At 38.4% G+C, this 72089-nt stretch overlaps 2 protein-coding genes across 10 annotated transcripts in view; both read left to right on the forward strand.

Annotated features, from left to right (window-relative positions):
• The first annotated feature begins 22942 nt into the window (after positions 1-22942).
• TIAL1 (TIA1 cytotoxic granule associated RNA binding protein like 1) lies at positions 22943-43628 on the forward strand. Of its 9 annotated transcripts, none has more exons than XM_020988215.1 (14): positions 22964-23052; positions 24242-24303; positions 25655-25715; positions 29801-29897; positions 32897-33046; positions 33289-33343; positions 33490-33577; positions 35442-35517; positions 36760-36868; positions 37414-37509; positions 37655-37739; positions 38068-38191; positions 38510-38649; positions 40743-43628. In XM_020988215.1, the coding sequence occupies exons 3-14, from the start codon at positions 25675-25677 to the stop codon at positions 40858-40860; spliced, it is 1179 nt and encodes a 392-aa protein (XP_020843874.1). In that variant the 5' UTR covers positions 22964-23052; positions 24242-24303; positions 25655-25674; the 3' UTR covers positions 40861-43628. The 9 variants fall into 9 exon arrangements, with proteins under 9 accessions (XP_020843876.1, XP_020843878.1, XP_078007154.1 ...); XM_020988218.1 differs by having other exon boundaries at positions 32948-33046; XM_020988220.1 differs by lacking the exon at positions 25655-25715.
• Positions 43629-69413: 25785 nt separating this feature from the next.
• RGS10 (regulator of G protein signaling 10) overlaps positions 69414-72089 on the forward strand; it is a 74476-nt gene continuing 71800 nt past the window's right edge. The window contains exon 1 of the mRNA XM_020988213.2: positions 69414-69726. Within this exon, the coding sequence (XP_020843872.1) occupies positions 69678-69726 (49 nt within the window). The 5' untranslated portion in view covers positions 69414-69677. The remainder of the gene's footprint in view (positions 69727-72089) is intronic.

Below are 72089 nucleotides of genomic sequence, written 5' to 3' on the forward strand. Positions count from 1 at the left end.
GGTCTGGCAACTCATTGGTTATGTGCCATGGAGGGAAGGGAAAAATAAGAGATAACTGAGGTTTGGAAGGAAGATGGTGATGTCATCAAGAAAAATAGGGAAGCTGTGAAGAGGAGTAGGTTTTTTGGTAGGAAGAACACTAATTCTGTTCAGACACCTAAGAGTTTGAGGTACCAGGGGCATTCAGGAGAAATATCTCTGCCACTAACTTTGGGCGAGTCACTTAACCTCTATAAGCTTTTGCTTCTTTATCTATAAAAATGAGGGGGTTAGACTAGATAGTCTGCATGGCCCCTTCTGGCTTTAAATTTATGATTCTGTAACCAGAAAGTGGCAACAGAAACAAGAGAGAGCAGAGGCATGAAAATCAAGAATATCTAGGAGGAAAGGTTTGCTCAACAATGTCAAATGCTACATAGTGGTCAATAAGAAGAAAGACTGAAACAATACCATTGAAACTAGCAACCAAGAGATCACCTAGAATCCTGGAGGATGAATTTTATTCTGATAGGATCAGAAGCCAGACTGGAAAGTTTTGGGACTGAGTAGAATATGATAAAGTAGAATGAGTACAAACAGCTTTCACTAGGAGTTTGGTAGTGAAAGAAAGAAAAAATATAGACTGAGAGCCTAAAGTGATGATAGGGTGTTTTGAAGGTGTTTTATTTTTTAAAGGATATGGGAGATCTGGGCATATTTATAGGCAGCAGGGAAGGAGGCAGTAGTAGGTAAAGAGAGAATCAAGATTAGAGAGAGGGGATGATGGAAGGGACAAGCTACTAATCGTAATGGAACAAGATTGGATCAAGGATACTAATAGAAGGGTTGGCCTTGGAAAAAGACTACTTCTTCTTTTGAGACTGATGCAAAGAAGAAAATGGGGGGTGATGCCGAAGGGATATGAGGTGAGGAACTGGGAAGAAGAGGAAGTTTATGACAGATGACCTCCAATTCGTTGGTAAAATATAAGCAATATCTTCTGCTAAGATGGAGGGCTAGGGTGGTACTAATATTATAGGAGGCTCAAGGGAAGGAGGTTTGAAAAAAGATGCTGTAGGAGAATATGACAGGGAGTCTAGTCAAGGAGAGTAAAAGGACTGTTGTCTAGCAGTGACAGTCCAGCCAGCTAACAACAGATATAAATTTTTAGTGGATTTTTTAATCATAATTATGACTTCTTCCAGTGGCATTCATCAGTAAGTTGTCCCTGGAAAGGTAATGGAGTTAATTCAGAAAGGAATGAGTGCCAACAGGACAAGAAATTGGAGAACAGAGGACAATTTAAAATTGAATTAACTATGAGCTTCAATATTTCAAAGGGCAAAGTGAGGCCAGAGTAGGACAGACAGATTGGCATATGTGCTGCTGAAATGAGCACAGGGGGTGATGGATTGGAAAAGTGAGGAAGAGGGAGAGATGGAAGAATAGAGTTATAGTGAGAGCAATTTCAGAGACCTGGATCATGGAGGTGGAACACCTGGGGATGATGATCAAGGGTATGTATTACTGCAGTAAAAGGAATATACAGTCAGGAGAGTTGACTTATCTAGTAAACTTGGAAACGAGGATGGTCCAAGATAACAGGTCTCAGCTTGACTGAGGCACTGCCCATTCAGTGATTAAGCTTAATTAAAAAAAAAAAGAAGCAAAGAATGGCCTCTTTAAAAAAAAATATGGGAGGGAAGGCCCTCAAGGTTTCTGGCCAAAACAGAAACAAATGTTATTTACATTCATTCTGAGCCAATCAGAGCCCAAATAGTGACCAAGTAGGTTTGGGACCAGAGCGATTTGGGGTTAAGGCTGATCTTTAAGAGAAAAAAACAAAACAAAAAAAAGAAGTTTCAGAAATTAAAAATTTACATTCCGTTTGGGCAGAGCACTGGCAGGTAAAGATATGATATCTTATGTGGAGATGTGGAGAGAGAAGGAAAGAAGGAAGGAGGAAGGAAGAAAGAAGGAAGGAGAAGGAAGGAAAAAAGGAAGGAAGGAAGAAGGAAGGAAGGAAGGAAGGAAGGAAGGAAGGAAGGAAGGAAGGAAGGAAGGAAGGAAGGAAGGAAGGAAGGAAGGAAGGAAGGAAGGAAGGAAGAAGGAAAAGCCACGTGGCCCAAATGGAATCTTGGTCCCTAGGGGGCAGCTCCTCCCTCACTTAAATCCAATTAGAAAGAAGGACAAATAGCAACCTCTTCGAGTACTGGAGAGGACATAACACATAAGTCCCCAACTATAAAAAGGCAGGAGTTGAGCAATAGAGAAAGACATTGAGCTAGGTACTTGACTCTAAGAAAGGAGGAAAAATGCACTGGGGGCTGACACATCATCAGGATCTGGATCTCAATATATTCTTGGATGGAATGAACAGCAAAGGAAAAGAGGTTATTGAGTGATGGTAGTAGCAGAGGGTCTAAAAGTGGCAACAAAGAGCCAAGAAGTGTTTATAAAGTAAAGGAAATCATCTATTCCTACAGAATGTCTCAAATCAGATTTCATAAATGGACCTGAAATTAGTCCTTGAACTTTCTACATGTGCAACACCTGGATACAACTGTGAATCACCTGGATCCAATCTTATACCATTTTGTTGTTCTTCAATTGTTTAGTGTGTCTGACTTTTCATGATGCCGTGGACCATATGGTCTATGGGGTCTTCTTGGCAAAGATACTGGGTCATTTCCTTCTCCAGTGGATTAAGGCAAACAGAGCTTAAGTAACTTGCCCAGGGGCACACAGCTAGTAAGTGTCTAAGGCCACATTTGAACTCGGGATGATGAGTCTTCTTGACTCCTGGCCTACCTTCTATCCACTGCACCACCTAACTGCCCTACTCTTGCACTTAGCATAATGTTTTACGTAAAGATTTTTCAAAAGTTCCTTCTATATGAAGAAGTTCATTAAGCTGATCGTACTGACCAAAAGTGTAAAAGTAGTACAAAGCATTAAGAGATGAGGAAAGGATCACTTTCAGTTACATATCAAGTGTTAAGAGTAGAAGCAAACCAAGAAATTACATCAGCATTTCTCTAGGATTGCCAACAATTCTTAGTTGGATAGTTCTGCTGAAGTAATAAAGGTTTGTTTGCACCAAATGCTAAATGCAAAGTGGAGACTGTCTGGTCTATTCTGCTCACTGTCATATTCTTAACTAGAGGCCAACTACGATTCAGGTCATACACAAGTCTCTTTAACTGGTTTTCTGACAGGTTTTTGGTAGATGCCAAACAATATGGGAGGAGATGTAGCCCAACCATTTTATGCATTACTTTACTCAGCAGTTTATAATACAATTAAGGAATACACAGAGGACATGATTATTAATCACAATGGCTGCCCATGTAAACTCTATTTGAATAAATTATCTAAAAATAATTTCAGATACAATTACTAATACAAAGATGGGACTAGGTTGAAAGATTCTAGAAATATTTTTCAAAGCTGCATTAAGTAATTACTGAACTCCTGAAACAGAGTTTACTGCAAAGAATGAAGTATAACTGCTGAAGCACAGATACTGAGCTTGGCTGAACAGGAAGCTAGAAGAAAGGGTTTTAAATCTGTATCTTCTGATAGCAACACTATGAATTTGACTTTTAGTTGCCAAGCAGATTAGCCTAGGGACAACCACCAGAGGTACTGGGGAAGTGATACTTCTTCCCAATCTTTCCTGCCCCCAACCCTGTATATCATCAGGAGGTTGTAAATGAGTTAATGAGTCACAAGAATCCTTCAGTGCAGTATCATGTGGCTTTCCAAAATTTGTCTCCTGTGGAGGAAAATCACTACAGTTTCTAGTAGAGAAAAAGTCATTGGGAGATCTGACTGTATATTGATTAATGCAGGCACTTATTAATGAATCTTTGTTTGTTGCTGTGGAAAGTGGTCCGAACACAAAGGTAGATGAAATCAGCATGGTATATGGTGGAAAAATACAGACCTGTACTAGGAATGTGTGCACCTGGAGGAAGCACCACAAACCACATCCAAATCAAGAAGCATGAAAGTTATCCTGTTTTGTTTTGTTTTGTTTTGGGGTGGTTAGAAGTAGGGGAGAAATACTGGCTATCACTCCATGAGAAGAGGCAGATACTCCAACATACACAAAGTTGCTAACCATCTTCTGGGACAGGGGCAATGGATAACCCTTAGAGCAAACAGATGCTTTTGGGGAGGAGCAGAAAGAAACCTTGAAGCCAACCCCTCCAAAACTCTCAAAGTTATCATGTGAAACTTAGAAGGGACCTTAGGGATCATTTAGTTTTAACTTCTTATTTTATAAGTGGAAAAAATGGGGCTCAAGAGAGGGGAAACGATTTGCCCACGGTCACAGAGAAAGGTTCATTCAATGCTTACTGATATTAAGTGGGATGTGGTGAAATCAAATGAAGCCTGTATCTCAGACTCACAAAGAGCTAGAAACCACCTTTTCCAATCTCCTCATTTTACAAAGAGGGAAGGAGAGACCCATGTTGTTAGAGCAAACACCATAACTCAGTTCTGACTGCCAAGCCAGCACTCTTTTGTCCAGATTGTTGAAAGCTGGCCTTGCTTGGAGATCCCTCTGGAGAAACAATCCGTGGCTCATTACTTATGACAAACACTTAAGCAGGGAGAGGCCCATTGGTTCTTTCAGGCACAACCTTGCCTCTATAGTCACTCCACCCCTATTCTTATTCATTTCTTGAGCAAAGGTTTGAAAGAAAGGGAAAAGCCATTTCTACCTCACAGTCCAGACATCCCTCATCCTTATACTGCCCTTTTTTCAGAACAGAGCACATGGAAAAGCAGCAGAGAACTTATGGGGAGCCACAAAGCACCCTTCTCCCCTCCATCCCAATTTCAGCTTTGCCTTACTATCTGCCTCTTGGATTCACTGACCCTCAAGATTGCTGGGCCATCACTGTTTGGCAATGAGGGGACCGGGGCTACTAGCCAATGCTAGGTTTCCTTCCCCACTCCTACTAGGGATCTTCAACAACAACAACAACAAAGTCAGCTTTGGCGTCTATCCTTGGAACCTCAGGAAACAATCTAGCTGCTCCCTCGGGCAGAAGTCACCTCCCTCGAGGTGACATTTGACATCACCAGGCTCTAACCTTTTTCTTCCTCAGGGACAAGAAATACTGTCAAAGGCTATTTAAATTTCCCTGCCTCGGGGAAAAACCCCCTGAGCTATCTATGGCTCTAGTAAGAAGCTTGGGAAATGAAGAGGAACTGGTCAACAACAACAAAGACTATAATCCTTAGAAGAAAGGTGCTATGAAGTACATTGTAACCATATACACAGTATTTAAAGTTTTAACTAGTCTTGAAGCAAATTTTACAAACTCCTCCAACCAGAAGGTGCCTTCCTTCACAGACCCTCAAAGTTCAAAGGGACCTCTCAAAGGCCATCTAATCCAACTGATACCTGAGAAAGAATTGCTTCTACAACAACATCCAAAAGGTAATCATCACTTTCAGTGAAGGAAAACCTATTACCTCCCACTCCACTTTTGTATATTTCTAATTATTAAGAGAGGCAGCTAGGTGGTATAATGGATCAAGCACTGGGCTGGGAATTAGAAAGACATCTTCCTGAATTAAAATCTGGCCTTATTAGCTCTGTGACCTTAGGCAAGTCACTTAACCCAGCTTGCCTCAGTTCCTCACCTATAAAATGAGCTGGAGAAGGAAATGGCAAACCACTCTGGTATCTTTTCAAGAAAACTCCAAATTGGGTCTGACATGACTGAAATGACTGAACAACAACAATTAGCAGGAAGTGTTTCCTTAGATCAAATCTAAATTTGCCTCTTTGAAGCTTCTAACAATTGCTACTAATTCTATTCCCTGAAGCAAATCATAAGCATTTCTTAAAGGCATACTACTATGTGCAGGCACTGCACTAGGTGCTGGTGATAACAGACCAAAAAAACCAAAAAACCAAAAGCCAAGGCGCTTATATTCTATAAGGGACAACACATAACAAGCATGCACAGAATTAAATACAAGGTAGTTTGGGGCAGGGGAACAAGCTCATGTGCATGCGTGTGTGTGTAAAGGTGTAGGAAGGTGAGATGGACTGAGTCTTGAAGGAAGTAAGGGATTCCATGAGGCAGAAGGAAGCAGGAATTGCATTCTAGGTGCAAGGGACAGCCAATGCAAAAACAGAAACAGGAAATGGAGTGTGTCATATGTAAAGAACAAGAAGGCCAGTTCGGCTGAAAGGTAGAATGTGACAATAAAAGTAATGTATATATAACAAAATGAAAAGACAGGTTGATACCAAGTTGAGAAGAGGTTTTAGTTTTGTTTTTTGCTTTTTGGTGAGGCAATCAGGTTAAGTGACTTGCCCCGGGGTCACATAGATAGTAAGTGTCAAGTGTCTGAGGCCACATTTGAACTCAGGTCCTCCTGACTCCAAGGTCCAGAGCTCTATCTGTTATACCGAGAAATTAGCGAGTTGACCACCCAGGCTAATTTTAAATTGTGGACTTTATTATATTAGCGTGCGGCTGCCAGGGATATTCACATCCAAATCAAGCAGCCCTCATCAGGGGTTGAGCCAGGGTTTATATAGAGAGTATACAGGACAGGGAGGGGGATGGATCTTTGAAGTCTGGCAAGAGGAAGAGGTTTTTTTGGGGGGGCTGGTCAAGGACACCCCTCTCCCTCTATCTAGATATGATAATGCTCTGCAAACTTTCTCACAATGGAGGCTTCCAGAGATATGATCTGAGGGCTGTGGCCTGAGTAGCCAGATAAGGGTCTTGCTAAGGAATTTGGAGGTTTCCATGGCCTAAAGGGTTCTACTACCTAAATGGTAAAATAATGTTCTGCATTACATATCCACTGCTACCTAGTTGCCCTCCAGAAGAGTTTTAAAAACCAAACAGTTTATATTTTATCCTGGAGGCAATTAAAGAGCTTCTGGAATTGTATTCAGTACGGCAGTAACAAGGTCAGACCCGGACCTAATGAAAATCACTTTGGTAGCTATGTGTAGGATGGATTAGAGGGGAAGAGACAGGCAGGGAAACAAACCAACCAGAACGCCACTGCAATAGTGCAGGAGAGGTGATAAAGGATTCAACTAAAGTGTTAACCGTGTGATTGGTGAGGAGATGTGATATGCTAGGGAAAAAGAAATGACAGGATGTGGCAAAGCAAAACAAGCCTAACTCCCCCTTTCACATCAGAGCCCTTCAACTCCTTGAAGAAAACTATCATGCATTCTTTATTCAGCATCATCTTAATCTCAGTATTCTCAACATTGCAAGTTCCTTTAACTGATCTTTGGTATGATATCAAGGTCTTTCACCATCCTAGATGCCCATCTCTTGCCTTTCTTTAGTTTCTCAATGTGCTTCCTAAAATATGATACTGAAGGGAATACAACAAAGGCAGAGTGAAGCAGTACTATCATCTCTGGGGTCCTGCACACTGTGTTTCTCATCAGAGCCAAAGATGCATTAGCTTTCTTGGCTGCCATATCATATTATTCACCAATATTAAACTTGTGAATTTATTAAAACTTAAGATCTTTTTCAGACAAACTGCCATGTAGCCTTTCCTCCTCCATCTTATGCTTGTGAAGTTGACTTTTTGATCCGAACTTTAAGACTCAAGTTTATCTCTCTTAAATTTCATATGTATATACATACATATGCATACACACATATATGTAATGTATATACACATCTCTCCTCTTCTCACTAATCACACAGCCATCACCTTAGTTCAATCACCTTTCACCTGGACTATTGCAGTAGCCTCCTAGCTGGCTTCCCTGCCTTAAGTTTCTTCCCACTTCAATCCAATGCTTTGACCTGTCAAGATCTTTATCACAGTGTTTTAGGTATTTCTCCTAATCTTGTGCCACTTGAAAGTTTAACAAACATGCAATCCTTTAACCAAGTCCCTGTTAAAACACTATATAGTACAGGGACAGTCACAGATCACTGGGGCACTCCAACAGAAAACTCCCAAGATGACCAACCCACTAATCTTTAGTTCTAATTGTTCACCAATCCTCAATCCATCTAATTGGATTACTGTCTAGCCCACACTTTCCATCTTTTCTATAAGAATAGCAAGAAAGTCTTTGTCAAATGCTATATTAAAATCTAGGTAAGCTATAGCTACAACATCCCCCAGATCTAGTAACTATCAAGAGAAGAAAATGAAGTCAATTTGCTATGACCAATTCTTGAGGCTCTTTGTGACCCACCTGTTCTAGATGTTCATGTATTTATTGAACATGATGCAGTTCAGTAAATACATTCATTTGCATTTAGCATTATTATTATTACAGCTTCTTGCCATCAGTGTGAACAATTCAGATTGCAACCTTGGAAATTAAATTCTTCATCCTGCAAACAGTTTCAGTTATAACTCATGAAAATGTACATCAGATAAGAAAAACACATGAAGCCCTATAGCATGCATAAATCAAGTATTGCTGTACTATGTGATGCTGTCATGACATGACAATAGGGGCTAGCTAGAAACTGAGACAAAGTGCCCTTTCCCATCACTGTAATTTTCAACATGAAAAGACACTCGGAATCTTCCCCCACTCCCATTTCCCAGTTTTGACCTTGGGAAACTAGACACATAAGGTTTCCAGTACAGGTATGGAAAACGCCCTCAATCAGGGATCTAATTAATTCTTCTAACGCACAGTTCTAATCACAGTTCTTCACCATACAAAAATATTCAGTGGTTCCCTCTTGCCTGTTAATCAAGGTCTGTGCTATTTCGTTTGGAATATTAAGATCCTCCATAATCTGACTCAATGTACTTCTCTCATCTAGAGCATTACATTTGGAGTCAAGCCTCTATTTCTAAGTTCAAATCTCATCTCTGACTATGGGCAAGTCACTCAAACTACATCTCAATTAATCTTCAAGAGGCTAGTAATATCTGTAGTACTTTCTTCAAAGGAGTTTTTGAGGACCAAATGAGACAATTCATATAAAGTGCTTTATAAACCCTAAAGTGCTATGTAAACATCAGCTATTATAATTTAATTTTTGCTTCATTTAAACTATAGTACTCATTATCCTTGAATCTGTTCATGTGTAGTTCTTTCTGCATAGAATTCTGCCCTCTCATTTCTGTGCATCCTACCTTTCTTTTATCCTATCCAACTCATATACTACCACCTTTGTGGAGCCTACCCTGATGACTAGAGGTAGCACAACCTATGCTTAGAAAAAGAGTTTTAGATGAAGGATAGGTATTTGAATCTTACCTCTGCTCCTTACTACCTACATAACCTGGCACAAGTTACTTCATCCTTCTTAGCCTCAAGGAGCTGGATTTTTAATGTCCCTTCTGGTTCTGAAAGCTATGGTGACAAATCACTGTTGTAGCACATACTTTCATTACATGCTAATTTGTATTACATTTTATTTATGTAGATCCTGTATGAAGAAAATAAGAGGGTTGATCAGGAGTCTCACACCACTTTGACGGAGTCTACCTGTTTTTGTTTGGAAACTTGGGTCCTTCACACCCGTTCCCATACAGGTGTATCTGTTATGAGTCAAGGAGGACAAAAGTAAAAAAAGTGACCTTTTCATCACTCCTTATCCTTCTTGATTTCTGCATGGTTTCTGACATTGTTAACCACCTGGATACTCTCCTTCATGACAATGCTCTCTTGGTTTTCTTTCTATCCACTGGACAGACCTGTCTCTTAGAATCCCTGGCTCAGTTCAAATGCTACTTCCTACACAAAGCCTATCTCGATCCTCCCTGCCTGTCTCCCCCAGTCACTACTGCTCCCTAATACCAATTACTTTGTATTTATTTGTCTGTATGTTGTTCTTGCACCAGACCTCAAATGGAATGTGAACTCTTTGATGGCAAGGGCGAATGGGTTGTCCCAGTGAAGACTTCTCAGTGTCATATAAGGCAATGAATCCAAAAGGTAGGATAGGGTTAAGAATAGATTTCTGTAAGGTTTTTTTTTTTTGTGACACATATCAGTAGTTAAAATTTGTCTGGTGGTTAAGCCTTAACCTACTTTTTAATCTTATTCAAATGCGTCTTTGCCCCTAAAAAGAATCTGGCTCCAGAAAACCCTTAAAAGGTTCCTTATCTACTCCCCTTGAAGAGGTCTAGGGGTTTTGGGGTGCTGGGATCCCAAGATCGCGGTACCGGGCCCTGCTCAATGAATTCAACTCAAATCTTCTTCAGCCAGAGGAAAAGTTTATTAGTGATAAATCACAGAGGCCAGGTGACGCCCATAAGGACAGGCAGGCATGAGAAAGGCTCAGCCTTTGGGGCACGAGAGATTCTCAGCTGGGTGATACCCGTAAAGACCAGCGGGCATGAGAGGTTCTCAGCCTTGTGGGCTTCAGATTCTCAGCATCTGAATGAGGGCCAAGGTGGATCTTAAATACTAAAGTGACTTTGGGTGGTCAGAGAAGGGGGTTGGGAAAAGGGTCTAGGTAAGAATTCTAATTGGGGAGGTCAGAGAGATTGAATAGACAGTGGGAATAGATAATGGAGGGAACAGGAAGGCAGAAGTTTGAAAGGCTTCTGCACAAAATCAAGGTGGGGCTAGGACTTTCAAAAGGAGATAAAGGAAGGCCTTTCTGGGGCCTATAGACAAAAGGGAGCCTAAGGCTTTCCAAGGGAGATGAGGGTCTGGGGCCTGTGAGTCAGATTCCCTTTGAGGCAAAGGGTGAAGATCTTGGCTTGGGCCCCGCCCTCATCACCCTTACCTCCCTTTGACAGGATCTTATTCAGATGTCTTCCAGTTTCCAGCATTGTCTGTTCAATCCCTAAGACCTTCTAAAACAAGGGTAAATTATCTTCCTAACTCCACATTTTTTATTGCTTCTTTGACATTATCTCAACAAACTAAGAAATATAGAGATGTATACTATGTCCTTTGTCCTGTGTTAGAGTCTATGAAAGCTATGGTGAGCTGAGTTAACGGACAGCTGTGAGGGAGGGGGAATTGAACCTTCAGGATTATATAAACTACCTTCTACCTCTGTGGGTAGTCTCCTCTCATCAGAGCCATTGGTGCGAGGACACCCAAATCTCGAGATCTGAAATAATAATAATTATAGCTATACTAAATTAACTTTCTGTTTCTCCTTGGACACCTCTGTGTTCTGTTGTTTAATTTGAGTGGCATCCCACACAAGGGCTCTCTCGCTCTCTCTTTTTTCTTTATAGCTACAGTGTCCAGCACACAGTAGGTGTTAACACATGCTTGCCGACTGAATTACCACTAACAGATCCTCTATCTGTCACTATCTATCAGAAGTTCCCACCACCTCTATTCTCAGTTGGTTTCAGTTTCTTTTTTGGAACCATCTTCTTGATCAAAGGTAGCATGATTTAATGGAGAGGATACAAAGCTTTTAGTCTGAGAAGGTAAATTCTAGCCCTAACTCTGCCACCAACTAGCTAGGTGACTTTTGGCAAGTCACTTTAAAAATTATAACAAAGGGCATTCATATTGTGCACTGATCAAGAGAAGGAAATTCTCACCCAAATCCTTGTCCTCTCAAGTAAATGCTGGAAAATGATATGGTGTTTTAATGAAAAGGACACTAAAGATGCATTATCACCTGCTTTGCTGTTGTACTCTAAAGACCATGGTGACTTTCCTTCTGACTTGGAGTGGTGTAATGCAGAACATTATTTTACCATTTAGGTAGTAGGGCCCTTTAGGCAATGGAAAGCAGAAGTTGCTGCTTAATCTTGCCCCAGACCTCTTTCCTCCTAAATCTAAACAATAGTGAAATGTACTCCTGCATAGCTTAAGCACAGCCCATACCTCCAAAGCAAATGGATAAGAAAACTTGCAATACAATGGCTTTAGATAATTATGTTTATACCAGAAACCAGGACACCTGGTCTGGTTTGTGTGATCCCTGACCTGTAATGATGGGATGCTCGGATGCTTGTGCTTATACTTTTGCCCCCAAAATGCCTCCCAGTCTCAGAAACACTATCTCTAACAACCACTCCCCAGCCCAAGGACGCTGTGCCTAGCAGTATTCATGCATGGGCCTCAGCAAGATCCTTATCTGGCTGCTCAGGTACTAGCCCTCAGATCATATCTCTGGAAAACTCCAAATTCCTTAGCAAGACCCTTATCTGGCTACTCAGGCCACAGCCCTCAGATCATATCTCTGGAAGCCTCCATTGTAAGAAAGTTTGCAGAGCATTATCATATCTACACAGAGGGAGAAGGGTGTCCTTGACCAGCCCCCCAAAAAACCTCTTCCTCTTGCCAGACTTCAAAGATCCATCCCCCTCCCTGTCCTGTATACTCCCTATATAAACCCCAGCTTGACCCCTGATGGGTGCTGCTTGATTTAGATGTGAATATCCCTGGCAGCCGTGCGCTAATATAATAAAGTCCACAATTTAAAATTAGCCTGGGTGGTCAACTCGCTAATTTCTCGGTATAACAGTGGAAACCTGTATGTTTTGTCTCTCCCAATAAGAAGATAAGTTTTTTTAAAAAAATTATTGTTTTATCAACAATCATTTCCATATGCTTTTGAGTTCATCATTTCCCACAAGACTGCACAACTTCTTCATGTCTTCCACACCAGGTACTCCCTCAACTTTACAGCTTCTTTTTATCTGTTGTCTTCCCCCATTAAACTGTAGGCTTGAGGGGCAGGGGCTGTCTTTGGCTTTTCTTTTAATGTCTCTCACTTAATACAGTGCCTGGAACATAATTGGTGACTGAGAGCAGGAGCTATCTTACTTCTCTACTTGTAACCCTAGTACTCAGTACATTGTCTTGCACATAATAATAAATTTTTTCATTCATTCATTCATCTATAGCCCTTTACAAACATTATCTCATTTGATCTTAACAATAATTCTGAGATATTATCATTCCCATTTTGCAGATGAAAAAAATTGAGGCTCAGAGAAGTCAAATGATTTGTCCATGGTCAATACTGATGGGGGCGGGGCCCAAGCCAAGATCTTTGCCCTTTGCCCCAAAGGGAATCTGACTCACAGGCCCCAGACCCTCATCTCCCTTGGAAAGCCTTAGCCTTACCTTTTAATCTTATTCAGATGTGCTCTAAAAGAATCTGGCTCCCTTTTGTCTATAGGCCCCAGAAAGGCCTTCCTTTATCTCCTTTTGAAAGTCCTAGCCCCACCTTGATTTTGTGCAGATGCCTTTCAAACTTCTGCCTTCTGGTTCCCTCCATTATCTATTCAAACTCTCTGACCTCCCCAATTAGAATTCTTACCTAGACCCTTTTCCCAACCCCCTTCTCTGACCACCCAAAGTTACTTTAATATTTAAGATCCACCTTGGCCCTCATTCAGATGCTGAGAATCTCAAGCTCAAAAGGCTGAGAACCTCTTATGCCCCTCATCCTTACAGGTGTCACCTGGCCCTAAGTGTTTTATCACTAATAAACTTTTCCTCTGGCTGAAGAAGATTTGAGTTGAATTCTTTGAAGCAGGGCCCTGTACTGCGATCTTGGGGTCCCAGCACCCCAAAACCCCTAGACCTCTTCAAATATGTCAAGGACTTTTGTGGGAAGGATTGTTATGAAAGCTTACACAGTTACAAAATTAGTAAGCATCAGAGGTAGGATCTGAATGTAAGTTTCTCTTGATTCTATGCCTAGCGTTCTTTCCACTAGATCATACTGGATCTGTGGGTCTCAATTTCTTAACTTTAACCCAGTTCTATTGCAACATTCTTAATGTCCCTTTATAGCTCTAAATATTCAAAATACAGGTTTTGCAGACTGAGGCAAGGTATCTTATTTTGGTAAAGAAGGCAACTGCACTAATTTTCAACTGTACATATTGGAAATGGAATGTCAGAAATGGAAAGGACATTAGAGATCATCCATCTAGGTCTAAACCTCAACCTACATATGAGGAAGAGGAGGCCCAGAGAAGGAAAGTGCCATCTACTGTTTGCAAAGTACCACAGATATAAAGCTGAAAATAAAAAAAATTTCTGCCATAAAATGACATATTCATAGACCTTATAAACAAAAATTAATTATTTTTAATAATTCAAGCTTTATTTTCATCATTAATGAGTCTAACTTGACCCATATTATAAGTAGAATACAGGTGTTCAAAACCCAAAAGTCACAATTAAGTACCACAGGAACTATAACATTTACATGCAATGGAGACAGGTAAAAGCAGCTTGTTACCATGCATTTTCAAATCAAGTCAGAAACTGAATAGAATTTCCAAGTAGATTTAATAGTTATTTGCTCAGTTTTTTTTAATGACAATGTAAAAAACAAACAAACAAAAAAACCTCTTAAATCTTCCAACTGGCTACTAGGTACTTCAGATTCGTGTAAGTACCTGGTGGTTAGAAGGCAACTCAAAACTTGCCAAATCTTAATTGAAGAGGAAGTGCCCGAAGGCAAAGTGAGAACTGTGATCAGTAAAGAATTGAATTAACCGAGAACTGTAGTAGACCTTGCTCCTAATTACCTCCTAATCACCTGCTAAGAATTTCAGTTTGGGAAGTAGAAAGATCAGAATAGACTTCCGGATCAAGGATGAAAAATCACTGGCTTGATTCCCCTATATCAAAAGGCTAGATTTACTCTAAGAAAGGGTCAAGGGGACCAGTAGGATTATACTGCTCTTCTCCTACTGCTACCCTAGCCTTCACCTTCAAAGGCCGGGAACCTCCTGGTACAGACAAGGTTTTTTAAGAAATTAGGCCACAAATTATTTATTCAGCTCCTGCTATGGTTCCCAGCATTGTGCTAGTAGGTACTGTGCTAAATACAAAAATATTATGGTGTGTTCCCTAGCTTACAATGTCACTTGGGAGACAAGACATACCTCAAAAATGAAATATAAGGCTACACATTATGCATAGACAACACACAGTACCCAGGCTAAAGCTCCTGCTATGTTCCCAGCATTGTGCTAGTAGGTACTGTGCTAAATACAAAAATATTATGGTCTGTTCCCTAGCTTACAATGTCACTTGGGAGACAAGACATACCTCAAAAATGAAATATAAGGCTACACATTATGCATAGACAACACACAGTACCCAGGCTAAAGCTCCTGCTATGTTCCCAGCATTGTGCTAGTAGGTACTGTGCTAAATACAAAAATATTATGGTCTGTTCCCTAGCTTACAATGTCACTTGGGAGACAAGACATACCTCAAAAATGAAATATAAGGCTACACATTATGCATAGACAACACACAGTACCCAGGCTAAAGGCATCATATGCCTCAACAATATTGCAGTATAGGTGAAACCTGTCCTTCACACCTCTCCACCTCCCTTTTTTCATCCTTTTCCCTTCTCTTTTCTTTGTTTACTGTGTGGGGAAAGCACTTTTCACAAGTTAATTCACTATACAAAAGCTATAGGCTTAGCTGTTAAGCACAGGTCCCTTAGACTGAAAATTCTATTTTTATTAATTTATCCATTTTAATACAATTCTACTGAAACAAAGTAATCTGGGTCTCTTGTGAATTAAGCCCCAAAAGGTCCTTTTTATAGCTGGTACTTGGGAGTCAAAGGAAAAAAAACCATTTCATTTCACCATCAACTTTCATGGAAAGTCAGGAAAATGGAATTCTAGTTCCATGTCTCTACTCTGAAATTGTGAATACCGCTTTACTTCTCTGGACTTCAGGTATTTATTTTTAATGCATTTTTGAAGACTTTTGGCTTTCTATCACAGTCATTTTCCACTTTACCTTGTAACAACAACAACAACAACAACAAAAAAGGAAAAAACATTCCATACAAACATTGTCTGACAACATATATACAATTTCTGTCCCAACTCTGCCATGAGAGGTAAATAGCCTCAGTTTCCTCATCTGTAAAATGAGGAGGTTGAACTATATGATCTCTAAGGTCCCTTGCTGGTTACAGAACAATATTTACCTCAGCAATAATACACCTAAACAATTACACATACTTTAGTACTTCCAGGATTCATGATTTCATGTTCCCAATGCAGGTTATATAAAACCTCTATACCTTTGTAGGTACTCTTTGTGAATTACTGAGTCTGAGAAATTCATTAATGTCATATTCAACATTTTGGAGATGAGGTTTTCCTAACTTAGCTCTGTCTTTGAACAACTTGCATGGTCATTGGTTGGGTCTGATGAGGTGTGGCCCAAGCCGAGGTCTTCGCCCCTTGCCCCAAAGGGAATCTGGCTGCCCTTGTCTATAGGCCCCAACCCCTCACCTCCCTTTGAAAGCCTTAGCCTACCTTTTAATCTCATTCAGATACCTTTCAGTTCCTTCATTATCTATTCAATCTCTTAGACATTCCAATCTCTGGGAATTCTCACCCAGACCCTTTCCCCAGACCCTTCCCTGGTCACCCAAAGTATATAATATCTACCCCGGCCCTCATTTGGGGCAGAGAATCTCTCAAGCCCGCTCGTCCTTAAGGGCATCACCTGGCCTATGTGTTTTATCACTAATAAACTTTTCCTCTGGCTGGAGATTTGAGTTGAATTCTTGCAGACAGGGCCCGGTACTGCAATCTTGGGGTTCCAGCAGCATCCCAAAAGTCCTAGACCTCTTCAGGTCTATACTTGAAGGCCTTTCTAGCTTGGTAGAGCCTGCAGTTCATTCCACCAACACCGCACCTTTGAGAACGTAGAGTCACCTCTGTTCAGAGTGAGACTTTGGAGCAGGTATTTTATATAGCAATATAATATTTCATATTAGCTGTTGTTCGGTTGCTTCAGTTGTGTTTAACTCTTTGTGACCCCATTTGGGGTCTTCTTGGCAAAGATACTGGAGTAGTTTGCCATTTCCTTCTTCAGCTCATGTGGGCATCTAGGTGGTAAGCAGTGGACAGAACACTGAGCTTGGAATCAGGAAGATTCATTTTCCTGAATCCAAATCCAGCCTCAGCCAGTGCTGTGTGACCCTGGACAAGTCATTTAACCCTTTTTACCTCAGTTCCTTATCTGTAAAATGGGCTGGAGAACAAAATGGCTGGGAAACTATTCTAGCATCTCTGTCAAGAAAACCCCAAATGGGGTCACAAAGAGTTGGATAAGACTGAAATGTCTCTTTAAAAAAAGGTCTAAAAAACTGTTCTAACATGTAATAAGGGGAAAAATACATTAATTTTTTTAAAAAGGCTGAAATGACTCAATAACAACAAAAATCTCCAGCTCATTTTACTGATGAGGAAAATGAGGCAAACAGGGTGAAGTGATTTGCCCAGGGTCACATAGCCAGTAAGTGTCTGAGACCTGAATTGAACTCAGGAAGAAAAGTTTCCCTGACTCCAGGCCTGGCATTCTATCTACTATACCACCTAGCTGCTCATCATTTTATATGGCGATCAATATATTAAAAAAAGTAATTTTATATATCCTTTGATCTTTATTATAAATGTTGTGAGATCGCCAGAACAGATACTACCTCTGTTTTAGAGATGCAGAAACTAAAGTCTGGTAGCTAACTTTTTTTTTCCAGCCAAGACAAGATTTATTAGAGCATCTGAACATTACTGAGCTATTAGCTAGATTATAAGAATCTGAGCATCTTAATGGAGACAAGATGGACCTTATATACAGAAAGACTGTGGGAGGGATTTGCGAGTGGCCAAGTTGGGGGGGGTGGGGAAGAGAAGAATGAGACTGTGAGGTAATAGAAAGTCAGGGACCTGGACCACGTGGCCAAGAGAGAATGGAGCCCACATAGGATTAAGGGTGGGAAGTGGCCATAGGGGGGTAAGACAATGGAGGGCTATGACAGTTAACTTTCAATGCCAACTAGTGAAGAGCCTCAGGGATCCTAATATTACTAGAGCTACAACTCCCTCTACTGGTACAAGAGTTATAATCTTCTGAGGACACAAAGCCTTTTAGGTTTTTCTAAGGAGAAAGCCTTTTTCAATCTAACTATTAGGAAGAGAATATTCTGAAATCACCAATAATCTGCAATAATTAAACAGGGGTGGGGAACCTTCAGTCTTGAGGCTACATGTAGCTTTCTAGGTCCTTTGGTACAGCCTTTTTGACTGAGTCCCAAGTTTTACAGAACAATTCCTTTTATTAGGGGGATTTGTTTTGTGAAGTTTGGATTCAGTCAAAGGGTCACTTGAGGACCTAGAGGGCCACAAGTGGCCTTGAGGCCAAAGGTTCCCCACCCTTGAACTAAGACATATTAAAAGAATGAAAAACAGCATTATACAGAACCACATACTTTCCACAAATACAAGGTACAATCAGCAGTCACAAACGCCACCCCGGTTGTGTGTTACCTGAAATTAAAACACCCATATACACACTTAGCCATATTTTGGGCTTTTAAAAAAAGCAAAACAATGTTTCAACTATCTAACCTATTATTCTGATACTAGAAGAGCCGGGGGTGGGGGTGGGGGTGGGGCTGTCAGCTCCTACTTCCAGTAGCAGAAATGTTTTTGTGGGGAAAAAAATCGGTAAAATACATTTTGTGGCCACCTCTAGGATATCTACCAATCAGAAGCTGACATTCATACTTCATCCTTACAACAATTTTATGAATTAGGTAGTGCCGGAAACATGCCCATTTTACAGGATAAAGAAAATTAGGCTTAGAGGCTTAATGACTGTGGAAAGTTAAACTGCCAGGTGGCGTTAGAATTAAAATTCAAACCCAGGTCTCCTAACTCCACTTCCAGCATGCCTTCCACCCAAAGTAACTTACAAAAACAAGTTAAGTAATAATGCAAAAGACAAATAGCTTTCCAAAACAAGTCACAAAGCAGTCTATCCCTAGGACTATAAAATACCATTTCTCCCTCTATTAATAATAAATCAATCAATAAAAATAAAGCAATTAAATTCACATCCTAAAAAGGTACCCTTTGGCCATAAGATAATGGCCTTCTTTGAATGAATGAAAAAATTTAAGAGCTTACTATGTACCAAACACTGTGCTAAGCGTGGAGATACAAATGCAGAAGTCAATTCTTGACCTTGGGGAACTTAAGTATTAATGGGGGACACCAGGGAAGGGTATTTCAGTTTGAAGTCACTAGGGTTGTTAAAGAAATAGATTTACATACCATTTCTAGCAGCAGCAGTGACATCACTGATTTATGGCTACAAAATTAGAAGTGGGGAAGGGGCAAGATGGAAGCGCTATGTGTGCTATGTTTATTTTTCTCTCTTTTCACTAAGCTGGAAGAGACTTCATAATCTTTTCATTCTACAGAGGGGTAAACTGAGCCCTAGAGAGGCAAAGTGACTTGTCAACAGCTAATAAATGGCAGAGCCCATATGCATATCTACATGTAATTGTCTTTTGTATCTTCTGACTTTGTACCTAGAGATCATACATAGACCATGCATTTGAGAAGCAAATGGTTTCCACAAACCATCAATTTTTCCTATCATATGATAATTTCAGATACTAGCTTCTGAGAACATTACAGAGGTTGAGGTACAATAGGTCATTTCTCCATAACATTTTGTTCCCTATTTTCTGATATTATAGTTTGCTGGTTGGTTATGTACCAGTTGCTCACATTGAATTGGTTTTGCCTTAAACACAGACTTATTTCAATCATTTAAAATGCACTGAGTTGTTAAATGCTCGAGGGTTAATTTTCTTATTTCTGAGTTCAATCTACTTGGTACTGAAAAGCCTTAGCCTGGGAGAAAGAGGATCTCAATTTGAAAGGAGGTTCTGCTATCTGGTACCTGTGTTACCTGGGCCAAGTCTTAACCGCTTTGCCACTTAGTTTCCACCTCTGTAAAATGAGGGGGGTTGGACTGGAAGAAATTTCAGTTCTAGACCTATGATCTTATTCATACCATGTTGAACTAGATGATCTCTAAGTCTCTTCTAGTTCTAAATCCCACCACCCAATGAAAAGCCATAGGGATCTTTAAACTGGCACTACTACAAATGATAAGCCCAAAACTTCTTAGAGTGCTCAGGAATTTGAAAAGTTCCTACAACAGTATGATAGATACCAAGGGAGAAATAAATTTTCTAAAGGGTGGAGGAACCAATATGAGCATGGACTAGAGTTCTCCAATGGCTTACAACAATCTGCCTTTAGTGTTTGTTGTCTGCAAGGACAATCTAAAGTTGTACGTATTTTCACAAGTTAACAACTTAGAGGAATAGTTGGTTCCCTACTGACTACCAAATAAAGTCCAAATTGCTTGACAGTGGAGACCCTCTACAACCTTGGACCACCTCACCCTTCTAGTCTTACTCAATTCTCTTCCAATTATGGTTTAGCCAAAGGACAACTCATGGTCTTCATACCTACCTTGTGCTCACTTCCATTTGTGCCTTTGCTCAGGCTATTCCCCCCACACCTGAAATGCTGTCCTTCCTCTCTTTCTGCTGAAATTCCTACCTATCCTTAAAGTCCAACTGAATTGTCAACTTCTCCAAGAAGTCTTTGATAACACCAACTGTTCTTGATCTTTCTCCCTAGGACTTCATACAGCACTCTGTTCTCACCCTTCTTATGCCCTTAGCATATATATTAGTTATTTGTAGAAAAAATATTGATGATCTTTTTCACTTAAGTCCTTGTTATGACATGAAGGCAATTTAGGATTCTCAAGAGCTATACCAAACTCTGGTGGGCCCTACCAAGCTAAAAAGGTTTTGAATACAGAAGATGAACTTTATTTGTCATCCAAAGACCTACTTAGCTAAGTTTGAAGATACTCATCAACAGGTTAGCCACAGGGTATTTTTTTTTGGCCCTGGCAACTCCTGAAGACCACCAGACTATCTACTAAATCACTAAGGGGTTATGAGCTGAATTGGTGAAAAGATTACCTATACTGACAAAATTCACAGATCTTGCCTTATTCCTTTACTAGCCTCCAAGTTCTACAAGGGCAAATATTGCCTTAACTAAATTTTGTACCACTTAAAAAGTGCTTAATATTTGAATCTGACTCTGAATATTAAAAAAGTCATATTTTGACACACTTGAATATGCTCAAAGTATTAAAGTGTGAGGAAATTAATTGTATTCATATCATTCATCCTCATTTAATAAACTCTTTACCTTGCTTGTAGAGGCAAAATCCTCTACGAGCTAACACCATCTTGCCTTTCCTGCATTCTCATACTTGCAAGGAAAGAAGAAAGGAATAAGCATTTATTAAGCACCTAATGTGTGCCAGGCTAAATGCTTTACAAATATTACCTCATTTGATTCTCACAACAATCCTAGGAAGTAGGTGCTATTATTATCCCCATTTTACCAAAGAGGAATCTGAGGCAGACAGAGTTTAAGTGATCTGGCCAGGGTCTCCCAGCGAGAAGTATCTAAGGCTGGATTTGAATACAAGTCTTCCTTACTCTATGGGCCCAGGTTTCTACCCACTGCCCAAGTCTGCAACAGGATTCTTTTTTTTTTTTTTCTGTTTCTCAATATCTGTAGGAGTCGTGGAGGTCAGGGGAGAGAAGGCAGACTTTCGTTGACTGGAAAAAAATTTTAATAAATAAACTTTAAATAAATCAAATGAAAGGTTTGGACGAGATGTCCTCTGAGGTCCATTCATCTACGAGGCTGAGCGCCATTCAAGGCTTTCACAATTTGGCTGCGAATACTATTGCTGACTTACCTCCTGCAGTTCTCTTGAGTGGGCTCTCGCCAAGCCTTTCTTCAGGCTATTCCTTGGCCACCAAGCGGCACTTTCCCTACCTGCCACCTCTGACTAAGTCCTCTTTCTTCCAGGCCCGGCTCCCCAGCCTCTTCCCCGCCCCCAACTGGACCTCATTTCTGCGCACTCCGGTTTCTCGCAGCATTTTGCTTTGGCCATCTCCTTCCTTTCTAGTCTTCTCTTTCTCTCTCTGCCATCACCGTCATGCGTGTGCTTCATCCCTCTTCAGAGGCAGGGAAGGTCCTCGAAGGCAGGGCCTGGCTGGCGCGTCTCGGTACCATCGACGGGGGATAGTGGGGGTGGGGGAACCTTGCAAGAAGAGGGCGCTTAAAAAGTGTGATGAATTCAACGGGGTCTAACTAACGACTCCCGGTCCCTCGATATTGTTCCCTTTCTTCAATAACCAAGTAATCAGAAGACTCAGCTGCCAAGGCTCAAGTAACGACGCCTAACTACTTTACAAACTCCATGGAGATGAGGGGAGGAGAAAGCGGAAACTCCGCCCCAGATCCCACCTACTGGATGCTCCGCCTTTTTTATCAAAAAGCCTGAGGTGGCACGCGGCATTCTGGGATCTGTAGTTTACTTTCTGAACAGCTCGTCTCCTGGTTTATTTGCCCGCCTTTCCACGTCGCGTCCTCCAGGGACTCCTACTTCCTTTCGGACGCTTGTCCTGACGCGCGACTACCCTACCCAGAAACCCCTTCTTCACGTCGCTCCACGGTGATCGTGCGGGTTAGAGACTCAAGACTGCAATTCCCAGAAGTCCCCGGAAAGAGCGCGTTCCTTTGCTCATCTCTAGGACCACAATTCCCAGAGATATCAGCTACCCCGTTATACCCTTTTCGTCGCTTCCGTCTTAGGCGGGCTGAGCTGAGACCAGCTGGCGAGTCCAGCGGAAACAGTATAGCAGGTGTAACTGAGCGCGGAGTTTCTTCAGCCACCCGACCTTCTCTCTCTCTCCTCAGACATCACCCCCTTTTGCCCCGGCGCGCTGCCCTCGGCGTCTTAGGTTAAAGCTGCGAGCGGGCGGGCCGCGCCTGCGCACTGCCCAGTTTCCTGCCTGGCTGGTGGCGGCGGCCATTTTGTCCATCCTCCTTCTCCACCTCCTCCTCCTCCTCCTCCTCCTCCTCCTCCTCCTCCTCCTCCTCCTCCTCCTCTGCTGCTGCTGCTGCTGCTGCTGCTGCTGCTGCTCCTCCTTCTTTGAGCGCAGCGTCCGGAGAGGGCTGGGGGGAGAGCGAGAGTCCGAGAACAGGGTTCAGCGACTTCTCCTCTGTCCCCAGCCAGAGCCCGTCGCCCCCCTCCCCTCTCCTCCCCCACCCCGCCCCTTTCCCTCCCCCGATCCCGATCCTGCCATCTCCCCCTCCCGGCCCCCTTCCCCCTCTCCCCCGGTCCCGGGATCTCTCCGTCTCACCCACCGCCATGGAGGACGACGGGCAGCCCCGGACCCTGTGAGTACCCGAGCAGGCAGGGATGCCCTATGCCGCGAGGCCCGGGCCCCTGGGGCCGAAGGGGCTGGGGGGGGGCAGGCAGGGCCGGGGCCGGGGCGGCGGCCTCTAGCTGAGGCGGACACGTACACATTCTTCCTCCGCCGCCGCCTCCTCCTCTCTTCTCCCGGGCAGAAACCTCCTCCCCACTCCTGCCCCAACCCGAAGCCTGCCGCCCCTTCCCCTCATCGGCATCCCTCGTCCCAGCATCCGAGAGGCTGAGGCTGTCAAGAGACTCGCCGCTCCTTGTTTTCTTCCCCGGTTCAAGGGGGGGGTCCTAGGAGTAAAAGACTCAAAACGGGGGGGGGCTCAGGGGAGGGGGCTTGGTGATGGATGCAGGAATAGGGTGGGGGCGGGGAGGAAAAGGGGTGGGAGGGTCCCCGAACGGGGTGATGAAGGCTAGCTAGTGGAGCATCTGTCTCATTACCTTCCATCCCCTGCTCCCCAAATTCAGAACCTTGTGTGTCAATCACCGCGCCTTCTCCCTCCATTCTTATTCCTGCCATACCTCTCCCTCTGCTGACCTCTCTTGACTGGAGTATTCACCTCATTTCTGTGCACTTGTCACCCAAGCATCCTTTCCTTTTTTTTCTGCAACTCACTTGGAAAGCCGCCTCTTCCAAATGGATAACCACTTGTTGAACTCTTCTTGCCCTTCTCACTGGTCCCTTTTAATCTGTGTGTTACCCCAAGCTTGCAGAGATGGATGAAAAGGGTGTCTTTTCTGAGCTTTTAATTTGATGCCTTTGGCATTTTCTTATATTTTGCTTTTGCATTTGATTGTAAACCCAAGCAGATGAATGACTCCCTTCTTTAAATGACTTAATTTTATTGTCTCCTTTCTGAAGTGATGACTCAGCATTTGTATTCCTTTACCTGTAGTTGTGCCACTTCTTTTCTTTCTTCCTTTTGCTACCCTTTGTATCAGTTTTTTTCTGAATATTTATGATGGGAAATACAGTTGTTATCTTTTACTTTGTTGAGTATCTTTTACTTTCTTAGTCTTCTGCTTTGTACTTCCCGTCTTGAGCATTAGGAGTTAGATTGCTACTGTCTCATACTTAAGTCTGGTTTTCATGATTTGGAGATTACTTTACTTGTCCCTGTTAATAGACTAAATAATCTTGTGGGAAAATTACTTTCTTTGGAGTAGGGGTAAGATGATTACACGAAGTTGAACATTTGGCTTCTTATTGGCTTACCCTAACCAGAAAAGTAAGTGGCCCAGTAATATATACTTTAATTTTAAAATTATTTCCTTTTTTACTATTTATTTTCTTGTGAACATTGTATTACTTAACCCTTTCCGTTCCTGTTTCACCATCTTTTCAGGAGAAGTGTTTTCCATTTTAGATTTTCAGAATGAGGGCCCATTTACCTTTTGTGGAAACTTTGTATTACTATTTTGTGTTGTCTTTTCAATTTGGTCTTCTCTTTTCAGAAAGAGGAGAACTGGAGAAATCTTGAAATTTGTTACTTGCTAATGAAGCCAATTTCTAGTGTTTGGTTAGTGATGTGTACTTTGACTTGAGGTATTTGAAAGAACTGGGTTTAACTCTTAGCTAGGATTTCTTTAACGGGGTAGAAGTTACATTGTATCTAAATCTGAAATGTTATTTACATCATTAACAGGTGCTGGAGAAATAGCAGTTTCTTAATTGACACACTTGCCAATTATTATGTAGACCAAAAATTATTTTCCTCTAGAAACAGAGCACCATTATTGAGATTTTCATTCATCACATATAGTACATTGACATCACATTTTTATTTCCACAAGTCTCCTCAGGCTTATCCAACAGACCTAATATGCTAACTTCTTTTATGTCACCTATTTCTACCTCTGCCTTCTATACTTTATCATCTCATGCTCTGACACTCACCTAAACATGGATTTATCTGTTTACAGGTATGTACAAGTGTGTTGTGTATATATATTTACCTGAGTAAATCCTGTAAACTCTATCCATGCCCTGTTCGTCAATTCATGTTTGACTGCCCTATCTCCCTTTTTCTTTCTTTGACTCTGCTGGAGTAAATTCTCTTCAGACTTCCTCCATCCTTCCTCCTGTGTATTATACCTTGTATACTGTCTTTTATGTAATATCTACTCAGTGTTTTATGTTGATTGTATTCCTTTCATCAAATCAACATAGCTAGCAAAAAATCCTAGTTCTCATTATAGACAGAAATAGTTACCTTATTTCATACAGGATGCATTCCATTTTTCTATTTAATATCATAGAAATCACTAATAAAAATTTAAGATAAAGTAAGTTCAGATTTGTGATGTATCAGGAAAAAATAAAGAATGAGTTTGAATTCTTTTTTCTTGAAGTATACCTTCTCGGTTTTTCCTTAAAAAGATATTTGCAGGCACAAGTTTGAAGATGTTAAAGGATTAATGTTAGGTATTGTGTCTGGCTATTTGCCTTAATTACTTTGATCATGTGATCTGTGGAATAGTTTTCAAGCAGTTAATATGGTTTTAATCATGTACTCTAACCAAGACTTCTCTGTTACCCTGACATGCCTGTGTGTTACTAGTGAGGTTTTTTCCCTACAGACACACACAAGCTAAGACATATGGTTCTATCTTCAGAAAACAATGTGGTGTTAGCTAATAGGTAGGTTTTTAAATATTAATTACCTACAGTATTATTTATTTATTTTGTAGTGCTTAAAGTGGTATAGGATTGCTTTTTTGAGAATAGTGTTATATTTGCCATATTCTACTTAAATGCCTATTTTTTGATGTTTGTTGTTTTCATCTGACATTAATTTTTGTTTAATAGACAGTAGGTAACTTCCCATATAGAATACAAGGAAACTGCTTTATAGCTGGTATGGAAACATGATAGACATCTGCCTTGTAAGATTACATCATCCAGGCTAATACTGAATGTAGCTTTTTTCTGGGAAGAGGGGAATATGTTTTGATGTATTGTATGCCTGCTGAATCTATGTGGAATAAGTTTCTTTATTATAATAGGGGAGGTCCTGCTACATTAGCTTATTTTGCTATTTGCCTAAGGTGACAGATTCTAAAGGAATTATGGATTTAGAAAAATATTTCATTAATTGAATCAGAGTGACAATGAAAGTAGAAGGCTTTAATTTGACTCAGCCACATAACTGGTAATCAATTAAAAGTCTGAAAACTAAATTCAGTATTATTAATAGGAAAAACTATACTAGGACCCCATTATAGAACCTTATGATGTCAAAGATTTGGTTATATTGTCAAACAATTCCCCCATTATATGTATTGTGTATCCTAGTCACTATATCAAAACCCATAACATAGTATGTCTGCCTTGCTGACTGCAGCACTCCCTTCCCCCCAAATAAAATAGTTGTGTCTGGCTAATGGAAGCAATTTTGGATAAGTGACATGTCAGTGATCTACTTAAAAGTATATTCTTTATGACCTTGGGAAATTTGGTAAGAACAAAGTAGGTTTGTTTTTCTTTTGTCCTTCAGTCCTTTGTCTTTCCATCCCCTCTGCATCCAGTCGCTAACAACACTGACAATCCTATTCCCATAAAATAATGCTTTAAAATAGGTACCCTTGACCTTAGAGGCATAGTACATTGGAGATAGTTTAGTAATGTGGAATCTTACTGTTAGACAACTTTGCTTCTGCTTTTGAACTGGATTTTAACACTGTTAGAGATGAAAAATATCTTTTTCAGTTTAATACTTTCAATTTCTATAGTTCCTGCCCTTAGAAGACGAAATAGTGCTCTAAGGTGTGCCCCTCCTTTTTTCTTGCAGCCTAATTCTCAGGCTTACCCTTTTACTAACTTTGTTTTAGAATTCCTGAAAAGTTTTCACCTGTGCACTGATATCCCTTCAAATGGAAGGATTTGCAGTGTAGCATCTTTCCTAGTATTTTAGATTCTTCAGGAAACTAAAATTTTTTTTCAATGAATTTTTCACATGACCAACATAAGGGGGCTGGGGAAACACACTGACAGCTATATTTTGTGGTGTAGAAGAAAAGAGTAGCTTACCTTTCCCATTACACAATATATTTTTTAAGTACAAGTGATCTGGAGAGCTGACTATTAAAAATGTCTTGGACTGGTTCTGTAGTATTTTCTAGGAAAAATTTAATATGTGATGATATAAAACTAAATAGTACAGTACAGGTGTTTTTTTTAAAATAGTAATACCAGGAAAATACATAATGCAGTTTTTTTAAAAGCACCATACAATGTGACTTATGCAGCTCTTTAAAGGTTGTGCTATTATAGGTAAAAGCAGATTTTGTCAAAAATTTGGGAGACTATTAGGACCCTCTTAACATTAAGATGTTAATGTTACAGGAGTGATCTTAGTGGCGACTTTTTTTTTTTAAGCCAAAAGTTCACTGCTAACATTCATGTGCAGCGTAAAGACTAGGCTTAATTTTTCCTCCATAAAAGGAGGTATTTTATGGGGGGCAAGTAAAGCTGAGAAATCTGATACAGAAACCTTATCAGTTGTCTACATTATGAATTATCTTCTATTCTGACTAACAAGAACTGATCTGAAAATTGCTATTTAGTGCTATCTAATCTCATTGCTAGAAATGGACACAGTTGTCTTAATTGTTCATTTAGGGAATTCTTTAAAACCTGTTAGTACATATGCACACATATGTACATATATATTTACACATATTGAGACATAAAATGTACATCTTGAAATTAAGTTGTCTGAAAAAGGAATAGCTCTAGAATAACTTTATTTTATGATTATAGCTTCATGAAACTAATTACCATATATTTTCCCTAAATATTTCTTAAATTAGAAAAGATTTTACATAGTTTTTCAGAATTTTTAATACTTTAACAGTTTTTTAATACATATGCTTCTATGTTGATTATCAAATTGTCTCGAATGAAGATAATAGAACCTATTTAATTTTGGTCATAATAAGGGTGTAGTGTCATTTTTAACTAAAAAATTCAGCTAATTCATTTGGTTAAATAAAGCATAGTTTTCCACAAGGTTCAGTTGTAAGATAGCCCAGGTAACTTTGTACAGAAGAAAGCCATGGCCACTAACTACGTCACTCACAGATAATCACTGGTAATTCCAAGCAAATGAATATGAATGATTCAAAAGTCTGTTACTACTGCAGGAAAAAAAGCAATGCAATATGTGGTCTTCCATTGGATCAGTAATGCATGTGAAGACTAGTGCATAGGACATCACCAAAGTTTGTTGCTGATTTTATGTTTGAGGAATCAGTTTTGGAAGAAACTTTGGATGAAATTATTTACTATTAGAAACAATATGTCATTTAAGTATTACTGGATTTTTTTTGTTGCCTTTTCTGAACATATGTATATCAATAGTTTCTATTGATTCTATAAATATTTTAATACAACTAAAAATTATTATTTATTATCTCCATCAGATTTTAAAAATTTTACCGTAACTTGTCCTGTGTCATTTTCTGTTTTGGATTTGTACTATCAAAGAAATTTAGATGGTTTAAAACTACCTAATTATTATGCATGTAGGATTTATTTTTGTCCAGAAACTTGTCTAGTTTTCCAGATGTTGTATGTTATAATGGTAATTAAAATAATATAGTTTCTTCCAGAAAGCTAAATAAAGCATGTTAATATTTTATCTATATTGTTTTGGTTATATGATTGAAGGATACTGTTTACACTTAAGTTCTTTGTTTTTTATGGAAGAGTGGCCATCTTTACACGCAGCAAGTGAATTCTAGAAGGTTTATAAATTCTGGAGATGGAACATTTTAAAAAATCTATAACACAGGGTGTATTAGGTCTATGTTTTTGTTCCTCCGAATCTCCTAGGATCTTCTCTCTCCCCTAATTAATTCTCCCTCCCCTTACATCTCCAGGAAAGTTACATATTTGATTTTAGGAAAGTTAACATTCAAATTCATTCTCTTCAAAACTATACTTTTATAAGGATTCTGTCGCAAAGTATAGCTAGGTAAATAAGGTGAAGTGACTATAAAGATGTGTAGTATAGTAACTTTTTTTTTACTTATTTTACCTCATGCGAATTTTAATCCAGTTAAGTACAAAATTAAATTAATAAAAAATGTAAAATTTCTTTTTCAAATGCACTATTTCACTTTCCTATCCCTGAAAGTCTCCAGTGACATTGGCCATATTTAAAAAAAGATATATGAATATATGTGTATATGTCTGTATATATTTATATACTTATATTAAAATTATCCCAAAATGCTGTTTAGGAATTAAAATAGACACACTTTATAACTTGTTCCCTTTTTGGCCTATTAACATCTTAATTGTTGGAGGTTGGTATTTATAATACAAGTGACTCTTTTGAGTTATTTGAAACTATTTTGGGGCTATTATCTTTAATATGGATCTTAGTTTGAATGGTTTGCTTTTTTTCCCCTCAAATATTCTATGGAAATAAAAAGCCTGTTCAGCAGATGGAAAAGGATTGAAATAATTATGGTTATATTAACTATAAGGCCACAACTTAAAGTTGCTCTTAAAGATCCCCAAAACTACCTCATCAGAAAATATTGTGGTGCTTATAAAAAAGTAAATGCTCGCATTTTATTTGTAGAATAAGGCCCAATATTAAGAAACTGAGAGATTTTTTTCAAGATAATGAAATGTCTTAAATTACCTAAAAACTTGTCAGTGGCAAGTAAGAAGATACTATTTGTGAAAATGTTATTTTTCCCCCTCTTGTGTAGCTATGTAGGTAATCTCTCCAGGGATGTGACAGAAGTCCTTATCCTTCAGTTATTCAGTCAAATTGGACCATGTAAAAGCTGTAAAATGATAACAGAGGTAAGATCTTCCCAATAAAATGTGACATCAACTACCATAGTATTTTAATTTTAAAAATGCAGTGATGCATGTGTTGGTAGATAAGGATTTTTGCTGTAAGCTCTTGAAATAAAGGCTGTCAGAGGGAGATTGAAGTTTGGCCAGGTTGGTTCTATTACTTAGATGCTTTTTGTCAAACTGTTCAAAGAGGTTTCATTTAAAATCACCTTTCATGCCATGTAGTTGTCTTCAGAAAATGCTGAATGTAAAAGATGTTCTTGATATTGCATCTGCTCATGTTGAAAACCTGAGTGAAGTTTTTTGAAAGTAAAAATGTTCCTACTAATTAACTGAAAATATGAAGCTAAAGGGTCCTAGTGTATGTAATCACATGAAATTATATATACTTAGTACTGTGCAGTACATCTTATGGATGTTTAGTTAAAATATAAATTAATAATGACAGCTTGATATACAGCTACATTTTTAAAGTCAAAGTCTGTTCTTATATTTAAAAGAAATTTCCAGGACTATATCTGGAACAGAGTCTGTAGATAGTATTTCCTTCATTTTTTCTTTGTTGTTTTGTTAATGTCCTTTTAAAATTAATCTATATTCTCATCTATATTAATTTGGATTTATATAGGTTAAGTTGTATAATCCTAAACTTCTTTTGTCTTCCAAATTTGGAATTCCCCTCATCTAACAATAATTGATGACATCACTAGTAAGTGTAAAGGAAACAATTCACTATTGTTGTTTCAAGTGTTACTTAGTGATGACCTTTAAAGTTGTGGAGTTGTAGAAGTGGAAGAATCCAAAGGTCCTTGAACAACTAGTAATTTATTTCACTTTTGATGTGATTTTACTTTAAAGCTTGAAGAATCTTATTTTTCTGCTGAAATCTTAAGTTACTTTTGAGTAGATTCTATACATCACAAAATAGACTTTAACCATTTTTCCTTATGTTATTAGCCATAGTATATCAAATGTTTTTACAACCTAGCATAGTACAGTAAATTTTTTTAAAATGTCAATTCCTAGAGTGCATATATTAAAGCACTTGGCACACTGTAAGCACTAAATAAACATGAAATTAGCCAGCTATTCACAAGTAGGCTAATGCTTTTAGTTTTCAAAAGCCTACAGCAGTTTTTTTCCTTTTAGCTAACAAGTAATGAAGACTGTTCTTTTTCTGAAACTTTTCAGAAATGGACTCCTATGTATAACTCTGGTACTACTTAGTAATAGGAATGAAAAAATAAATAAACTAGGAAATTTTGGAAAAAGTAGGAGGACTGCTACATGTCCATAGAGTTTTAGCTCCTTATTTCTATTGTTAGCCTTCTCTTTTTTTAAATGTTATTAATATTTGCTAAATAGCTGGCTTAAATTTAAGACTTGAATTCTTTTCTCTCAGTTTCCACAAGTGAGAATAATGTTGACACTATTCCAACAATAGGATTTTGTGTGACAGCCCAGGGTTTTTTGCCAGAGCTAATGATCACACTTTTCTGTTTCTGATTAAATGTAGTCTGATTGTTTTGTCACTGTTGTTTTAAGAGTCCCATTTTTTGGATCACTTTACTGAAATTTTTCCAGGCAAAAGAAAACATTTGTGGATAAAAGATTCTTATTTTGCTGGTATTTTAGTCTCCTTCAGTCCACCTTGAAATATATACACTAATTCTCTCAATAAACATTAATAATGATCAGGGGAGGTTTTGAAACATATGTTTATTATGTATACTTGTACAATTATGAATTAACTTAGAATCTAATTTCGCAAAATTGTTTTTGTAACAGTTTTTATTCACAATGTGTAATTGTAGACATGTCCTTAAATATTGTTTATTTGCAGTTTCAGAAAACACTTGAAAATTTGATCACTGAGATCAAATTCAAAGTTAATAGATAGTCCTCAACTTCTTTTGGAGAGGATCTCTGACTAGATTTGTGAAATTCTAGAAAGGCTCAATCTTAGAGAATTTGTTTCAGTAGGTACTAGAAGTCTCTGACTTTGTTTCTTTTTCTTAATAATTTTCTCTTACAAAAAAGAAAAATTATGTAATCCAGTCTACTAGTACCATAGAAAATCTCCTATAGTACTGGTAAAAGTCAGAAAGGAAAAAACTTGCTTTGTGATTTTGTTATCCTGTATTTTTTTTTTGTACTCATGAAACTCCAGAAGATGCAAAAGTGTAATGCATTAATACAGCTCCTCAATTTCAGATATACATAGGGGAGAGAAGTCCTAGTAATTAGTGATCCTCACCCTTCTATTCTAAATTTCAGATTCTTTTTGGTCTAACTTTTGGAGTTGGAAGAGCTCTTAGAGATCATCTAGTCCAACCCCTTCATTTTACAGATGAGGAAACTGAGAAGTAGGGAAGTGAAATGTCTTGCCCAAAAACACCCAAGAAATTAGTGGTGGAGCTGGGACTAGAACTAGAGTCTCTCTGCCTCCACCCTCTTCCACTGTTCAGCGCTGCCTTACTGCATCTAATGATGTATGTAGTATCATTTCAGACTTGGTGTACTTAATTTTGTGTTTTGAACATTATTGGCAAAATAGAAAGTCTTTAAAATAGTCCATTCATAGAAATTGGGTTTTATATATTTCTCATTAGTTACTTTATGGTTGATTACCTGTTAATCATTGGTCCAGTATTTTTAACTAGCACCAGTGATAAATGTTGAAGAACTTTGGTATGTACTAACAATTTTAATAAAGAACACTTATGTTATTAGCACCAAAATTATCAGAAATAATTTTTGATATGAGCTTAAATTATTAGAAGTTACAAAATGATTAGATCACATTCTGATAATTTGAATTTAATATAGGCATGCGGTTATAGTCCTTCTTATAATTCTGTATGAATACCATACTATTTACCTTATTATTCTGCTTAAGTTATAAGATTTATCTTTTAAAATGTTAGGCTTCATTAGCTATTTGCAATCTCACTTAAAATTCCTAGCTATCAGTAATGTTTTTTCCTGGATTTTCTTCTCAGCAACCCGATAGCAGAAGGGTCAACTCTTCTGTTGGATTTTCTGTTTTGCAGCATACAAGCAATGACCCATATTGCTTTGTGGAATTTTATGAACACAGAGATGCAGCTGCTGCATTAGCGGCTATGAATGGGAGAAAAATTTTGGGAAAGGTAAGCTTGAAGAACATTTTGTACATTTTAAAAAGTAACTCCACACACAAATCTTTGCATGATAACTACTTTTGGTTTGTGTTCATTTTTGGTGACTTTTCAAACACAGAGAGCTCCTAAGTCATAATGTGCTTTTGTTTTATTCAATCTGATACTTCACAAAAAATATCCTTCCAAATTAAAAGTAAGTTAGTGACCACAGTGAAATGACTAATTGTATTAAATGCAATCTTTATTTTTAGGAGGTCAAAGTAAACTGGGCAACAACACCAAGTAGCCAGAAAAAAGATACCTCTAGTAAGTATATTGCAGCTCTTACTGTACACCTCAGGGGTCAATATGGTAGCATTTTTATGAATCCCAGTTTAATCATGTTTTCTCCAATCCTGAGGTCTACTAATTAAGTTCCTGAGTGTTTTTATCATAAAATGCTTCGGTTCCAGATCACTTCCATGTATTTGTTGGAGATTTGAGTCCAGAAATAACAACAGAAGATATCAAATCAGCATTTGCTCCTTTTGGTAAAATATCGTAAGTATTGTTATCAATACCTTACTCAGTAGTGCCAGGAAAGTTGTTTAAGATTAACTTATTTCAGAATTAAGGTGTTTTTACCCCCTAGTAAGCATTGTTTTGTATTATATTTTTTAAACTGCAAATATGGTATTTTAGTGTTCTTGAGTCTTTATTTTCAATTAATTCTGTGCATAATATACATGTTTATAAATGAAATTGTTCTGTATGTCAACTTTAGAGAATTATGTTTAGTAAATAATAAGTAAATGCTAACCTAAGGTCTAAGTTTTTGTAAATGTTTTGAAGATGTATTAAAGATAAACAAAAGGAACTGTGAATTTAGGCTGTGTGTAAATGCTTTGGGGGTGGGGGAGGGGAATAATAAGGTAAAAGAATGTTTTATGTTATGAATTTAGTATAGTGAACTTGGAGAAGTTATTCTTGCTTAAATGTAAAATATATTGTTTTTATGATTTAGTAATAATTTTGTTAGTATTAAAATGTCTGAGTCAAAGGTGTTATGATATATGAATTAGATATTGTTGTTGGTGATGCATGATTATGCCAGAAATGGGAAAATGCCACTTGATCTTTCTCTAACACATGTTCTAGAGCAAAGTTCACAATGTATTCTGTGATCAAATGTATTAGAAAATTAAAATTTTGCAAGTGCTAAAAGTGTAACTTGTCTTGCTGTTTAAAAGCAGGGTATTTTGTAGATTTATTTTCTTGAGCATTTAATACTGCTTTACAAGAATATAATTCAGCTAAGAACAACAATGTTCGTTTCTTTACAGTTTTTGTTGTTCTGTATATTTAATTTTAATGGACCAGTATATTTAATTGTTAATCTTCTATTTTTGGTGTTTGCTTTGCTTTTAAATCTCTTAAGTGTGGTAAGTAAAACTATTTTTAAAAATCAGTATAAAAAGAATAATACAGGTTGCTGTTTCTCAATCTTTATTTATACCTGAGACCTGCAGTTTTTCTAAAGTCCAAGTCACAATTAAAAGTAATAGCATTCTGGTTATTTTGCAGAATTGCTCATAAGAATGGACAGGATCTTGAAGGCTAACTGCAAGGAACTGTGCACACTGGAACTCAGTTGTAGATTTTTTTTCTCATTTTCTATTTATTCTTATTATACATTATTTATATATACATATTTTAGTATTTACATTTTAACATTCTATATTCAGTGCAGTTCTATATTTCCAATCATTTTAACTTACTCACTAAAAATTTCTGTGTAAATTTGTTGTTTTCGTACTGGTGTGCTTAGCATTGTTGTTAGTTTTTTATTCTCCTTTCTTAAATTTCTGAAAATGTCAATTTTTCAAAATTTACAGCTGCCCAAACTCCAAAATGATGGTAGAGAATTGACCAAGAAAAATAAAGAAATCTGTTAACAGGCCATGTATGCCTTTTTAATTCCTATTTTTTTCCTCTTTTTCAATTTTTTAATATTTCATATATTTTGTATCACTAGGCAGAAGACATTTAACTATTTAGAGATTGCATGGTAAAGTAGTTAGCATTGTTAAAGTAATTTATAGAACAGTAAACCTTAGAGGATCATAGTCAATAGAATATTAGAAAAGGAAACTATTGTTCCCTTTAATCTTCAAATTTGAGCATTTAGTTTTAGAAAGAACAGGCTGTATTTGATAGGTTGCATGTTTATTACATGTTTTTGTCCTACTGCTTTTTTCTAACAGGTAAAGAAACAATAGGGAGAGTTCAGGAATGGCTGTAGTTAATTAGGGTTAACTTGAAATTTATATAAAAATATGCTCACAATACCGTGTGTGTGGTTCCTTTTAGTTTTTATTTTGAGGTCATTATTATTTCCCTCATTTAGCTGTGCTTCTTTTCACAGGGATGCTCGGGTAGTTAAAGATATGGCAACTGGAAAATCAAAAGGCTATGGTTTTGTATCGTTTTATAACAAACTGGTAAGTAGCTTCTAACTCCAAATTTTGTTTCTGGTAGAAATTTTAGTCACTGATGAATGTATCTGAAACCTAAATATTCCAGATACATAATCTGCTAGCTTTAATATTTATTGTGTGTGGTAGTTTTTTGATTTTTAACATACTATCCTCATTCTTTGTACATGAACTTGAGTATAGTAACATGATATTAGTTGGTAAACATGAGGAACATTTTTTACAATGTTAATATAGGTAAAGTGGGTACTTTGTATTATAGTTTTAGTACAGAAATTTGGCTATAGTAACATCCATTGAAATAATAACCCACACTTGAGTGGTAGTAGTAAGTCCTGACATTAGGATAATAAAAAAAGTTAACCTTTCCTATTTCCTTGGATAGTGTTGCTCTCTCTGCTTTGTAAATAACACTAATTTATTCTTTCTACTTCCCATCTATTATCTCTGTTTGTAACTGGGATTTTAAGGCTATGTAAGAATATTTGCATGAAAATTAAAATAGACTGTGCGTGATCTTTTTATTAAAAAAAATCTAGTCGCCTAATGTCTAAACATTTGTGTTGACCATAAAATATAAACTGAGACACTTAAAACAAAAACTGGCATCGGGTTTTTTTTAATTGTTAAGCTTTTACTTTAGCAACTTAGAATCTTTGCATTTCATTAAAGCACTGAAATTTTGAGTATGTAAACCCAGTGACTAATGACAGACTTTTTTAAGCACTTTAATTATGCTGCATACGTCATAAGTGTTTAAATGTCATAATGCATCATGGGTTTCATATCAAGATCTCCTGAAAGCAAAGTTACACTAAAAATCTTTTTTTAAATATGCAGTTTTATTAACAGAAACATCTGACTTTAAGTTTATGATAGGGGAAAGGTTGTTATTCTAATGACACTTTAAAATTTTCTTGGATCAGGGTTTGTTTTGTTTTTGTTTTTACTTTAAGAATAAACTATTCCTTGATTACCAGCTCAGTGTTTTGAAATTGGTAAGTAAAAATTTTTTTGCATCACTTGAATTGAAATTAACCTTGATGTTAATCCATTTGCCAGACTGTTGGCTATGACTTATTTAGGATACTCTGTGAATTAAAGCTTATTGATGTGAGTTCTTGAATTTTGTCAACTCCAAAATTCCAGTTCCTTATAATAGACCGTATTTGCTGATAATTATTTTTTTTAGTAATTGTTTTAAATTTCTCAGCCTTTTATTATTATTTTTTTCTTTCTGTTTTATAGGATGCAGAAAATGCAATTGTACACATGGGAGGTCAGTGGCTAGGAGGTCGTCAAATCCGGACCAATTGGGCAACACGTAAACCACCAGCTCCTAAAAGTACACAAGAAAGTAAGACAATTACTGTTGTTAACATTATAGGGATCACAGTATATAGTATGAAGAATTTAACTGGGGTCTAATTTATGGATCCATTATAGAATCATGTCTGTAACATGGACAGTGTAATTAGGGTTTGATTTATGGTTTCAGCACAGAATCATGTCTTAGTGTGTTCAGTAATACTGACTGTAACTGACTGTAATAATTTTATCCTTAGAATTCTAGGTTTCATGCCAAATTTACTGTTTCCTGAGAATAATGGAGTTTGTTTTGAACATATATTCTTTGAAGTATTTTAATTAATTTAAATCTAATAATTAATTAATTAATTGAAGTAAATGGATTAGATTAGAATTAATAGATGAAGTGCTGTAATTATATAGAGAAGGAAGACTCATACCTTCCTCTTTTGTCTATTTTTGTAAAATTATTATGCTTATTTTGCACAGTTCAAAATAATACTGTGTCTAAGCAATTTATACTTCTCAAAAGCTGTGTTTGTAGGACTTTACAACTAATAAAACCCAAACTTCCTATCTTCTTTCTGTAAAAAGATAACACAAAACAGTTGAGATTTGAAGATGTGGTAAATCAGTCAAGTCCAAAAAATTGTACTGTGTACTGTGGAGGAATTGCTTCTGGGTTAACAGGTAGGACGTTTCCTTATCTTGTTCTAGTGGGTATCCTGTACCATTGACATCATTTCGTGGTGTGACACCATTTCATGGTACAAATCTGCTTTAAATGTTATGGGGGTTTTTGTCTTTTTTGTTTGGTTTGGTTTGGTTCTTATAGATCAGCTCATGAGACAGACATTTTCACCGTTTGGACAGATTATGGAAATAAGAGTTTTTCCTGAAAAAGGTTATTCATTTGTCAGGTAAGGTTGCTATGATGTAGTCATTTTTGTTGCTTTCAAAAAATGTTGATTCATTCCTTTGAATTATTTTTGGTTGGCACCATAATATCAACATGCCATATGCTACTGTTCTTTTGCAATGCACATCTTTTTATAGGCCCATGGGTTTACCTGTTAGAAGATAGGAGCCATATCTGTAAGCTGTCATTTTGCATGCATGCTTCATTGTGCAAAGTTTAAAAGAAACCACACACATCCAAAATGAAGTCTACAACAAACAAACAAAAAAGCCCTTGCAACTGTGTACCTTAAAATAAAAGTTTTAACGTATTGATTTTTCATCTCTTAGATTTTCAACACATGAAAGTGCAGCCCATGCCATTGTTTCAGTAAATGGTACAACAATTGAAGGACACGTAGTTAAGTGTTATTGGGGTAAAGAATCTCCTGATATGACTAAAAACTTCCAACAGGTAATTAGATTCATGATTTTCACACTGTTTCATATATGAGTTAAAACATGTCCCAGAAGAAGTTTTATAACTTTTTGATGGAAAACCTAAAGCATAGTAACACTTTTAAATGTCTTTAAATGCTATTAAAAAAGAGAATAAACTTGAAGTAGTGCTGGTGTCTCTTTGAGGTGTTCCTTTAAAAATTTATATAACAACAGTGCCCTATACCATGAGGGTCTTCATTCAGTATGTTCTTTCTCTTATCTCCTGTCTTCTCATAAAATCCTGAGTAAGGCTTATTTCTTACATATCATCTAAGATGTTTATTTTTCCTAGGTTGACTATAGTCAGTGGGGCCAGTGGAGCCAGGTATATGGAAATCCACAACAGTATGGACAATATATGGCAAATGGATGGCAAGTGCCATCCTATGGAATGTATGGGCAAGCATGGAATCAGCAAGGATTTGGAGTTGAGTAAGTTATCTCTTCATATTTTTATAATAATTTCCATGGAGTCTATGGTGACTTTTTTGAGTTGTTGGTTAGTTATGTAGTAGTAAAAGTGAAAACATTAAATCTTTTATAGGATGTGTTTGATATGGGGATTTTTTTTTTTTTGGTGAGGGCAGGTAGGGTTAAGTGACTTGCCCAGAGTCACACAGCTAGTGAGTGTTATGTGTCTGAGGCCAGATTTGAACTCAGGTCCTCCTGAGTCCAGGGCCGGTGCTCTATCTCCTGTGCCACCTAGCTGCCCCTGATGTGGGGATTTTTTTAATCCTTTTTGCCTAACACAGTGTTTTCTGTAATCCATAAGTGGTAAATGATTTGGCAGATTTCCTTTTTCTTAGTTATTCTTACGGCATTTTAAAATAGTGCCAAATAAAAGCAATTCATAAGAAGTTGAAAGTCTTCATATTTATTTTATACCATTATTCACTGTTTAATCAGGACTGTAAGAAAGGGTTAAAGTAAATGTCATGAATGTCTTTACATTGTGGTGGTCTTCACACTATACTCCATCTGCTTCTGAATTCTTTTTTTTGTTTTGTTTTGTTTTGTTTTTTGCTAGACTTGCCCAGGGTCACACAGCTAGTAAGTGTCAAGTGTCTAAGGCCAAATTTAAATTCAGGTCCTCCTGACTCCAGGGCCAGTGCTTTATCCACTGCCCCACCCAGCTGCCCCTTGCTTCTGAATTCTTAAGGAATATAGTTTAGTCATGTAAGAAAGAACCTTTTAGTTAGCTTTGAGTCTTATATTAATAGTGGGTTTTTTTTTTCCAATTAGGTGTAAAGATAGTTTTCAATATTCAGTTTTGTAAAATCTTGAGTTCCTAATTATTCTCCCTCCCTTCCCTTCTCCCCTCCCAAAGACAGCAAGCAATCTGATATAGGGTATACATGTACAATCATGTTAAACATATTTCCACATTAGTCATGTTGTAAAAGAAGAATGAGAACAAAAGGGAAAAACCACAAGAAAAAACAAGTTAAAATAATATGCTTCAGTCTGTATTCAGACTGTAATTCTTTCTCTGGATATGGATAGCTTTTTCCATCACAGGTCTTTTGGAATTGTCTTGGATCATTGTCTTGCTGAGAAGAGCTAACTATCATAATTAATCATTGTACAATATTAACTTTGAGTCTTATTAGCCATGGTTAGAATAATGTGTATTCTCCTAAATTCAGGTGATTTCACTTGTGTGACATAATCTATAAGCTATCATAAGGTAGCATGATGTCTTTATTTTATTGGATATTTTTGCATGTTAATTTCTCAATTTGTGTAGTTCTGAAGTGAGATTTTACTTTGTATATGGAATAAATAGAAAAATTTATCTGATACCAAATAGAATATGTGGCATTTATTGGTTTTGGGGTTTTTTTGTTCCCATAAGTTAGTCCCTAATATTACTGTGGGCTTCTTTCAATATTACAGAATATCAGAATTTGAAGGAACCTCAAAGGCAAGCTAATCCCAAACTGTATTTGAATAGGAATACCTTTCCAACATCTCTCTCACCTCAAAGCCAAGAAGTGGCTGTTTTGCAGTTTGTTTTTTTTAATCTTCAGGGCAGTGGAGGCCACCATCTCCTGAGGCCTTGAGGCAGCCTGTTCCGCCTTTAGGTACTGAGTTGCTAGGAAGTTTTTGAGTCTCAGACAACCCTAAGCCTTCCTTTTAAAATCTCTTACAGGCTTTACTGTGTATGCAGTACTCTGAGGTTGTATAATACAAGATACCCAAAGCAGTAAATGTACTATATGATTATATGTGACTTCTAGTGTATATGAAATTTTGCCATTTTAAACTTTTTTTTTAATAGATTAACGGGGCATGCAACCCAAAGATATTTTTTTTTCCTTTAGTTTTATTGCCTTATTTGATCTTTTTATTTTGAATGACCGTAAACCTACGTTAAGCAAGTATATTTTTTATTAGCATCTCTTTTAAAATTTTGCAATAAACATGTGTTCTACAGAAGTTTTTTTTTTTTATTGCCAAAGAACTGTTAGGTTCTGAATCTTCACTATGAATAAATTCTAAATGAAACATTTCTTTCTTTAAAGCCAATCTCCATCTGCAGCCTGGATGGGTGGATTTGGTGCTCAGCCTGCCCAAGGACAAGCTGCTCCTGTAATACCTAACCAAGCTGGATATGGCATGGCGAGTTACCAAACACAGTGAGCTGGGACTCTTTAAACAAAAGGGTAATTCATGATAGGCTTCAGTTTCCAGTGACACTCTGTGAAGACAGGAACGTAGACATCGGAAAATGGAAATATTTATTTTTAAAATGGAAATGTTTGGAACCTTTAGCACAGCTTTGCTTTGGTGAAGGACACACATGTCTTCTAGTTCTGCCTTTTTAAGTTTTTGTTCATGATGGATATGAACATGATTTTTCTTTGTGTACAAAAACAAAAATAAAGTCAATAAAGACAATTCTGACTACAAATTTTGATATAGTAGCCGCAGAGAAGTGGGTTATGAATTTTGCTTCTTATATTACCATTCCATTTTTTTCTGTTTTGTATTGCTATTCTAAAAGGAAAAATTGGGGATCTGGAAATACAGTGAATCACTTATAAGTTTTACATAAATCTTGAATCCTTTTTTCTTAATGGTGGACCAAATATTATTTCAGCCAAGATAATTGTCACTTAGAAGAAGTACATACCCTGGAAGTAACTTAAGAGCATTTAATTATTTTCTGAATGCCCAAAGAAACTGAAGTTTGATATAGAAATGTTGCAGTTTAAAAGAACAGTACAGTCTGATTTACTTGAACAAATATTTGTGGTCCACATTTAGGCATATATCAGAAGTGTTTTTCTTATTAAAATTGAAGTATATTGCACATAATTTTGGAAGCAAATTTTTAGCAAATATGTTTATATGGAAGTCAGGCAGTCATACTTGGGCTTTTGCATAAAAATTGAAAACTACACATTGTAATAACTACCGTGTTTTAAAAGCATGTTTAAATATAGAATTAGTAATCTGTTTGAAGTAATGCTTAATATATTCTACTGCTTAGAAGTGGTAGATTGACAAGAATGTGCCAAGACTGATGTTTCCAAAGTTGGTTATTATGTAAAGTTACGTAAATTACTTTTCAGGGAGAGCCTTAATCTTAATTTCATACATTTTTAATGCATTCGTGCATTTAAATATATCATTAAATTTTTATTTTATTTTGCTTTCTATTATTTGGTATGTAAATACTTTGGTTCAGAGCCTTGTAAATGTATTTTAGAGTTACTATAAGTTGTATAGTGAGTGTTTTAAAAATTTTAGGGGAGTTTTTTGAAAATGTTTTTGAAAATATTTTGCCCAAGAATTTTTTAAATAAGAGATTGTTGAAAACATCCTATTTTGGATTACTCAATGTGCCATTTGGAAAATGGAGATACAATTGAAATAGTACGCTGAGTTATATTTCTCATTTTTAAAGTTTATGTCTTAATGGGTAGTTTGCATGTGATAGACCTGTACAAAGGTGGGGTTGTTTATGTACTAGGTATAAATGGATAAATCATGAAGATGTTTTAGATTGATGATTATTTCTGAATCATTTTCTAGATAAATTGACTAAAACTGCCTCAAATTTGTAGCTGAACAGGAATGTCTACTAGGCAATTCTGTCTATATTATATATGACAGCTAGGGGGTGCAAATGTTTCACCTGTGTATTTGAATACACTTGAGAGAGAAGCCCTAAAACTAGAAAAAACGCTTAACAGTCAAGTAAGTTACAACTTGCACTGACAAATTGCTATTTTTAAAAGTTAAAGTTTCAGTGTATATAAGATATAGTTTAATATAGGCAATTTTATAAGTAAAAGTTGCTGCAATGTATTTTTTCCCTTTCCCTTTACTTATACATTTAACTCAATCTAGTCTATTTCTCCTTATTAATTCATAGGACCTCAAGTTTTGTCCAAGTTGTGACTTGTGTCCAAATTGATAAATTGATCAAGTTCTTTCATTTCAGTTAGAAATGGAGGAGTTAGAAAAGAGCTATATTAGTCAGCAGCTATGCTTTTGTATTGTAAAACTTATCCAGTTAAGGTAAATATCCTGAGGGATAGTATTTTTTTTTAAAGTTGTTTTATATTTTAAATGGAGAATGTCCAAATGAGAATCATTTGTTTTCTGTAGTTGGGAATTTAAAGAATTAACTGAATTTTAAGAATTGAACTTTTTATTATATAGATTAAAAAAAGGCCTATTGAATCACCTAGTTTTAATCTATCAGCTAGTTTTTAATACTTTTTTCTTCTAAATAATTACTTCTGAGTTTAGGTATCCAAATAAATTTAAAGCAACAATTTAGATATTTAACCATGTTAGCTGTTTTCATCGGTATGCATAGATAACAATATTCTAGGATTTAAAAAAAAAATTAGCATACAACTTCATTACTATAAATAGGCACATGAATGAAGTGTCCTTGGCCTTAATCTAGGATGAAGAACAAGATTTCATGATTGGCTAATAAATGATTTAAACTGTTTTTATTTTATGAAATTTTTCCAAGTGATGTAACATTTTCCCCTTCTTCCCCATCCCCTCGAACTAACACAGGTTCAAGTGTTTAACTGATTTGTTTCTTAACATGATAGGAGTTTTTACTTTCTTCATCTTAATTCAAACTAAGGATTGTTTCCTTTCTTTAGTGTTCATAAAAGCATCAATGCAGATTGCCTTTGGCACACAAAAAAGCCTCAGGTCAAACTTCTGTGGAGGTTTATTATAGTGATATGTTTTTACTCTGCCATTCTCTTTGCTCTGATGATTTATTTACCAGTACTAACTCCCTATATACCACCATGACTTTATTTCTACAACCGTTGGCAGTTAGTGGCTGAATGACTAGCCTACTTATGCCAAAGCTGTAAATCACAGTTGAAAAAAGTCTTTAAATAAAGACTAGACTGTATGACAAGTGACTTATTCTGTATTGTCATTTGTAATTCTTCCTTTTTCTACCCTCAAATCTAAATATTTCGTTATTCTTTATATGTTAGGATATATAGGATTTATTTCTAGATACCATATATGTTTCATGAAGCAAAACTGTTAAGTGTCAGTAAACTAAAATTTAATCTCTGGGTGATAGGGGTTTTACATCCTCCCTTGAAATGACTTTTTTGGTTTAAAAAACAAACAGAATGAGATGTCATTATTTAGACTCCAAAAATTTAGAAGTCAAGATAATTGGACCATGGCTGGAACAAAATTTATCCTTGTAGTATTTGGAGAAAAAAGGTTGGTTTGGCAACTGAGGAACAAAAATTTTTTCAGGAAGTGTCTTCTCTACTTATAAAAAAAATGTTCATATACTTTAATAGTACTTGTTAATTGATGTTTACAGACAAATCTTACCAAATAATTCAGGCAGCCTCAGGGAGGACCTCTACTTGAAAACATAGTGTTAGATTTTAAAAAAATTTTTCAATGTACTAGAAAGTAACTAAAACCTTTAAGAATATACTGTAACTTTAAACTTTTTACCAATTGGGAGCTCCTTTCACTCTAATTAGTCTGAATTAGTAAATTTGTTTAAGTATGAAGCATTCTGCTCTTTCACTATTAAAAATGTGTCATCTATCATATTGTGAATATTAAAATAGGTTGCAGTAAATATTTTTAAAGTGCATTAGCATGTAAATGACAATTATTTCTACATAATTTCCTAAATGTTATTTAAGAAATTTAATAAGCCAGTATGATATTAAAATGCCTTAATATTACAAAGTAGGAGCATTTCCTACTCATAATTTAATATTGGTGATGACTATGAAGTCCAGACAGGCTGCATCCCATTTAGTTCAAGAACTGCTATTTGGGTATAAGTTGAGTCCATACAATGGTAGCATATTAACTCTTTTTTAAAAAAAAAATTATATGTCAGTGTGCTGAATTAAGAGTTTTCTAAATGTTGCTCTAAATTAGATTTATGTGTATGGAACTGGTAGGGTAGGAAGAGGAATACTTGACTTAATTTGGCTTTAAAATGAAATGCCAATTAAATGTTAAACATTGACACTTTTGTAAAGTTGGAAATTAGACATGTTGGATGCAGAGAGAAAAGTGCATTGTATTCATACAACCTTTGTGGTCTGTATTTAAACAAGAATGTGAAAGGGAAACCTAACAAAAGGTATTTACTGAACTGTTTTTCTTCTTAGTATTCCAGTAATTTTTCCAGACGTGTGCCAGGACTTAATACTAAGTAAAAATGCATTCAGATTGTTGCAACCTTCATAATTTAACAGTCATTTTGCATGATATTTTCTTTTGGGGAAATGGTGCCTAACTGATCACCTTGAAGTCAGCTTGTCAAATTTACTAAACCTGAATAAAACTGAAGTGCTGGTGGACAGCTGTTAGAGGAAAGTAAAAGTAATTGTACATTTACAAAGAATCTGTCAAGACTAAGCTGACTATATATAGCTCTTGCAGCTGTGTTTAGGTTGCCTTGGACCTCATGCATGGGATTGTCTGCCTTATTCTTGTGCACAGGCAACAGTTTTGCTGAGATGTTATTTAGCATTCTACAGAATAGGATATTTGTGTACAGTTCTTTATTTTCAGCCATCGAGTCAATAGGTGTAGTGATATCTATCACTGGAAAATACAGTAATGTTTTGTTTTTGAGCTGTCTTCATGCCTTAGATTTATTTGGCCCTTTGAAGAACACTTTGTATAAAAAGACAGAAGACCATGTTGTAGGCAATTACTAACTATAACTAGACATATCCTTTGATAGCAAATTATCCAAATTTCCACGTTTGTAAAATGGCAAAATCATTTTAATGAATATTTATGTCTTTGATTGTTTCATTGTTTGATTTTTTTTTTGTTCTGTATAAATATAGAGAAACAGGTGTAAGGATAGAGAATTGATGTTAAAGTCAGGAAGGCTTAGGTTTAAATCTCACCTGTGACACATACTGACACAAATCACAACTTCTTGATGTTCCAGGCATCTTTGAAAGAATAAAAATTGAAGAGCAGTTGTTGATCTGCATTAACAGAGGGAATCTGCTTGTAGGGGTGACCTCTTCATCTATTGGGAATCTTCCATTTGGACTTTATGCAGGGCAAACTCCATGATAGGTGGACAGCCTCAGCAAGCATACATTTTGTTTTGTGCCTTACTTTAGTAATTGAAGGGTCATTGAACCATTCTCTGTGGTTGCAGTTATCAAGGAATCTCGTAAGTCTATAAGACTGTTTTGCTCTCCCAGGTCAAGTGCTTTTTTTAAAAGTAATCACTGAACAACAGGATCTAATATTTTCTGTATCTTCCAGTCAAATGTATGATTTGATGTGGTCAGCATTAGAAATTTGTTTACAAAACTCTGTTCCTTTCTTGTGTTTTTTTTTTCTCTAGGCTACCCTCACTTCAGATGTAGTTCATAATTGTAAAAATGGCAATGTAGGTACATGGTGTTTTCTCTATGGTCTTTTTTTTGGTGGTAATAATAAAATTTTTCCTTTTGTCCTTTTGATAACTTTTCCATGAGGTTTTGTAAAACGAATACTTTGATGCTTTTCAAGATTGTATTGCTCCCAGATTTCTTCAGTCTGTGCTTGATCTTAAATATTTCTGCTCTCTTTCGACCTGTCAGGTTCACCCATGGATGCTCCTTTAATGGTATGCTGCATGTGAATATTATACTAATGTTTCTGTGAACATGGTTTTTTGTTTTTAATATTGGTTTTCTTTGTAATTTTATTTATTTTATGCATTTAAAAACGAGGAGTCCACCTTAGCAGTCTGCTAAAAGGGTCTGTGACACAAAGGTTAAGAACTTCTGCTCTAAATCTTTTCTTTCATTTCTTCTTTTGGCTTTTTTATGAGTAATATTGCCAGCAGTCTTTCACTATTCTTCTTAAAATTTTTACAAATAACTTTGTGTTCTAAACATGTATACCCCTTGGTTGCCTTGCCTCTGCTTGATAAGATCAAATACCAATTGCATCAGGCCCCCAAACTTTACAGGGTCATAGAGGTGAGACTAACAATCCAAATAAGAAAAACTAAATGGATAAAAACAGTTTAATGTCCAGATTACATCTAATTGGCTGGCCAGCCTATTAAATCAATACTTCTTTACATATGTATATGCATGTGCAAAAATAGATAATGAATTGGATTCAGAATTGAATAGGAGTAAGAGTCAGCTGGATTGCATTTTGGAAATTAGTTCTTTTAATGATTCTAAGCTGCTCCTGGTGCAGATACCTGAGTTTTTAAGACAATTGTCTTCCTGGTTATGATGGTGACTCAAAGGGCAATGGAGAAATGCATAATAGGCCCAGGTAGATTGCAGCATGTTTTAAGCAAGAAATGATGTAAATGGTGGTCAAACTGAAATAGAAATGGGAGCCACTAATTTGTTAATAAAGATCCCTATGGACTGCAAAATGTATTATTTATGTTTTACTATATTTGTATTTGTTAAATATTTCATGGTTACATATTAATCTGCATTGGGCTACACTCGGGAGTGTTATGGGCCACATGTTTGACTTTTTTAGTGTAAAAGATGTCATTGATGAAATTTATAATTGGAAAAGGATCAGTTATGTCAAACAAGGGATAAAGTAAAGCTCGAATGCTTCACTGGTACCCATGAAATGTGAAAAAGATTTGAAGCCTCCAACACATTGGCCCTGTGGAGGATCTACAAGAAAATATGAACAACAATTACACAGGATGAAAAAGCATGGATATATGATGATGTGTGCCAGAAAATGAGATGACCCCATGATGAGATCCCAGATCCTTTGAAATTAAATATATGAGGATTTCAATAGTTTTAACATTTTAATATCTAACACTTTAACGTGCTGGAAACAAACTTTAATATGTATATTTAGTACTAACTTCATGTATAGCTTATTTTTAAGAGCCAAACTGTTAAGATTGTAACCTAATTCCTTGTACTTTGGTTGGGATTTGTTTAGAATTGATCACAATTAACCTTATATGAGTGGAGAAGGGAGATGTGATGGATAAACAAAAACATGTTCCAGGGTTTTCATGACACTGATCTTATTTATCTGACAGCTCCTTAATATCCTTTGCAGGCTTATCCTTGACATTCCCTCTATATGGGTATATCATCATCTGTCTACTGGAAATCTCAAATGAGATATTTTATAGATATTTCCACTTATGCCCCAAATAGGACTCATCTCCCCCCCTCATCTAAAACTTCTCCCCATGCCACCCCCTTCCTAGTTTCTCTTGAGGGCCCTACCTTTTTTCTAGTCATATTCATAACCTGAGTCATCTTCCACCATCTCCTGTCTCCTCTCGTCTAATCAGTTGCCAAGACCATTCTACCACCTCTACATATCACTCTATCTCCTTCTGTTAATTCATAGCCACCCTTTCCCAACCAAGTCAGGCACTTGCATCTAGACAACTGCAAGTTACCTATTTAATCACTCCATCTCCATGCTTTCCTCACACCAGTATAACTTTCATTTACATAACATTGATATTCCTGAAGCATAGTTCTGACCACGACACCTCCCTACTTAAGAAATTAGTGGCTCCCTTGTACCTTTAGGACAAACTTCTTTTTGGCTTTTAAAGCTCTTGGCAATGTATCTCTACCCTGCCTTTCCAGTTTTATTATTATAAGATATTCTTCAGGTACTCCATGGTCTAGCCAAACTGGCCTGCTTTCTGTTCCCTGCACAAGACAATTCCGTCTCATCTGTTTGCATTTCTATATGTTATTTTTCATGCTTGGAATTCACTCCCTACTTGTATCTGTTTTGAAAATCCTTAACTTTATTCAAAGGGCAGCTCAGATGCCATGTCCTGTAGGAAACCTATCCCCTCACTTTGCATATGTTTTATATTTTATGTGTATGGTTCCCTAACACACACTATAAGCTCCATAAGGGCAGAGACTTGTTTTTTGTGTATATGTGTACATATGCTTGTACACACACATATCCCTAATGCCTGCATGTAGTAAGCATCTGATAATGCTTATTGAATTAAATATTACATACCCTTGCAGAGAAGTGAGGCCATCTTAGGTTAGATATGGGATGATGGGGATGAAATTGATAAGTGTAAAAATGTATATAAACTTGATTGTGTTAGGTGACGGTAACATTATTTCCTCTCCCAGTAATAAATATTATCCTCTTAATTACTGACCCTAATGTTCCCTCTTAAATATCCTTTAATACATTTTCTTTAGTAAAGTGCAGTTTACCTGCCTATTGGAGTATTGTATACAAATATTATGTTTCATAGATTACTCAATGCCACAAGACATTTTCAGGGAAATAACTGAGGTTTTATCTTCATTTAGTTTCCAAGAAGGAATGAGTCATTGCTCCTAGCATTGACAAATCTAAAACATAACCAGGGTTATTGCAGGATCAACTGAGAAAATACATGCAGAATGATTTACAGACTTTAAAGTGCCATGTAATTTTGAGCCAATATGAGGATGAAATTGAGGTTTGTTTTCTTGACTTGTTTATGGAAAAGAATAGGTGATACATTTTATTTCAAAGGAATTCCAGTCAGTCCAAGAATACAATGGGTGCTAATGGTTTTCTAAAATAGATCTTTCACTGTAGACGCTTGACTTTGTGGGGAACTAACAAAGTTGTTGAATTTGAATCTTATTCTTTTATTGTGAAAGACATACATTTAAGACTTTGTGGTTTACTTGTACGTATCAGCCCGTGAATGTTGACTACTTTGTGCCTGGTGTCAGATACCTGACTGAAATCTACCTGCATTAGTGATCCCATTCCATCTCATCTCTAGCAAATTACCTCCTCTGTGATCTCTCTTCTACCACATCTGCAGTCTCTCCCTCTACAAGTTGTTTACCCATGCCCATTTTCCCCCCATCTTCAAAAAACTCTCACTTCATCCATCTCTGATAACTATTGTCCTATATCCTGCCTTTTGTGGCTGAACTTGAGATGGCCCTCTACAGTAGATGCCTCTCCTTTCTCTTCTTCCTCTCTTCTGCCTCTCTACCATCTGACTTCTACCCTCATCCTACCAAAACTGCTCTCTCTAGAGATACCGTTGATCTCTTAATTGCCAGATCCAGTGTTCATTTTCAATTCTCATCCGTGACATCTCTGCAGACTTTGATACTGTTAATCACTCTCTTCTCCTTGATACTCGATGTTTTTAGGATACTGCTTTCTCCTGGCTCTCCTACCTATATTAGTATTTCTCAGTCTCCTTTGCTGGGTCTTTATCAAATTGTCTGATAAAAGTTAGAAGTTATTTGGGTCATGCCCACTAACCTTGGGGGTCTCACAGGACTTTGTGCAGGGATTCAGTTATCTCTATGCTGAAGATTCTCAAATTTACCTATAATGTCTTAATTTCTCTGCTGACCTCCAGTCTCATATCTCCAATTGCCTATTAGCTCAACCTGAATATCTTGTGGACATTTTAAATTCAACATGTCCCAAAGTGACCTTATTCTTTTCTTCTCCCTCCTCCTCCCCCTTCCAGACTTCCCTATTACTGGCTAGGTTACTATCCTCTCAACCCCACAAGGTCTTAACCTAGTTGTCATCTCTCTCTTGCCTACTTCCTACTCCTCCATATCCAAACTGGTGCCATAACCTGTTGACTTCACCATTTCAGCATCTCTTGAATATACACCATTTATCTAATACTACCACCACCCTGGTGCAGGCCCTTTATGCCTGCCTGGATTCCTCATGTCTGAACTATTGCAGTAGCCTGCTGGTTGATTGACCTGTCACACGTTTCCCACTCCATTTACCCTCTACTAAACTGACAGAGTGATTTTCCTAAAACTCAGGTCCAACCACATCATCCTGCCCCCGCAAACATTCGGTAAACTCCAGTGGTTCCTTATCTCCTCCGGATTCAAATATAAAATCCACTGGCATTCAAAGCCCTTCATGACTTAGGCACCCCCTCACCACCTTTCCAGTCTTGTTATACTTAGCAGGTACTTTTTAATACAGTGACACTGACCTTATTGCTGTTGCTCTTTCTAGAATGAGATAGACCATATCTCCTTGGGACATTTTCATCTGTCTTCCATGCTTGCAATATTCCCTCTCATTTCCTCTCCTGGCTTCAAGTCCCAGCTAAAATCCTACCTTCCTGTGGAGGTCTTTCTCAATCCTTAATTCTAGTGCCTTCCCTCTTGCTTATTTGCCATTTATCCTGATTATGGCTTGTTTCTACATAGTTGCTTACATGTCTCTCCCGTTAAATTGTGAGCTTCTTGAAGGCAGGGACTATTTTTTGCCTCTTTTTGTATTCCTGGCACTATGCACAGTGCCTAGCCCTGAATAGGTACTTAATAAGTGCTTATTGATCAACTAGAATACCCTTCAAAATTACTTGGAACTGTGATTTCTGTTTGTATAGGTAATCCTTTCATTGAAATAGATCATAGTTTCCCCATACTTTGATAGTTGTGTTCTCTGTGAGTTGCTTTGGGCAGAACAGTTTATTTTGCTGTGGCCAACCTGGTGATGAATCTCTGAGCTTAGCCAGGCTTGTTCTCATGTGACAAATATAATATATTCTGAGGCCTGGATTCTAAACCTCTTCAGCTTGGTGAACCCAGGATCATCTGAGTGCCAAAATGAGCCACTGAAGTCACAGCTATGGAAGTTAAGATATATTTGTATGTTTTCACAGGTACAAGTAGCTTTTAAAGCCTCTTTAAATGATTAGCCAACAAGGTACACAGGACTGGAATTCAATGAATTCTTTGTGACAGATGACAGCTGTCTGCCAATCACAGTTTTGTTTTGTCTTATTTTTAGGAGGGAAATGATCTGCATTAAGGATTTATTTTTATTTTTTTAGATTTTATTTATTTTTATTTTTAGGCAGTTGGGGTTAAGTGACTTGCCCAGGATCACACAGCTAGTAAGTGTTAAGTGTTTGGTCTGAGGTTGCATTTGAACTCAGGTCCTCCTGACTTCAGGGCCAATTTCTATCCATTGCACCACCTGGTTGCCCCTTGCATTAATGATTAAGTGGCCTAATGAGGGGCCTTGAACAGTCTGGGCAGTAGTGAATAGCTGTGCTTATAGGACGTAATAAGTAAATAGGAAATAGTGTGCATTGATTTTTTTCTGAGCTACATTTGTTCCATCTTTAGGCCCCCCCAAAGAAAAGAGTCATTGAGCACTTCTCTCACTGAAGCTTCTGTTAGTGGCAGCCTCAGGGCTCTTAAGTACTTTGAGGAGAAAGAAAGCTACCTTTCTGTTATTTTTCAGCTTCTTGGAGAAGCTGATTGTATTTGCTATAGTTCCCAGGGTAGGTACACTAGTGGCCACCCCCTTTTTCAGTGTGGTGTAGTCAAATAAGCATTGCACTTGAAATCAGGAACCCTGGGTTCCAGTTCTGGCTCTGTTGTTTCCTAGCATTTAATTATAGTAATATAACTTGATTTCTTAAGACCACGTTGTTAGCATGGGATGGTAGATGGGGCACGGAACTCAGGAGTCGAGACATCTCAGTTCAAATCCCACCTTAGAGTTACTAGTTGTATGATTCTAGGCACTTCATTTCACTGTGCTTCCATTCCTTCATCTGTACCTCCCAGCTCCAAATCTGTGAACCTGTAAAATGGGGATATCATTTGCAAAGTCGACCTTATAGCACTTACTATTGGCAGGGGAAACACTTGGTAAATCTTCAGGCACTGGAGAAAGAAGAAAAATAGGCTAGAAAACACTAAGGAAACATGAAAAAAAAGTGAGCTAGTCATGCATGTATGTAACAAGAGTGAGAGATAATGTGCATGGTGGCCTTCGTTTTGGTAATAGGCCCAGGCTGGCCATGCTTCATTTCACTTCATGCTGTGCTTCTGACACTCCTGGCCTTCATTCCTGTGCCACCACATCTTCAAATGGATGTGTTCTCCCACCCTACTCGGGCTTTCCAGTTCCTTTTTAGGTGTTGCTTCCTCCATTCAAATGCAAGGTCTTTGGGGTCTGGAACTGTCTTTCTTTTCGCTTATATTTGTATCCCTAGCTCTTAGCACAGTGCCTGGCACATAGGAAGTGGTTAATATATTTTTCTAACCTTGCCTGCCTGTGTGGGCAACTGAGTATTGTACTGGTGTCTATGGAATATTAAATAAACTGAAGGAAGGCTTCCTGTATGTTTCACAGAACCTTAGGGAGAATGTACAAAAGTTCCTAGTCAAGAATCAAACAGGATAAGGTTGGGGGGGGGAGAGATAAGCATTTATATAACACCTACTGTGTGCCAAAACTAAGTGCAAGTATTACCTTACTTGATCCTCACAATCCTATACAGATGGCTTACTGTCTGTAGCAGTGGAGGGATTCCTCATGATGATAATATCATGGATCCCCTGGAGTAAGAATTATTTCCTCCTTGCTCTCAAGTAGCTGCCTTAAGTTGACATTGGCACTCTTATTGGTTGCTACTGCACTATTGTTCCATGATGATTCCTCTGAGGGAAGGATTTTTGTTTGTTTTGTTTTATTTTAAATACTAAGAATGCTCTGGTGGTGGGGGTGTATTATTGGATAGATTAATCAGTTAAGGTCTGAATATCAGTGAACAGAAAGGACAATTGACAATAAGAAATTCAGATTAAGTAGCAAAGACCTCCAGTGAGAAGATCTTAAGTAATTGGGCAGAAAAAAGTAAATAATCTTATCTCACTCTTAGGTATTAAGTTTGTAACATGGTACTTTCTCATGAAAAAGTGTCACTATCACATAATCTACTTTGACAGTGGATTGCCATTTAATTATTATGCCCCTGATTTCAAGTCATCTGTAACTAGAAAACATTTGTAATTAAGAAATAAGGTGGTGTTGGATTTCCAGACTGAAATGCCGAAGAGGGGGAGTTGTGGTGTGACCTACATCACAGCACTTTGGGAGGGGAAGAGCTGGTGTGACCACAGGGGATTTCTCTCTATCATCAAGAGCAGTAATGATGAAGGGCAAGAGGAGACCTGGCCAGTTGGCCTGAGGGAATTTGTGGACCTCAAACTCCTGGCTATTTTTCCCCCCTTCTGTTTTCTTTCTTGAGCACAGATCAGTGACTAGAGTTTTTGTGGAAGCACATACCATAGTTGCCAGTGGTTATACATGGTCAGATTCTGACAAGACAGGGACTTTCCCAGCCAGCCTTGAGTAGTTACCAGGGAGACTAGGGGCATGGAAAGAGATCTGGACCTTGCCGCCCTTGCTATTATGGTGACTTTTCTAGACAGTGTAGGGCTGAGGTGAATGGGGAGGGTTGGTTAAACAGCCTCCAAAGTGCCTTTACCTTCCAGGGACAGTTTAGTGAACTAAGCCTTTGGGTTTCTGTATTTGTTTATGGGCCTTTGTGAGTCCTTGGCATCTTCTGCATTTTCTGTGATGGGTGAAATAAATTGTTGAGTGAATTTTTAAAAATGTACTAAGTATTTTTTATGTGCCTTGCACTGCACTGTGAGGGATACATATATTTAAAAAGAAACCTTTCCTATCTTCAGGGGGTCCACATTCTAATAGGGGAAGACCACACATAGAGGAAGGGGCATTTTGTTTTGATGTGGAAATGATTGGGGAGGGGAGATGGTAAGATCACTTGGGGCTTTGGTGGGATGGAATATACTGCTGAAGTATGGTCTGGTGTCTAGGGTCAGCCAATAGATATAGCGGGCTAAGTGGGTTAGTTAGCTTACACTCAGTTAACCAATCAACTAGTTTAGACTCTAGGGGAGGAGCTCCAAAGAGGAGTGGACTGATTTCTCCAGCGCTGGAGAGCTAAATTTTGGAAGACCCAGATATGAAGGTGTAGTAGGGTGCTGATCCAAATGAATGAGAACAGGCCAGCAATGCCAGGCAGATGATGAGATGGCCTGGTTGGATTGTTGGATAAAATGTGAAGTAGTTCCAGACCAGATAACTATATTGTATTTTTAGGACCTACTCAGGGCAACACCTGAAGGGCCTTTTCCTGATTCTTCCAATTTCTAAATATTTTGTCTTCCCTTCCCCTACCTCTCCCCATCACTATCCTTTATCATCCTCTATAGCTGTGAACATATGTATTCCTCCTACCAGAATGCCAGCTGTGGAAGGACAGATCCATCTTGGTTTCTTATTTGAATGTTTCCCCAATTTGTAGCAACACAGTGCCTAATGGGCACTTAATAAATGCTTGTTGATTGATCCATAATCAGTCTGGGTCATAGGGAGTCAAGGGGCTGTGGAATTTAGCAGGTGATGATTTTGTTAGTTTTTATCTTCAAAACATCTATAATTTAAATCAGCTTAGCCTGTAATGTCAAATGTGGTATGCTTGCAAGCAGAAAATTTACTGCTGGGTTTTTTTTCCCCCCCAAGATGAGAGGAATTCCTGGTGATCCTGGAAAGAAAAGCCAAACAAACGTTTATCTAGTTGGAGGTGAGGAGAGAAGAGGTGAATATGTGCTGCAATTAGAGACTCTTGTAACTAGAAATTCTTCCTAAAAATAAATTTTGCTTGTTACCTAAAAGTCATGTGGAAACATAGGCTAAATATAAAATGCATGTATTCTAATGTTTCAAAACTCAGACCTCAGCTTTTATGTTATGAAGTTATAGAAATTCATGCGAATTATTTCTAATTATCTCATATCTAAGATAAATGCAGTTTGAATTTTAATTAGGGCCAGACTCAGGCATGGAATCTTTTGCCCTTATCCTGTGGTACTGCTAACTAGATACCACTGTTTTCTTCCTAAGGGTAAAACTCTTAAAAGGACTGTCTTTGGTGCTTAGAAGTGATGAGTACCAGGTGTCAGCGTGGAATAAATAACTGCTTTCAAGAGGTGTAAGCTTCATAGATTTCCTCAGAAATGATATAGGTGTTGTTCCAATAGCTCTCCTTATTGTCCCAGATGGCTGCAAACTTGTTTTTGTTTATTTAAAGTGAGACTTTTTACTCTTCCCTCTCCCCAGTCTTTTGGGTCTACAAACTTAATGTATTTCAGCATTTTTTTTCTTTAAAATGCAAAAGTTCTCTGCCAAGACAGGAACAATAAGACTACAAGTAACAATTTTTAATTAATCAGATAAAAGTAATATTGAACTTTGGAGCCAAAGAAAATTGCCTCCATTGTCCTTAAAAGTTAGTGGTACAAGTGTATTTCCTGTGGTATAAATTTAAGAACTAATCAAATATGTAATTGCAAGTTTCATTCATGTTTAAAAATTTTTTAAATTCTGAATTTAAACACCAAAAACCAGCATTTTGATATATAACAGAACATAAAAAGAGGATTGTATGTGAAACCATGAATCTCCATTTCATACCTACGCTTTAAAAAGAAAGGTATATAGAATTCCATGTTATTTTCAAAACTGTGCCTCTTGGGGCAGCTAGGTGGATAGAGCACTGGCCCTGGATTCAGAAGGACCTGAGTTCAAATGCGGCCTCAGACACATAACACTTACTAGCTGTGTGAGCCTGGGCAAGTCACTTAACCCCATTGCCTAAACAACAAAAAAAAATATACAAAACTGTGTCCCTTGTGAACTTTCTTTTGTTGTTTTCTGTATACTTAAAACATTGTTTCAATAATTTTTTTGCATCACTGTTGCTAACTCTTTTCTTCCATCCCAACTACCATTAAAGAGAGAGAAAACACCAAACCTTGTAACAAATAAGTAGCATAGTCAAACAAAAGGAATCTGGCCAATGGTGGTGTCAAAAAAACATTTGTTTCCTTCTCCATCTTAAGTCAATCAGGAAGTGGGTAACATGTTAGTTAGTCTAATGACCATTAAACAGAGTTGTCTTTCAAAGTTATTTTCTTTACAATATTCTTGTCCTTGTGTAAATTGTTTTTCTTGATCACTTTGCATAATACCTGAGATTTTCTGAAATAATTTCTTTTGTAATTTCTTGCTTCACAGTAATGGGCCATCATATTCATATGCTGCAAATTTGTACAGCCGTTCCTCCGTTGATGAGCACCCTCATAGAGTCTAGTTGTCTTATTTTCTTCCCAACTCCTTTTAATCTCCCCTTCAGCATCGGAAAGTCTGCTTACAACTAGTCCCTCCCCTTATACCCTCTCCTCATCCTGACAAATGAGAGCTATGCAGAAGTGGAGTGGGCTATTTCCTGTACATCCCTCTGTCCCTTCTCTGCGCCGTCTCACAGGCTATTTCTGATGCCTGGAATGTTGTCCCTCATCAGTGGGGCATGGCAGAACAAGCACTAGCTCTGGAATCAGAGGACCCGGGCTCAAATCCCTCTTTTGATGCTTATTTTTTGTGTGCATTAGGTATTATAATTCTCAACTCCTAAAATGACTTAAAAATTGTAGTTTGTTTTTTTTCTAGGCAACTGGGGTTAGGTGACTTGCCCAGGGTCACACAGCTAGTAAGTGTCAAGTGTTTGGTCTGAGGCCAGATTTGAACTCAGGTCTTCCTGACTTCAGGATCGGTGCTCTATCCACTGTACCACCTATCTGCCCCTTGTAGTTTTCTACTGTCAACGTGAAAACATCAAGGCTCCATGTTATAAAAAAATCTGAAGTTAACCAGATGCACAGATGTTTTTGTTTGTTCTTTATTTTTGAAGAGGGCCAATGACATAATAGGCGATGTATTGACTTGTATGTGAATTGAATTTAAGTGAGGCAGAATTGCACAGTTGTCAGCCTCACTCTCCCAGAGTCATCGAAGTCCAGGGGCGAGACAAAAGTCAGGATAACTGATGATGTCTGGGGATGCAGTAGATGCCTGACCAAGCCCTAAGTGCTCCACAGCACCTGCTCTAGCTAGCTTTATGGCTCTCAGAACAAATTATCCCCACCTGCCCATATGGCTGGGAGAAGTCTTCACATTCCTGGGGTAGTGAGGCCCACCAATTTCTCTCAACCTGGTTTATCCCATCTGCCACACACAGAGTGTGGTCAATGTGCATGCTGCAGCATCTTGGAGCCCACAGGTGAGAGTTGGATGAATCAGGTGGACACCAAAGGTGGATGAACAGCCTTGAAAGGGTTTGGCAAGCCCTCATACCAGCTGTGGTAGTCCCGAACACCCCATATACCCCAGATGCACAAATATACAACAGCAAATCCAAAATTTTTTGCAGCTTGGGGTTGAATAACACTGGGCAGAAACAGTGGGTTAAGGGTGGAAACCAATAACAACAACAAAGGAGTAGTTCCTAAGGCTTAGACTCAATATGTATTCCTGCTAGGATGGCACCAAAAATGTAACACTCATTAATAAACTCATTCTTGCTGGCCTTAGGAGAGAAATTCTGGAAAAGTCAGCTCTTTTAAATACTGGAAATCTGACCTTCAGATACCCTATTGATATCTGATTCCATACAGAAATTAAACTATAAAACAGATGCATCAATGAGCCAAAGAATTACATGGCCACATTTCCAGGCTAATTCTCTATGAAGAAGTTAACTTTTAGTTTTAACTTTCACAAGAAGTGACCTGTATCAGGGATTACATCTGTGATGTGTATAAAGCTGATAAAATGTAAATGAGGGTTAGCTAAGTGGCCCAGTGGTTAGAGTGCCCAGCCTGGAGTCAGGAAGATTCATTTTCTTGAATTCAGATCTGGCCTGAGACACTAGCTGTGTGACCCTGGGCAAGTCACTTAACCCCTTTTACCTCAGTACCTCATCTATAAAATGAGCTAGAAAAGGAAAATGGCAAAACAGTCCAGTATCTTTGCCAAGAAAATCCCAAATGAGGTCATGAAGAGTCAGATATGACTGAGAAATGACTGAACAACGACAACAAAAATGTAAATGAACAGAATACTGGAATATGAGGTCAAATCCAGTTGGAGGTCAAATCAGTAATGGTTCAGCAGCCTAATAAGTGCTCATGTTTGTCTAAGAGATACAAACTTCCCCAATAATGTTTCTTTTCAAAGAAGGGCTATTCCAGTTTCTTGAGGCTAACATGAGGTGTGTATTTGCTAGGGCAAAGTCATACTTTGTGAATACTGATGCAGCAAATACTGTGTATTTACTAATAGTCCATTTAGAAGCATTTGTTTGGACAATGGATGGACAGATTCATTGGATTCTTGCTTGGTGAGCAATATCTGCTGGAAGATAATGAGAGAAGTCAGAATAGAGTCAGAATAATGGTACACTGAGTATTTACATTTAGGGGGAGCGGTGATCGTGACTTTCACTGTGTTAGGTGCCGGGGCTTTGATTTCTGCCTGTATTCTGTCAACAATTACACTATGTTGGGGGGGAAGTGTACACATATATACACATACACATATATGTATAAGTATATCTACATATAGGTGTGTACACATATGTATATATATACATGTATGTGTGTGTAAATATCTATAGGTAAATAGATATAGGTAGATATGTCCTACCCAGGAAGAATGTCTGGAAGAAAGCCTCTGAACATCCAAACTCTTAATGGCCAGGTCTGAGAAGCTCTTCTTCATGGAGAACCATGAGTAGCCATCTTCTGTTCAAAGTCCAGGATAACATAATACAGCTTCTTCTTGATATCATGAACAATTTCCCTTTCAGCAATGGTACTGAAGCTGCACCCTCCTTCTGTTTATGTCTTCATGATGTAGTCTGTCTAGTCATGGCCAGCCAAGTCCAAATGAATGGTAGCATAACCCTCATAAATGGGCACAGTGTGGGCCCACCAGCTGATAGGTATATGATCATCAGATCCATAATGGCCAGAGACAGAGAAAGAACTCAACTTGAATAGCAACATACATGGCTGAGGTGTCAATGGTCTTCAGCATGATCTTAGTCAGCTCTCCTTTTGGCCTTGTGGATTAAGGGTGTAGTGAGACTGTGGACCAGAGTGAGGCAGGCAGCACTGCCCCTTCAGGGCTCTAGAGGTACCCCTGAGGGTTTGGGTGTTTCTTTCTCTAATTCTATCAGCTGAAGCCTCCATTCTGATGTGTCTTTCCACATGTTTACCACCATTGGTTAGTGCCCTAGTTTCATTTAACCAATTAATATCAGTTAGCTTGTACAAATGGATATTTAATACACAGATATATCAAGAATGAAAGTTACTATAAGCATTCTCCTAACATCTGTGGCCCACACTCTCCCTTATACCACTTTGGTCTCTGAGGAGCATTACTTCAGACTTGAAGCAATTTCCATTTAGCATTTGCCCTACAAGTTTATTTCTGAATTTGGCATAGTTAATGGATGAGTTTTGATAGCTCCTTCTTATCTGCCTTTAACCTATGCCAGTTCAAACAGGTTACTCCAGACTTTACTTCTCTAGCTTTTGGCAAATTTCCAGCTCACAGATCTCTGGTGGCTCACCATTCTAACCTTACAAAGTTTAGAAGGTCAAAGCCATGCTAAGTCATGGGAAAGAGGGAAGAATAGATAGATACAACAGAGACAGAGGCCATGAAGTGGCTGCCCAGGTGGGGAGATAAAGTGGAGGCTAAAAAGAGAATATCCAAAATAGCCTACAAATGCTTCTATTAGGGGCAGTGTGGTGGTGCAGTGATAGAGCCCTAAGCCTAGAGTCAGAAAGAACCTCTGGCATTTGCTAGCCTGGTGACCTTAAGCAAGTTCTCTGTTGGCCTCAGTTTCCTGAACTGTAAAATGGAGATAACGACAGTGTTTTGGATCAAGGTGTGTGGCAGGGTTGTCTCGAAATAATTCACAGACTCAGACCACCTCCAACCCAAGCAAAGGCATTTATTGAGGATTATGCTCTCTTAGTAGGCTAGCTAGCTTCCTAGAGGAGCTAGCAGCTTAGCAAAGTAAAAAAAGGGTTTTTTATAGAATAAATGATGCAATTACAAAACAATATATGAATATACATTACAGAATATATGAATATTAAAATATGGGAGGGGTTTGCTAATAGGAGGGGGTCCTCACCTTGGTGGAACTGTGTGTGTGGTTACCCAAAATGGATACAGAAAAGCCTGGGGGGGGGCTGGGATGTGGTATTAATGTATATTATAATAAGCCTCTCTACATCAAAAGTTCACCTAAAGGACAGGCTTTGCTGTTATTGCTCAGGCATCTACTTAGGGAAAGCTCCTTCTGTGATTTAGTGGTCAAGCATCCAGTTGGTGCTGCTTTCTGATTGTCTGGCTATTGTGGTCCTATCTGAGACTAGATGGATGATGCATTTAAGATCATGGGCACACCTGCTATTCTGGTGAGGCAGCAAGGCATATGAGGAAGTTGGGATATTGGATCTGGGAGCAGTGGCTAGACTCCGTCAATAGCACCTACCTCCCAGGATTGTTGTGAAGATCAAATGAGATCATATTTCTAAAGCACTTAGCATAGTGCCTGGCACGTAGTAGGCTCTTACTAAATATTTGTTTTCTTCCTTTCTTACCACTGGCTATCACTGAGTGAACAAGGGGTGACTTTCAGAGATTCATTTAAATTCCTTGAACCTTAGCTTCCTAATAGCTAAAATGAGGGAGATGGACTAATGCTCTCTAGAGTGCATTCCTGCTCTGCATAAAATATCTAGATATATTTCCACCTGTTAGAATTCCTAGCTCTAGCATAGGCCAGATCAGGAGCTATTTCTTACATGACACTTTTTCTGATCCCCCTCCCTCCAGTTGTTGGTATTCCCTCACTGGAATTAGTTTTCATCTATTTTGCATTTAGTTATATGTTTTCATGTTGTCTTACCACCATAGAATGGAACGTCCTCAATGGCAGGGACTGCTTTCTTTTTGTCTTTATAGCTGGACCACCTAGCACGTAGTAGGTACCCAGTAAACTCTTGTTAAATTAAATTAATCTTGAATGTATAATGCAAACTTTTAGCACAGTTTTATCTTCAAGGTAGTTCTTTTTGCATGAGAAACCTTACCCTTACCATCTGTGAGGTTTGAATGCTTGACCTTCTGCAAAGTAGAAACCTTCCATTACACAAGGAAGCCTAGCATTTGGACCTTTTAACACATAAAATAGGTATTTATAGCTAGACTCCAAACATGGACTTCAACTCAAAAAAAAAATCCAACACAAAAAACCTGTTTATATTAAACCATGATGGTTTTCTCTGTTGTGACATTTACTGCCCATTTAGATAAAAGACAGGAAAAGGTATTTGTAGAAGTAACATTTTCCTTTTCCTTTATAAGAGAATGATGTTAACTATTTATTCCTCAGTTTCACTGTCTCCAAGAGCAATGAAGCCCCTCCTACCTCTAACATTCCACTGTTCCTATTGCAGTCAGTGGGTAGACACTACCGTAGCCCAAATTAGGTTTCTTCAGGACTGGGTAGGGTGGAGCTGGTTACCATTTTAAAAATAAACTCTCTTAACTTACTTTTTTACACTCCTGTGCCTGTTTCCTTATTTCCTCTTTTAGGATTACTTGTAACTAGGCATGTGGATCAGCTTTCTGGAGAAAGTATGCTATATAAATTTACTTTTTATCATTATAAGAATGTAATTGTTTCCTTTGGAACTGGGGTAGGGTACCAGGGTTTAAAATTCCTGCTCTTAGGAAAAGGAGAATTCCATGTCCACTGAGAGGCTACAAATGTGAGGATTTAGGCATTGTACTTCCTGACCATTTGTATCTCTGTATCTTCACTTATCATTTGTCCGATTACTTAAGACTCATCCTTGGCAAGACAACCAGAGGAAAAATGGGGTCACCTCAGTGTGAATCCTTCAGCACCAAAACATGGGGAAAAAAGGCTGATCTCAACCTTCCTCTTGTGGGTCATGTGGAGGTAAGGCTTCAGGCATCTGTGGACTGGTTTCAGCCAGGGTACCATGTAGCAATCTCCTTGTCCTTTGCATTGTGGTAACCCAAACTTGCCTATTATTCCAATCATATTTTAACTATCAGGACATACTCCATTCCTAGTTGGAGCTGAATAAGGGTAAATATCAGTCAAAGGGAAGTTTGCAGGATTGGAGTTAGGCAGGCTTAAATTCCAAGCCTGCCTCAGCCTCTTAGTATCTGTGGGACTACAGGCAAGTCACTTAACTTTTCTCAACCTCAGTTTCTTCATCTATAAAATGGGAATAAAAGATAAAATAGTCACACCTATCTTACAAGGATGTGGTGAGGCTCAAGAAGATAATGTATGTAGAGTGCTTTATGTTAGCTGTTATTATTACTAAAACTTTTCATATGCTTTTCCCTGCCCTGACTCCACAACCAATGGCTACAGTGGCATGGGATGAGGGAAAGAATCATGTCCTCAATTAAAAATCATGTCTTTTGGGGCTGGATCTTTATCTTCCAGCTCTAACAACTCCTTTTCCTATACCTCTATAGTAAAAATAACATGCAGCACTAGGGAAGAGTACTTTGAAATACAATAAGCAAACATGACTTTTTAAGTGAGAAAGAAATAGAGAAGAATGGGAAATAGTGGCTGAAGGAAGATGTTGGTTTAGGGAAATTGAATTCAATAAACATTTATTGTTGTTCAGTTGTGTCCGACTCTTTATGACCCCATTTGGGCTTTCCCCTGGCAAAGATACTGGAGTGGTCTGCCATTTCCTTCTCTAGTTTATTTTACAGATGAGGAAACTGAGACAAACAGGGTTAAGTGACTTGCCCAGGATCATACAGCTAGTAAGTGTCTGAAGCCAAATTTGAACTGAGTAAGATGAGTCTTCCTGATTCTAGGCCCAGCCCTCTTATCCACTGTGCCACCTAGCTGCCCTTAAATACCCACCAAGTTCTAGGCACTGTGTTAAGCGCTAGGGATACAATTAAGGAATAGGTCAGTTCTTTCAAGGAACTTACAATCTAGTGGTGGGAGACAACAATAAGAGGAATCAGGAAAGGGGGTATCCCATGTGGGGCATCTTGTTTGGTGGAATTGAAACCACGCAGGGCAACAGATGTAGAGTGAAGTGACCCAAAGTCCAATTTCTGCCCTTTATAAAGGAAGGCATTTGGAGGAATTTGGTACTCCACACTCCAGTCTTCCACTCAGAGGGGAGAGGAGGCTGAGGGAGGTGGGGTCAATCAAGGCCTGAGTTAGCAACTCGGTGGTGAGTTTAGAAGCAATGAGTTTATCCTGGGAGGGGCATCTTGTCCTGAGGAGTTGAAACCAGGCAGTACAGCAGATGCATAGTTGAGTGAAATTAAAACAATAACAACAACAACAAAAACAACAACAAAGAATAGGGAAAGAGAAAATTAAAAAATAGTGTATCATAGCTAGTTGTCTCATTTCCCCCAGTCAAAAGGAAGCAATTTGAGAGCAGGGACCACTTCTGGTTCATTTTTTAATCCCCTCTTCCTCCTCACCCTGCTCTCCCCAGCACCTAATACTACACTTAATAAATTCAATTGAAAGAATGGAATGAGGGGAGGGTGTGGTCCAGAAATGCAGATATAAAGGAAAGTTTTCCCTAGTAAGAGTGAATCAGTGAAAAATTCAGATAGGGTGGTGGGGGTGGGGAAGGGGAGAAGGCATGGAGAAAGAACAGCTTAGAGAGATAGCAATTAGTGTAACTAAAAATAAATGTCAATTTAGAGACAAAGACAAATAGACAAAGAAGGGGGTAAGAAATGGCAGAAAAGCAAATCCCTCATGAAACAAACAAACAAAAAAACCTCAAGCAAATGGAAGAGAAAAGAAAGAAGGGGAAAAGGAAGAATGAAGATAAAACAGACCTATAAGCATTGACAGTTATTTAGATTATTATGAGATAAGGGCCACAGTTTAAAGACTCCACCAATATTAACACTATAAAGAAGGAAAAACCTATTGGAGAAGTCCCACATAGCCAGTTCTTGGGAAAGAGAAGAGCAGTTAATTTGGGATGTTCCCAGTGAAATCCCCTGGCAGGTTACTTAGGTTTGGGTACTTTCTTTGAGTACTTGGGAATTTGGAACTACCAAATTCCAGTGGGATTTCCTAGAGCTCAACTTTCAAAATAATTTAAAAATGGGTCCCAAATATTTGAAATCCCTCCCCCTTCTCCCAAATCACAGGCATACTTTGCATGACATTAACCCCCAACAGTGTTCTTTTCCAAAAACATCATTAATAAAGTATAACCAAATCCTCCTATCATCACAGATTCCTCAGGTATCATCATTGAGACAACTGTCCATTAACATCATTTTGCCTAACATTATGATTCTCTCCCATAGCCAGTTAATGACAATAGGCATGGTATTCCTATAAAAATAAGACCAGAGAAAATTAACAGTAAACAAGATAAATTTGCATCTCTTTTTCTTTCCAACTGGTGGGGTTGGGGAAGGGAGGGTTGATAAGAGGGCAAGGAGGGAGAGGGAGAGAGTAGCAAAAAAAAAAAAGAGAGAGAAGAAAAGAGGGCCATTGAGACATCTTTTTTAAAATGGAGAAAAAACAGAAAGCTACAGGTTAATCTTATGCTATTTAAAAAGAAAATGGAAGTCTTATATTAGAGACCTGCAGTTTCATATGGAATCACTTTTTTCTGTTATACACAAACACATAGATTCTCTTTGTTGTTTAGTAAGTTTAGAGTAAAAGAAAAAAGTTTAAAAGATGAATTTGTATTTGAGAGGCAGTATGGCTCAATAGGGGGCAGCTAGGTGGTGCAGTGATAGAGTGCCAGGCCTGGAGTCAGGAAGACTCAACTTTCCCAAGTTCAAAACTGGCCTCAGATACTTAGCAGCTGTGTGACCCTGGGTAAATCATTTAACTCTGTTTGCCTCAGTTTCCTCATTTGTAAAATAAGCTGGAAAAGGAAATAGCAAACCACTCCAGTAGGAAATGAATGAACAACAACAATGGTGCAATAGGAAGAATACAGGACCTGAGATCAGGAAAACTGGATCCTAACTAATCCCAGCTCCAAGACTTATTAGCTGGGTGACCACGGGCATGACACTTAACCTCTTTGGGCCTCAGTTTTCCCATCTAGAAAATGGGAGTTAATAATGCCTGACATGTATGTATAGTGCTTTAAGGTTTACGAAGCATTTTATGTACCTGATCTCATTTGATAATGAAATTTGCACTGTTGCCCCTACAAGGCTCTGTATTGAGGAAAGTACATTCCATGTGACTTACTATTATAAGTAAGATATACGGTCATTAGCACTGTCTAATTAAATTACAGCTCTTTAACAAACATATTAATGATAGCAGCCTTTACTTTCCCCCCTTCTCTCCCTACCCTCAAAACTCTAAATGTCTAAATAAACCTTTTGGAGAAATCTTTGGATCCTGATCCTAGGAAAAAAAAAGTACTTCCAGCATTCCTATATCAGCTGTTCAATTTCTTGCTCACCCACACCAGCCCTGCAGAGTAATTGATGTCAGGGTTGTGACTTAGCCTCCTCCTGAAATTCTGACATAGAGAGATAAAACCAAAGACCAGCATGTCTCATGGTTGTTAAAAATAGCCACGGGAGAGAGGAAATAGGGACTGTGGCTGCCTGGTCCAGCATCAAACTTGTTGGAGGCACTAAAAAAGCGAATTTATTCACAGTTCTCAGTAGAAGCAGCAGCAACAGCATCTGTCCTGCTCCCTCACCCCTTTGAGGAACATTTTAGCTAAAAAGCCACAAACATCACGTTAATATATATCAGTATGAGCTAGGTCAACATTTAACAGTTCAAAGACATATGGCCTTAGAATTTAAGCACTTAGAAGGGGAGAGAATAAGCATTTATATATTTATATATGTAGTAGCCAAAGGCTACTAATTGTGTTTGTGTGTATGTTGTGTGTGTGTGTGTGAGTGTGAGCACATTTAAGCTTGTTCATGTTGTGTTTTTTTTGGTTTGTCTAACAAATATTATTTTATTTGATTCTCACAACAATCTTCCATGGTAGGTCGGCAGTTAGAGGTTAAGTGATGTGCACAGGATCACACAGTAAACATATGAGGCTGGATTTGAACTCAGGTATTACTATTTCAGGCCCAGCGCTCTATCCACTGTGCCACTAGCTTCCTCCTAGTGGGATACAAATTCTTCTTTACAGCTTCTTATATGCTGTGGAAGCAAAATACTCTTAAGTTATCATTCCTTAGCTCAAAAGAATTTAATAGCTCCCCTTTAGCTACTGAGCAAATTCTAAACACTGTATGCTGCATTTATGGCCTTCTACAACCTGGCCCTAATTTGGTACAGGTTATAGAGATCTGGACTTGGAGTCAGGAAGACCTGGATTTAAATCCTGCCTCAGATACACTAGCTATGACCCTGGGCAAGTCACTTAGCCTCTCTGTGTCTCAGTTTTCTCATCTATAAAATGGGTGGGGAGGTCAGACTAGCTGGCCTCTAAAATCCTCTTCTGACTCTGAATCTATGATGCTATGCCCTCTCTAAACCTCTCATAGTACATACCAGACAAACTTACTATCACCTGGGCACGTGGCTTGTGGCCATTCCAAGTGCTACTCCTTCTGCTTGAATTGTCCTATTCCCTCGACTTCCCCTGCCCTCCCAATCTGCTGTGTCCAACCACTCCCCATCTCTCAAAGCCAGGTTCAGATGCAAACTCTTTTATGAAGGCTTCCTTGACATACCACCTCCTACCTACAAGTTAAATATGACGTCTCCCTTCTTAATTACCAAAAACACTTTGCACTATTTGAATTGAATGGCATTATTGTTATTATTATTAGATTGTAAGCTCCTGAGGGCAGGGGCTGTTATTTATTTGTACAGTGTTTAACATATAGTGGATATTTAGTAAACATTTGTTAATTGAATGGATACACTACCATTTAAAAACAATATTCGCAATATACAGACCTGTCTGGTGATTTCATTGGTTTCCAGGGGCTCTAGGGTAAGGAAGCTTCCTCTACCCATACAGGTCTGCACTCTTCCTATAACTTAAGAGTTTTTAGAGAGTTGTCCAGAGCACTGAGAAATTAAATGAATTGCTTACAGTCATAGAGCCAGTATATATCAAAGGTGGGACCTGAATGGAGGTCTTTCTCTCTTTGAGACACCAGCTTGACATTGTGTATATAAAAGGTATACTATATGAAAGGTGTTCATAATTACAATCTGGTCTGTCCAAGGCATAAGGGGAAGAAGGTAGGAATACCTTGCATAAAAATTTGACATAAGAACAAAAGACTAATAAAAACAAGATACTTTAAAAAAATTATATAAAATAGGGTGAGGAGCAGTGGATAAGGAGCCAAGACACCTGGGTTGTCTGTTACCAAACTCCTGCAACTGCAGTGTCATTGTCTTTGAAGAGCTTTGTGATACACTAACCTCCCTGGGCCACAGCATCTTCATCTGTGAAATGGGGATCATGCTAACTGTTCTTTTCTCACAGGGTTACTGTGAGGAGCTGATGAAGGATGCACATTCGATGCTTTGCAAATTCCCCAGTTCTACAGGAATGTAAAGCTACTGCTTCTCAAGTCTTGCCTCTAGTTATGGAGTGGAGAGCAGGGAGGAAGAAGGGAGGAGAGAGGTAGAAAAAGAAAATGGAAATACTGTATCAGAGAACAAGAACTTTTGAGTGATCTAATTGAGTGATCAATTAGAAAGCCAGCACACTAATCAGGAAGACCTAGGCTCATTTCTCATCCTGGACCCATATTGGTACTTTGAACCCCGACAAGTTACTGAACCTTCCAGTTCTTCCAGGCTAAACTCCTTACATTTCCAATAAATAAAAACTGATTCAGTTCTTATTATGTAAAAGGCACTGTGCTAAACACTGGGGACACAAAGATAAAACTTACTTAATGATTTGCCAGGCAAGTTACCAAAATAGTCTCATTGATTCTCTCTAGTTCCGTTTCACAGATGGAGAAATTGAGGTTAAGTGATTTGCCAACGGTTACACAGCTAGAAATCTTGTGAGGTGGGTTTTGAACTCACATTTTCTGCTCTCCAAGTCTGGGATTCTATCAATACGCCTCGCTGAGCAGCTTGACCTCTTCATTGGCAGAGGGAGTTTCTTAGCCAGGAGGTCAATACACAGATTCCGGGCCAAAACAAAAACAAACAAAACACCCAAACAAACAAACAAAAACAGTGGAGTAAGGGGACAGAGAGAAGACAGCATTTATAACAGATTCTAATGAACACTACCGAAATGGTAAGACCCATAAAATTTTTATCTGAAAGAATCTTGAGGATCATCTTGTCCAATTCTCTCATTTTATTGAGAAAACCAAATTTCCCTCGCCCCACATCCCTACCCCAAGTCAAAAGATACCCCGGAGGTCTCAGATCAGTTCATAGTTGTGTTGGGACTGGAACTCACATATCTTAGTTTAACAATCAGTTCATCGGTCTGATTGTAACTATTTCAGATAAGGTGCCTTCCTAATTTTTATTCTTCGATACACAACCTGGGGTTTAAAATAGGGCAGAAGCTCCTAATCTCGGACCCATTGTAACAGAAGGGGACTCACGGGTGTCAAGACTTCACAGCTGTCCTCACCCATCCCCCTCTTAGGACGCCCTCGGGGAGACTCAAGGAGGAGCGGGAGAATGGTACTCTCTCTATTCCATTGTAGCTTGGCAGCAGCAGCAGCTCCAAGCTCAACATCTGGAGCTCTGTTTCCTTCAGTGCCCACACCCTTCTCAAGCTCCCTCTCCTCCCTTTCCCTCTTCCCTCCGTTAGCCCTTCTTTCTTCGGTGCACCTTGCCCTGGATCCAGCACCGCACGGGTGGGCAGCAGTGTATCCAGACGAGGGTGCTGGTGGGAGGGGTGGTTAAGTTTCAACCTGTTACTGCCACCCTCACACTTCGGAGGAGTGCGGAGGAGAAAAGAGGAGCGCGGGAAAAGCCAGGGGCGGGGGCAAGGGGGGCGAGGGAGCCCGGGAAGGGCCCCCGCGCGCACAGCGCGTAGTGGGCCGGCCGCGCACTGAGCGCGCCACGCGGCGCCTCCAGAGGTGGGGGCCTCGTACTGGGGCTGGGGCGCCGCACGCTCCACCTACTCCTGCTCGTCCCCAGCTCGCGCGGCTGCCACTGCTGCTTCGGCTCCCTGCAGCCCCGGGTCTCGCCTCGGCAGCTGGAGATGTTTAACCGGGCGGTAAGCAGGCTCAGCAGAAAGCGTCCGCCTTCAGGTAAATGGGTGCTCCCGGAGCCCTCCAGCGCACAGGGGATGGGGGTGTGGAGGGGAAAGAGAGTGGAGTGCCTGGGGCTGGCAGGCGGATCTCAGACTCGCAAGGAGCCAGCTTCGGAGCCGCGAAGTTAGCTGAGCGTTAGCTCACCCGTTAGGGGTGAGCTGCTTACCGCCCGAAGGGGAGAGCAGTGTGTGTTTTTGGGTGGTGCCTATGGGAACGATTGCCCAAGTTTGACGGAAGAGGGAACAGCTCCCCAGCTGGTGCTTGGAAAGCACCTTCCATCGCTCAGACAGCAGCCTCTGACCCCGGGCGGGGTGGCTGGCACAGTCGCGTCCCTCCTTTCTCGTTTCCATCTAAACCTTCTTGCACTAAGGGGCTGGGTTCAGCCCCCTCATATCTGGCTGGAAAGGGTTTTCTCCTCCCCCCTCCATTCTCCTTTCCTTTCCTCCCACCTTTCTCAGGGACCACAGCTTCAAAACTCTAAAAACTATAGCCCTTCTCTCATTTCAAGTCCCGTTGAGGCGGGAGCTGTTTTAAGATGAGCTCGGAGAGAAGACTCTCTGAACAGGAAGTTTGGCTGAAAGAGGAAGAGCACCACTTTTCTTTTTACTGAATGTCTGGGAAGAAACTACACACACGCATACACAGACAAGCCCTTAAGCACGTTGGAAGTTAGAATCGAAAAAGCAGAAGTAGGTGAGGATTTTTCTTGGAATCCTTTTCCGTGGGGGAGGGAGGAATGAGGTTAGGCGCTGGTTAGACAAGGATCTCATCTTCAGCTTTCCAGCCTGAGTTCTTGTGTCTCTGGGAGAGAGAGACACACACACAGACAGAGACAGAGAGACAGAGACAACACGAACCTCGTTCCAAAGAGATCAGGCAACAGCCCAAATCTTCACTTTTGCTATGCATGAATAAACGGAATGTCAATTCTAGGGGTATAGTGAGATTGGATCTGAATTTTCAGGGAATTTTCAGGGAAAATGACAAAGGATAGGTTCACTTTAAGCTCTTCATTTTTGCCAGATTCCACCAAGAAGCTGACCCTATGCGGACTGTCTAAAGGCTGTGGAGTTCCTGAAGTTTCAGGCTTTGACTTGGGTTTCATATTCCTCACTTACTTGACTAGGTTAATGCATTAATTTAGGAACTTAACTAAATTTTCCTTATTCTTCTCACCCAATTCCACCCCCCCAGAACCTAATGAACATTAAATTCTGAATGTTTTATTATTCCAGATTCCCTTCCTATCTTCAAATCTCACATGTATTTACATAATTGTCATCCCTGTTTATATTGTATCCTTCGATTTTTTTTCTTTAATGTTTCTAGGGCAGCTGGGTGGTACAGTAGGTAGAGTGCCAGGCCTGGAGTCAGGAAGACCTGAATTCAAATTTAGCCTCAGACACTTAACTAGCTGTGTGACCCTGGGAAAGTCACTTAACTGGGTTTGCCTTAGTTTCCTCATCTGTAAATGAGCTGGAGAAGGAAATGGCAAACCATTCCAGTATCTTTGCCAAGAAAACCCCAAATGGGGGCATAACTGAAATGACCAAATAACAAAAACAACAAAATATTTCCATGTGGCTGGATTTGGAGTTAGAAGAACTTGGTACCAATCCCAACTCTTGATACCTGTATGACCTTGGGCAGGTGACCTAATTAATCTCTGTAGGCCTTGGTTTTTCATATGTAAATGACAAGGTTGGACTACCCGATCTCTGTGTTTCCTTCTAGTTATAAATCCATTAGTCTGTGATTTAGTCTTTGTGCTTGTCATTTTGAAGAGGTCATGTATATTACTGTGTTATTGTACCTTGGTTTACTCAGCTGTTCCCCTATTGGTGAACATTTAAGTTGTTTTTAGGTTTTCACTCTTCTAAACACCACTTTTGTGCACAATGTACAAATTGCTTCTTTTTTTCTGTTGGATTATTCTCTTGGAGAATATTCCCAAAAAATTGATAGGACAAAAAGTATGAACAGTTGTCTACCTTTTTTTTGTTGTTGTTGTTACATATTAGCAGATTGCTTTCTGGAAAGAATGTACCAACTTAGAGACCCCCACCTCACCCCTTCTCATTAACCACCCTCCATATCCTCCAAGCAATGTGCCTATCAGTGTATCTGTTTGGGAGCAACATTAGTTAAGCTTTAAAAAATGTTTAAGTCATCCATAGTGAGACTCATAGCATTTATGGTGTCTTCTAGTGATGTCATACAGTGATGGAGGCCTAGACTAGTTTTTGTGGTACCATGCTTGATTACCTAATACTTAGATTGAGATCTTGAGACTCAAAATTTTGAAATCTAGCATGAAAGAGCATGAGACCCATTGACTAGCATTATAATTATCAGTGTAA

This window comes from Phascolarctos cinereus, unplaced genomic scaffold, assembly GCF_003287225.1.
Source record: "Phascolarctos cinereus isolate Bilbo 61053 unplaced genomic scaffold, phaCin_HiC Scaffold_3;HRSCAF=262, whole genome shotgun sequence".
Lineage (NCBI taxonomy): Eukaryota > Metazoa > Chordata > Mammalia > Diprotodontia > Phascolarctidae > Phascolarctos > Phascolarctos cinereus.

Bases quoted from the DNA above. Each gene is read 5' to 3' on its own strand.
- TIAL1 (XM_020988215.1), top strand. From the start codon at position 25,675: ATGGTTCTATCTTCAGAAAACAATGTGGTGTTAGCTAATAG. The intron at 33,344-33,489 runs GTAAGTATATTG...CTTCGGTTCCAG, and splicing joins CCAGAAAAAAGATACCTCTA to ATCACTTCCATGTATTTGTT. The intron at 33,578-35,441 runs GTAAGTATTGTT...TTCTTTTCACAG, and splicing joins GCTCCTTTTGGTAAAATATC to GGATGCTCGGGTAGTTAAAG.